The sequence below is a fragment of the Protobothrops mucrosquamatus genome, unplaced genomic scaffold (assembly GCF_001527695.2).
Source record: "Protobothrops mucrosquamatus isolate PMUCROS unplaced genomic scaffold, P.Mucros_1.0 scaffold56, whole genome shotgun sequence".
Taxonomy (NCBI): Eukaryota; Metazoa; Chordata; class Lepidosauria; order Squamata; family Viperidae; genus Protobothrops; species Protobothrops mucrosquamatus.
In genome coordinates this window covers 860362-929718 of record NW_015386436.1, presented here as the reverse complement: position 1 = coordinate 929718, position 69357 = coordinate 860362, and the positions used below count along the sequence as shown (strand labels likewise).

At 48.0% G+C, this 69357-nt stretch overlaps 4 protein-coding genes across 6 annotated transcripts in view; 3 read left to right on the top strand and 1 right to left on the bottom strand.

The window, feature by feature from the left end:
* Nucleotides 1-6299, top strand: part of WDR76 (WD repeat domain 76) — a 9874-nt gene extending 3575 nt beyond the window's left edge. Inside the window, exons 3-8 of the mRNA XM_029283321.1 lie at nt 766-768; nt 1378-1533; nt 1799-2013; nt 3728-3877; nt 5155-5208; nt 5712-6299. Of these exons, the coding sequence (XP_029139154.1) occupies nt 766-768; nt 1378-1533; nt 1799-2013; nt 3728-3877; nt 5155-5208; nt 5712-5967 (834 nt within the window). The 3' untranslated portion in view covers nt 5968-6299. The remainder of the gene's footprint in view (nt 1-765; nt 769-1377; nt 1534-1798; nt 2014-3727; nt 3878-5154; nt 5209-5711) is intronic.
* Nucleotides 6300-9093: 2794 nt separating this feature from the next.
* On the bottom strand, nt 9094-49578 carry FRMD5 (FERM domain containing 5). 3 transcript variants are annotated; one of them, XM_015811927.1, is made up of 14 exons: nt 49477-49578; nt 26950-27054; nt 25808-25850; nt 24995-25073; nt 23998-24095; nt 23433-23556; nt 21742-21829; nt 19838-19926; nt 16505-16568; nt 15099-15190; nt 13020-13094; nt 12501-12569; nt 12228-12334; nt 9094-9653 (listed from the first exon to the last, which is right to left on the bottom strand). In XM_015811927.1, exons 1-14 carry the CDS (start codon nt 49576-49578, stop codon nt 9094-9096), a joined length of 1695 nt encoding a protein of 564 aa, XP_015667413.1. The 3 variants fall into 3 exon arrangements, with proteins under 3 accessions (XP_015667413.1, XP_015667414.1, XP_029139169.1); XM_015811928.1 differs by having other exon boundaries at nt 24995-25068; nt 25824-25850; XM_029283336.1 differs by lacking the exon at nt 26950-27054.
* A 3123-nt stretch (nt 49579-52701) lies between these two features.
* CASC4 (cancer susceptibility 4) lies at nt 52702-61401 on the top strand. Its single transcript, XM_015811901.1, has 10 exons — nt 52702-53028; nt 53736-53790; nt 55086-55188; nt 56175-56265; nt 56578-56716; nt 57000-57080; nt 57882-57977; nt 58089-58250; nt 59659-59826; nt 61014-61401. Exons 1-10 carry the CDS (start codon nt 52702-52704, stop codon nt 61082-61084), a joined length of 1293 nt encoding a protein of 430 aa, XP_015667387.1. The 3' UTR covers nt 61085-61401.
* Nucleotides 61402-67523: 6122 nt separating this feature from the next.
* The window catches only part of CTDSPL2 (CTD small phosphatase like 2), a 12018-nt gene continuing 10184 nt past the window's right edge, over nt 67524-69357 (top strand). Inside the window, exons 1-2 of the mRNA XM_015811926.1 lie at nt 67524-67741; nt 68976-69114. Of these exons, the coding sequence (XP_015667412.1) occupies nt 67556-67741; nt 68976-69114 (325 nt within the window). The 5' untranslated portion in view covers nt 67524-67555. The remainder of the gene's footprint in view (nt 67742-68975; nt 69115-69357) is intronic.

The window sequence follows — 69357 nt, the reverse complement described above, 5'->3', positions numbered from 1 at the left end:
AGTAAGGCTTTGATGTTAGGTAGAAACAGTTGAATGTTTAGAGAAACAAGGTACATTTTGGCGGGGTAAGTGAATATTGTCAACCAGGAAATGAAACTCAGATGTGGCCCTCCTGCTATTCAAACTGCTCCATTTCCCTCTCACTTGGCAAGATTTTGATAGCCAAGCAAAGAGGTTTGAACTTTGTTCCAAGACAGTGTTTCTCAACCTTGGCAACTTTAAGAGGCTATAGCAGGGGTAGTCAACCTTGGCTCTTTTATGACTCGTGGACTTCAACTCCCAGAATTCCTGAGCCAGCTAAGCTGGCTCAGGAATTCTGGGAATTGAAGTCCACGAGTCATAAAAGAGCCAAGGTTGACTACCCCTGGGCTATAGGGTTAGGTTTACATCACCATGAACTCGGAGAGCAAAATGGACATTGCCAACAAATTCGGAGTGCTTGGGTATGGTTAGAAAGGCATTGCTTTTCTAGCCTGCCCCATCTATCATGGCTTTCTCTGGGGGGTAGAAGATTGCTCCTGCCATCTTGCTGGGGCTGTAGAATGGGGAGATATATGAGGGGGGTATAAATGGAAGATTAAGTGGGCAGGTGGCTGAGGGCAGGTTTTTGACTTGGATGCCAGCCCTCCATTTCCCATTTCCCACTGCCTGGCAGAAACTGCTGCAAGGCCTGTGATGACTTCCTCATGGAGTGATCTATGAAGATCTTCTTATGGTTGGAGTGTGTGGGGTCATGCGATCACCTTTTGCTTCTTACAAGCAAAGTCAGTGGGAAGCCAGAGTCACTTAACATGTTACTAACAATTGCAGTGATTCACTTAGCAACTATGGCAAGAAAGGTCATAAAATGGGGCAAAGCTCACTTAACAAACATCTTACTTAGCAACAGAAATTTTGGGCTCAAAATTTCAAAAACTACCAGTTACAAGTTGAAGATTATCTGTACTCCACAGGTAAGAGTCTGAAGGCATGACCTGGAACTGGCCCCAAAGAAAGGAGAACTGCTGTAACGTGGCACCCCAAATCTCCAGCCCCACAGAAGGTCCTAAAAATACCATGATAAACGTTTCTGAAAGCCCCTGGGAGATCAAGGAGCCCCAGGATGAATGCACTGCCCCCACAGACGATCTGAGCGAAAAATAGAAGCATGCTGCTCTCACAAGGCTTTTTTGTTTTGGCTCACCTGAAACAAAAAAAGTGAAACATTCCCACTTTTTGAAAGTACCTGCCTTGGGCCTGGATGGGGCTCTCTGGCTGGAGCAGAGCATTCATGTCCCTGTGTGAGGGCATGTTCCTCTTTTTCCTACTATGATTTCTGCTGCTCATTGTGAAAAGCAGGACAGTAACTGTGGTGCTGCTCTGGTTTGTGTTTTTCAGGACTACGGTTTAGAAAACGGAACGCACGTCTTCATACCCCATAGCCAGGCAGTCAGCTGTTTGCACTTTTCTCCCGTTAATCCTGCTCATCTTTTATCTCTCAGTCACGATGGCACGTTACGATCTGGAGATGTAACCCAAAGAATTTTTGAGGAGGTGAATATTTCAGCCATTAAATAATATTAGAAATCCTATCATGCCATGTTTAGAAAAGACCCCAACCCTTGTGGATAATCTATTCCCAGGCCCCTGTCTGCTGTTATAGTAACCGTATACAGTAAGTTTGATTGCTATAAGTGAGCCTTGAAAATAGATGGAAGTTTAATTTCAAGCTATTATGAAATGCAGGCATCAAGTCAGTTTCTCAGGCTGAATAATACCTCAAGCATAGTCTAAATGGAAGCCTCTTTTTCATTCACAGATATACCGAAACGAGAGCCACAGCCTTTCTTCATTTGACTTCTTGGCAAGCAATGCCTCTACTTTGGTTGTAGGAATGTGGGATGGAAGGGTAGCCATAGTGGATCGGAGAACGCCGGTACCATCCCCCGAGATCTCGGTAGATCTTCATTCAAAGACGAGGACAGTCCACGTTCACCCTATCAGTAGACAGTACTTTGTTGCTGCTGGGGAAAGGTAGGTTCCCACACAGACGCAAAAGCGCTAGGCTGGTAGCAACAGGGAAGGGCCCCCCGTTTGATTTAGAATAGAATCTAAAGAAAAATGTTTTGTGTAATGAATAAAGAATTACCGTGTGTGGCACAGTGGTTAGAATGCAGAACTGCAGGCTACTTCTGCTGCCTGCCGGCTGCCTGCAGTTCAGCAGTTTGATTCTCATCAGCTCAAGGTTGACTCGGCCTTTCATCCTTCTGAGCTCGGTAAAATGATTGTTGGGGGCAAGATGCTGACGTTGTAAACTGCTTAGAGAGGGCTGTAAAGCAGTGTATAAGTCCAAGTGCTATTGGAACTTGTTTCGTGTCTTACCTGGGGCGTGATTGTTGCACCAAGAAGTTTATCTGCTGATGGGATTAATAGTGCCGAGGCTCCAAAGCTAGGCCCTCATAAGATCCTTTCCTCCCTCCCAGCTCAAGGCCTGCTAGAAGAAAATATGCGGGGACAGAATTATTGCTCCTCTGCTCTGTTTCAAAATAAAAACTATCTGTAACAATCCAGCCCCATGTCCCAGAAAAACCCACTTTTTGCACAATGTGTGAAGGTTCCCACAGTGGGGGAGGGCGATGTGAACCTATTGCAAACAGAATCAGAAGTATAATTGAACAACTGACAGAATCATAGAATGGAAAAAAATCTTTGAGGTCTTCTAGTCCTGCCCCTGCCAGAGCAGGAATCTCCAAGGCATCTCATGCAAATGAATGGTGGCCCAACCTTTGCTTGAAAACAGTGATGGGCCTCCTTGACTCCAGGAAACGGACTGTTCCATTGTTTAATAGTTCTTGCTGTCATGAAATTGCTCTTTATTTTAAGTTTGGGTCTCCCTCTGTAAAGCTTACACCTGTCTTTGGAGCTGAAAAATAAATCCACACCCTTCTCCCTGTGGTAGACCTTCAAAAAGGAGGCACGGCTAACCTGTCTCCTCTTTCTCTTCTGTAGTCTAAATATAAGAGTTACTTAAACAGCAGTTGTTAAGCAAATGAATGGGCATCAAGCAAAGCTAGGAATTCTTGTGGGCGGTTTTTTATCAGGAACTTGCTAAAAAAGCTGGAAACCATAAAAAAACTTAAATTATGGTCAGGTGACCATGGAATGCTGCAATTGGTCATAAAACCGGTTGCCAACTGCCTGAAATGCAGTCATGACTGTAGGTGTGTGCACAGCATCAAAACTCTGGAACTGGGCCGTAAGAAGCTTTGGGGGGGGGCATTGTAAGTTGTAAGTCGCTAGGTGGCTGCTCGCCTAAGAAGAACTATCTGCACCTTTATAGATGCCATGGCCTAGGTCCCATCCAGACGTGGGTTGTACTCAGAAGAGTAGCAGTCACCCATGTAGCTGCTCCCAGTGGCAGTGTGTCGTGGTCATAACCAGCAAGCCTGTGGGCTGCTGCACTTGGCACCAACTGAAGTTTTTGAGTGGTCTTCAAAGGCAACTCCAAATTACAGTAATCCATAGCGAAGGTGACTGTCTCCAGCGTCACTTACTCTGGATGTAGTCCTTTGTTCCCAGGATACAGAACCCTTTCTGCACTCTTCCAGTTCTGAGTACCCAGCCCTGTGGCTTTATCCCAAAGCCCTCAGCCCAGGAGTGATGGGAGGTGATTCCCTATGCAGGGTCTTCTGATCTTTGAAGAAAATGTGCAATCCTGGTAAATACCCTGTTTCCACTGCTGTTACAGAAACGTCAGTATTTATGATGCTCGGCACCTGAAGAGCAGAGGTCAGCCGGTACTGGCTCTCAGTGGACACACCAAGAGTGTTGCTTCGGCTTATTTTTCACCTGTGACTGGAAACAGAGTAGTGACAACTTGTGCTGACGATACACTGAGGTATGTGTGAGTTGGCTTTGTATTAGAGTTTGCTTTTGGGAGTCTGCCTTCTAATTTTTTCCCCCTGCAACTCTCTGCAACCAAAATATTCTATTTAGCAGGACAAAAAGTCCAGGAAAATTGCTGGAGACAGATTTGCCCTCGCAGCAGTTTCTCTTTTTTCTTTGCAACGTGTGCAGAACAAAGGGAGCTTGTTGGGGGGATGAGACAGAAGAACACGGTTGAAAGATGGGGTGGCGAAATGCTAGAGGACTCAACAAACATACCTTTAGGCCCTTAACTGTAAATATTGTGAGGAATCGAGCAGTTCTGGTTCTGCCATTGACCATCAGATTCCACGAACAGGAAAGCCCAAGTAGGGGTTCACAGGGCAAGAGGTGCTCGAATTCACTTCCCCCATCTGGGACCAGGTGGCATCTGCCCCAAGGGAGCAGAGGAAAGAGAGACGGGCAGCGGCAGCCGCCTCCTTCCCAAACGTCTCTGGATGGGCTTGCATAGAATCTGCAGCTGAAGGAAAAGGGGAGAAGAACCGGTTGCCACGATGGGGGCCCACACGTGGGCACGTGCTACCACTCGGTGGTGGGGTTCCCTTTTTTTTACCAGGATTGCTCACTGTGTTGTTTTGCTCTCTTCAGCTGCTCCAAGAAACCTGGAGCCAGCAGGGATTGGCAGCTTAGAAAACTATTTTGACATCAAGCAGGATGGAGGCTGAACCATCAGGGGATTCCCAAATGCTCAGAAAACTCAGGCACTGGGATGAGCCATCTTAAGGGGATCCTCACCTACATAGAGATCAAGGTCTATGGAGGTTCTCAGTCATCCAGGTCATAGTTATCCCAAAGATGCTTTTTCACGAGGCAACTGGACTTTCTTGTTTTTCTTTGAAGACATTTTGCTTCTCGCCCAAGAAGCTTCGTCAGCTCTGACTGGATGGTGGGGAATGGAAAGATTTATACTCCTGCAGACAGCTGTTCACTTGCATTCTTTTAGCGAGTTGTTAAAGCTACCTGGAGGTTTACCTGTGTCTTCAGGATCACCTGAGTGGTGCAAGTGGGTGTGGTGCCTTCTTGGAACTGCTGAAAGGACTGTGTTGTAGACAGGAGATAGATGATGTCGGATTCCTCCTCCTCTTGAGAGAGGGATGTCCAATTTTGACCTAGATGGCCTCTTTGACCCCTCTTTCAAACCAGCGGTCCTCTAAATGTCTCAGTTCCCTTAAAACCTAGTCCAAGGGCTGGGATTTGTTCTTTGGCTAAACTCTGATTTTTGCCTTACAGGATCTTTGGAACTCAGTGTTTATCATCTTTAGCTCCGATTCTCACAACTATTCGGTAAGTTAAGACAAGGAGATTGACTTGGTGTAGGTAGTCCTTGACTTAGGACCACAGTTGAGCCCAAAATTTCCATTGCTAAGCAAGACAGTTAAATGAGTTTTACCCATTTTAGGACCTTCCTTCCCACAATTGTTAAGTGAATCACTGCAGTTGTTAAGTTATGATTATCAAATGAATCTGGCTTCCCCATTCACAGTTACAAAAGGGGATCACATGACCCCAGGATACGGCAACTGTCATAGATACACGCCAGTTGCCAAGCATCCAAATTTTTATCACGTGACTATAGGGATACCTCAGTGGTTCTAAATGTGAAAAATGGCCCTAGGTCACTTTTTTCAGTGCCATGGTAACTTTGAACGGTCACGAAATGAATGAAATTGCCTAAATGAACAAAATTTCCCACAGTGAACAGGTCATGGCATCCAAGTGCCATTCAGGAATTTGAAGGGCAAGTGAGCAAACCCTGCATTCATTTCTCTTTTCCCTTTTCTGAACAGGCATAACAACAACACCGGTCGATGGCTGACCAGGTTCCGGGCAGTTTGGGACCCCAAAAGGGACGACTGCTTCGTCGTGGGGAGCATGATCCGGCCGAGGCAGATCCAGGCCTTTCACGCCACCGGAGAGCTGCTGCATTCCTTTCTGAGTGAGGATTATCTTAACTCTGTTTGTTCCATCAATTCCTGGCACCCCACCAGGTACATTGTTGCGGGTGGGAATTCCAGTGGCCGCCTGCACGTCTTTAAAGAGTGATAAGCATGCTAGAAACAAATCAGGGTTTGGTGTTTAGTTACTCCTTATTTCGCTTCAGGGCACAGACAGCTACAGACTAATAAATATGTTGCATTACACATCTGAAGATGTCCTCTATTGCTACTAAGTTGGACATTAATAAGGCCCAGGTTTGTCATTTTGGGATTGTAACTTTTTGAACAGGTTGTGAGAAACTGTTTGTGTCAATCACAGAGGCTTATAAATCTGTGTCACAAACTGTGCAATAGATAATACCCCATTTAGAAGTTAAATGCTGATATTTTGTTATAAGAACTTTAAATGTGTGTTCAAGAATGAATAAAAAGCATATTTTGATATTTTTAATACAAGTGGCATATTTATATTGTCTATTCCTAGTGTTGATTGGAAATTATAAATGCTCTGATCAGAAAAATGGCTCTTACAAATCAGTGGGGGGGGATGGCCCATGTTCGTAAACATCTTTAAAAAGTATGTTGGTATAAACAATCGTATAACCCCCCCCATGTTAGTTATTCATGCTTCTTTTATAGTGCCCCTTAAACATACTTAAATGTTTTTAGTAATTATTGTACACAATAATTTCCCAATTAAATTGCTCAAAAGGCATTTTTTTCATCATAATTAAGTATTTATTTAAATTTGAAAATACTTCTATATGGAATCAATGGTTTTGCACTAACTACAGGCTGAATATGTAGAAAAATTTACATCTTTGACGGAAAAATGTGACATATAGTATTTGGCACATGAATTAACATCTATATTATGAAAATGAAAATTTCACATTTTCAGGTAAATGACCTTTTCCTGCTTCAGCGTGCAGCATGTTAGTCCTCATTCAGAGTCTGTTTTCTCTGATACAGCAACCTGTGGAAATCCCCCCCCCCCCAAGTCATACAATTGTGATTTGGAACGAATGAGCAGTGAAACATGAAACAGAAGGCCGAAGGGTTGGATAAAACCCTTGGCAGAAATAGAGCTTAGTCCCCCAGTGCATTCTGAAGTGCACAAGAAAAAGTATCCTTAATTGGGCCCAGGATTGTTTAGGGTCAACAGCTATCTAAGAATGACTTGTCCCCATCAAAGTTTGCATCTTGTCTATTAAAAAAAAGTATTGCATGAAATAGTTACAGGTAGAATTGGACAGGTTTGAGGCATGAGAAACACCACCAACAATTAACACGTGAACGTTTGTATCTTTCTCTGGAGTGCAGAATTACGACATGAAAACTTTCCCCCCACTGCATAGAAGCATCATTTACTACAGACTGAGGTAGGAACACCACACTAGAAGTTTTTGTTGCTTTGTTGCATAAAACATTATAAATCCTTGGATAGGTCCCTCCATCTTTTCATAGACAATACAAAGTGTAATGTTATCTGTTCCTCTTGCAAAAACCACAATTGCTTCTGGCTCCTGAGAGGCTGGCCGTGGTATTTAATGGTTGACCGGGATCTTCGCTAACCAAGGTGCAGGCACCCACCCCGTCTGAGTGCAGCAGCAGAGTCTTGCCCATTCCTGTGTATTGCTAATGCTGTTAATTGTGCTCTTTTTTTGAATGCGAATGACCGGCTGTGGAGGAAAAGTCAGTGCGCAAAGTCCCACCTCCGTAGCCTCCTTCCCATGGGTTCTGGCAGTGCTTCGGTTCTGCTGAATTCGGAGGGCCTGTGCGCATATATGTGGCTGCTCGGGCAGAGTCAAGATCATGAAACCAGCCTCTTGAAACATTTCTGACCTAGAATCTCTCCCTGAGATGAAATAGAACCCTTGCCAGTCAGATTCCGTGCTCTTGCTCTCTTCCCGTGTGTTATTGCTCCCTGTACAAATGAGCTGCTTTTGGAGAATACTCTCTGGATCACAAAACAAAATACAAAAAAGTCTGGATTTCCTTCGCTTTGGAGACAATGTTGCTTTGATTGTTTTCCTCTCAATGGTTACTTGCCATTTCTCCTAATTTTCATTTTAAATAGCACAAAACAGCCCACTTTTTAGAAACAATGGATGGTTTATGCAGTGTTAACACGTTGTTCTAAAACATTTGTAACCTTGTGAGTATCTCTGTCACTTGATATCCCAACACTACATTTATCCAATTTATAAAGTAAAAAAACGTTTGGTTCATTAACAAAATATATTTTTTCTTAAAATATAGGTTGAAATAAGTTCTTTCATAATACAAAAAATTTACAGTTTACTGTGGCAGAATCTCGTTCAAAGAATCCAGATCTGATGATTACTACTACAGCAAGACTTCAGAATCAACCATCAGGTCACAGATTGGCTCTTCCCATCTACACCAATGCCTGCTTCCTTTGGCAGCCAACTATTCTAAGAAAAGGTCTCTCTGGGATTGTAAAGGCCAGGGGTTGAAATTCACCAAAGACAGATTTAATGAAATTCACCAAAGACAGATTTAATGGCCATTGCACTCCATGCTAAGGGAAGAAATAAATTTATGCCTGCTGACTTCCTCTCATAACAATCTATTGCTTGAAAAGAATTAGTAATGCTAGATGATCTCACAATATTGGCATTGGTCCTATCATTCTCCCCTCCCCCCCCCGTCGCTCCCCCACATCAAGCCTGGTAATTGGTAAGAAAATAAAACTGCCCTATTTTCAGTGTCCATTTCCAAGATGGTGGTGCTGTGCACAATGGCAGTTTTAATAAAATAATACTATATTATTAAACTTACAACTCAGTAGCACCATTACAAAAGCTCCTGCATAAAGTAACAGCTGTCTTTGTGAACTGGCGTGCCAGCTGAAGGCTGGCGTTTAGTCCAATGATAGTAATAATAAAATAAGCTCTCTCTACTTGAAGTTTCTGTAATTAACACCTCTACGAAAGCAAAAGTAAATTTGAACAGTGCAGAGTAATTTGAATGTTGGAAAGCAGAACTTTGAAGGAGCTTCCCACCAGAGGACCTGCAAAGAAATCGGTTGCATGGTGAGTTTGATCCTTTTCTTCAGCTGGGAAGCTGCCCCCCTGGGCCGCTTTGAGTCATGAGAGGAGGACTTAATTTATGTGCTGATGGCGCCACGATGAGCCCCGTTTTCTGGGAATGGGCAGCAGGGTTCTTCCACAGTCCTCCTGGCTACTTACTAGGAGGACAACTGCCTTCAGGTATCATTGATCAGGCTGAGTACGGAGCGGATTTTGCAGGCAAACCATCGCCTGAGGGGACAAAAGTATTGATAATGGAATTGTTCAAACTCGGGGGTCTGGCGAATATCACGGAAAAAGGCAACGTCAAGGTCAGATTCCGTAAGGATGATCAGGAGAAGGAGCAAAACCAAGAGGAGTCCGACTGTCACAAGGAGCAGACGGAGGACACTTAAAACAAACTTATTCACCTGTTCTGATTGGGCTCCTCCACTGCTGCACAAGGCGCGGAGGTCCCTTCCCAGCTCCTCTGCCTCCCCCGCTGGAGCGCCGGCTTCCGACTCCTCTTCCTCTATGCTGCAGGGGGCGCCATTAACTGGCCGGGACAGGAGCATCAGTTCCAGGCTCTCTTCGGCCACTGGAGTGGGCAGCACGCTGTCCGAGGGACTGTAGACCTCGTCTGAGATGACGGTCACACGCTCGGTGCTCTCCCACTTGCGGTGGGGCAAGAAGGTGTCGCTGTGGGAGGTCGACCTGACCGGGGTGGAGTGAGCACTGTCCCGCAAAGACTCCAGCCCTGAAGGAAGAAGAAGAAGAAGGGTCTGATGGCAGAGCCACACACTTTTTTTTTAAAAAACATTGCAGCTTTCTGCTTGCAGGAGGTCCTATAGGAAAACATAAGTATTGCAAGTTTAATTAAGGATAGGCATTAATGAGTTGGTTTGATCAAAAGAAGCTGCTAGAGGAAGAATTTCTGTAGAGATGCAGTAATTTCTTATAATCCCAGTCATGAGTTTCACCCAACCAAGTTCCAATAATGGCAGCTATATCATACCTGTCCTCGTATACTAATACTTCAAGTTTACCCTGTTTGTTCCCCAAACATTGAGCATTACTGGGTTTGTTTCCTACATCTCCTGTTGTATATCTTGAGTTTTCCTTCCTTCCCATCATTCCCTATCTCCTTGTTTGATTGGTTGTCTTTTGGTTTATGCTTGGGATCAGGTCATTTTGTTGGATAGGGCCCATTGTTCAAGTCTGTCAAGATCTTTTTGGATCTTGAACTTGTCTTCTGGGGTGTTGGCTACTCCTGCCAGCTTAGTGTCATCTGCAGATTTGATGAGTTCCCCTTCAATTCACTCATCTAAGTCATTGATGAAGATATTGAAGAGTACTGGGCCTGAGACAGAACCTTGTGGTACCCCACTGCTTTCTTCCCTCCATGTGGATGTAGTACCATTAAGGACTATTCTTTGAGTACGGTTCGTCAGCCAGTTGCAAATCCATCTGGTATATCCCACATTTTTCTAGCTTACCAAGAAATAGGTTGAGGTCTACTTTGTCAAATGCCTTACTAAAATCTAAGTATGTCCACAGCATTTTGCTGGTCTGCTAATTTAGTCACTTTGTCAAAGAATGAACTAAGATTGCTTTGGCATGATCTATTTTTAACAAACCCGTGCTTCTAGTTATAACTATTTGTTTCTAGATGTTCACAGATGTTTTTTGATTATTTTTTTCCAGTATCTTCCCAGGTATTGATATTAGGTTGATTAGTCTATAGTTTCCTTGGTCTGTTTTTCCCCCTTTTTTGAAGATGTGAACCACATCAGCTCTTTTCCAATCCTCTGGTAGTTCACCGGTGCTCCAAGATTTTTGAAAGATATGATGCAATGATTCTGAGATAGCATCTGCCAGCTCCTTCAGAACTCTGGGATTTAATCCATCAGGTCCCGATGATTTCATCAAGGTCAGACAGGTGATCTCTTACCATTTTCTTGCTTATATTAATTTTTATTTCTAGTCTGTCTTTTACAGTCATGCTTTTGGTAGGTTGGGCTATAATTTCTTTTTGCATGAAGACTGGTGCAAGTTAAGCAGCTCTGCTATCTCTCTACTGTTTGTTACTTCCCTCTTACTTTTTTTAATTATCTTTGACTTTTGTTGCAAGTCTTTGTCTCTGGGCCTTTGCTTTCCTGATTTCATCTTTGCAGATTCAGGCTATCTGCTGATATTCTGCCTTAGTTATGTGTCCCTCTTTCCATTTTTTGTAGTTGTCCTCTTTGTCTTTCAGTTTATCAGAGAGATCTTTGTGCAACCATGCTGGTTTCTTCATAAGGACTGCCTTCATCCTTATGTGACCGGTTATCTAGTGGTTTTTGTTTGGAATTGGGTTCTATAAGTCGTGAAGATTGCCCCTCTCCCCCCTCAATTTTAGCTTAAAGCCCTTTTGATAGGATGAGCCAGTCGTTTTCCAAATATATTGTTTCCAGGATGAAGACGGATGAAGCTCGCCCAGAGCCTTTGGTTATTCCAATTTGGTATGTGAAACTGAAGCCTCAACTCCTGAGCGCTTTTTTCAATACCTAGTTCCAAAACTCATTCAAATCTATAACAAAGACATCTGAGCAATAGAACAAAATGAACTCCAGTGAACCAGAAGCAGGGTGTTGCTATGTTCTGCAGTTGTCAGCTGCCTGTCTTTGCTTTCTTTGAAGTTTGCTAGCAACTGCCATAACCAGGAGGGAAAGAGTGCTGGAGGTGTGAAAGAATCTTGTGGGAAATTGGGGAGCATGGACCCTGACGGGAAGCAGAGGTGCGAAATCGAGTCATCTTTCTGCCTTCCAGGACAAGGGCCCTGGGAAAGGAATTTGCTGTGGCACCGGAGGCGCCACGTTCCCAAAACGTTGGAATAAGACCTGATTGGACTGCTTCCCCCCCCCCCACAAGAGTTTTGGGCATTGGAAATGGCTTTCGATATATGATTTTCACACAGCTTTTCTTTAGAGCTCACGCTGCAACATCTATAGCAAAAGTGCCTTTTCCCTATCAACTGTAGAGTCAAGGGTTCTTCTTTCCTAGGGAGTAAGTTGGGGCCAGCCTGACAGTAGTCCTTGTTTCGCAACTGTCTTGTTTAGCAACCATATGCAAAACAAGTGATGAAAAAGTAACTTTATGGCCAATCCTCACATTTTCAACCTTTGCATGACTGCAAAGCCAAGGAAAGCTGAAGAAAGATTGTAAATACAATCCTGGTTTCACTTAGAAATTGTTTCAAGCGATTAGTGACCAAGTTGCTGGTCCTAAATGTGGTTGCTAAATGAGGACTACATATATCAACCGTGATCACCCACCTGGGCAGCCAACTCACCTTCCATGATGGAGATGTGGACAGCTCTCCTCCTGGTCCTGGGAACGCTGCTGAGCCTGGGTCCGTGGGGGATGGAGGGGCAGCTCCGGCTGGCAACCAGTCCAGCCCTGTGAAAGAAAGGAAGGGCGCAGGGCAGAGGCAGCCTTCCCTTCCCATCCCAAGGGTGGGGTCTGGCGGAAGGTCCAGCACGGGTCCTACTCCCACCACCGCTGTCTTCATCCTTCCTGCTCATGGTGGCCCTTTGACCCTTTCACTCCTCCGCAGCTGCCTTACCTGTGTATTTCCGGAGGCTCCCTCTTAATTTTGGCACTAGACTCCATCACTTCTTTGGCAACTCGGCCGCTGAAAGAAATTGGAGAGCTGAACAGGTGACAAGCGTGGCAAACGCCCAGCCCGAGATTCTGCTGGCAAACTCTACCCGTCCTGAAGGTCAGGAGCACGGCAGTGCTTCTCCATCCTGTGCAGAGTAGATCTGCAGCATCGCTCAAGGCTATCGCTTGATCCCTGGTAATAACCGGACCGTCTACAATACCTGGAAAGGTTTTGACTGGGTGCCCAGCTTGGCAAGAGTGCCTGGGCAGCCTTGCCGGTTCTGGAAGAGCCAAACGGTGGTGGCTCTGTGTGGTGTTGGGAAGGGGGACCCTGGAAATGCCAGGACTGAATGGGTCCAGCTCAACTCAGAGGAGACTTTGCTTTTGTACTGTCACCTCCCTTAATCAGTTCTCAGGCTTCACACAACCAGGCGTGCGTCAAAACAGATCCAGCAACAGCCACTTAAGAGTCCTCACTTACCTGTATCGGAACCGGCTCCCTTTGAAAAATAAGTTGCTGCTGGAGACGGTGCGAACTTGACTGGACTTCTCCAACCTGAAGCAAGAAGCACAGGTGGGAAAAGGGGTCGATCAGCAGTTGCCTGGCTTTTGAAAGGGCTGCGATGGGAGGGGGCTGTTTCCCTGTGCTGAGCATGAAGCAAAGGCTCGGAGAACTGGCATAAAGGAATGGGCCCTGGGGGAGCCACTGGCTTGTGTGCTGCTAATGGCCACGAAGCAGAGGGGATGGTTTCTCCCGTTCTATGGGAGCTGCACCTGTAAATCGGCGCAGCTCAGAAGCGCACGTGTGGCCCGCTTTGAGGCTTTCACAATGCCCATTATGGACACGCAGGTGCCTTCTCAGACTTGCCTAGGGGGCCTCGGGGGGGGGGGCTTTTCCCAGTCACCGCCAGTGTCATCTGACCTGGCCAGGATTCATGGCGCTTCTCCATCTCCATTGCTGATCCAAATTGCTTTATGCAGAGCAACAACCCAGCCAGAAGTTGTGGTTAAAGTGCAGCCAGCCTGACTCCTGTAAGGCTCCCTGTTTAAAGTGGGGGGGGGTCTCCACCTGCGAAGCCCACCCACTTTTCACCCTGCTCTGCAGGGCACCTGCCTGGCAGGAAGAGCCGCAAAACACAGACTCCACAAGGATGCTCCGCTATTGAGACAGACTCTCTAAAGCCCAGCTGTGTTTCTCTTCCCACGCTGGGCTCCTATGAGACTCGGTGCCATCGCATTCCTTCTCTGGCCTTCTCTATCCCACTTGGCTGAGTCATCACTGCCCGCTGTCCAATGCCATCCTGAGCTTCAGCCTTGCTTTGCTAGATGCCAGCCTGGGGGGGGGGGAGCTGCAGCGAAGGGGGCAACTGAAGCTACTCATCCTGCCTTCCAGAGACCTGGCAGGGGAATGCAACCACTCGCCATCTAGCCCACAGATGCAGGGAGCGCTTCCAAAACAATTCCTTTGAATGTGACTGGACAATAAGGAGATAAGGGACAGGAATGGGAACGGGAAAGTTAATTGGGGAAACTTCATCTGCAACCTTTAGCTCTGGGTTGATTTACTGCAATTCACTTCTAATAAAATTATTCTTTTTGCAACAAAAAGAGCCAAGGATCATTTCTACTTGGGGGTCCACCTCCTCACCAGACAGAGCACGGAGAATGCCAAGGGTCGTCTCCTTGGTTGGTGGAGCCAGTCACAAGTTCCAAGACCTTCTGAGCTACTTTGAGGGGAATCCATTTCATAGCTGAATTTAGGTAGCACTGATCCAGTTGAGATTTATTTGACTTAACAGAATTGGTGATTATCCAACCTGGGAATCTATAGCAATATGTGGAAAAGCTGCACATTAAATTGCAATGTTAATGTGTTATTTTGGCAAGCCTGCAAGACTAATCAGGATTTGGTTGGTGCACATGTGCAATATTTGGTGTGGATCTGTACAAATTGATTTAGAATAATTAAAAGCTGTACTTTGGTATGTGGCATTAGCTCTTAAAACTAAAGCAGAAATATCTCGCCTCTTCCAGGACATGCATCAACCTCAAAGCAATTATTGTGGCCGCTTTTCAGCCCCTCCCTAAACAACCCAGAGCATCGGTCAGATAATGCAGCCCAGGGCTTTCGCCTTAGTCCAAGGGGAAAGGAGGCTGCCTGAACACAAGATTTCCAAGCAGGTCCAGGCACCACGCAGAGCCACAGGAAATTCATGTGATGCAAAAGACAAGGTGACTTGGGACAGGGACACGAGACACTTGTGGACAGCAGATGCTCTTCATAAGAAATTCTTTCTCACAGAGGCTTTAGTTTCTTAGGCTTCTTTGCTTTGGGAGATGGGAAGACTTCCCAGGCAGAAGCCAGAGGGATCACCCACCAGATTAGGTGCCCGTTTACAGAGCAAGGTGTGGCTGCAGCAGAGAAGCCAATCCTGGACCAGGTTTCTGCAAGAAACGTCACTGCCACCTTGGGCTGAGTGGCTGGGCTCTGCAATTGGCAACGGCTGCTACAATTCCTTCCTAAGGATATAAAGAAATCCTGGAAAATACATCTACTCACTTATAAAAGGCTTGATTTTCAATCCCACACTTCCAGAGATGCTTGCAGGCTTCAGGAGTTGGAGCAAAATAGGTCAGAACAATTTTCTTTTCCTGCCAAAATCCCAGAAAAATCCTTACGGTTAATTTATACTAGGTGTTCTTAATACTGTTTGAAAGAAAGCATGCAAAATATAATTGCTAACAGAAACATGGTTTAAATCCAGCTCTGTTGCAAGGATGCCTGGGGGGAGGAGGAGGAGGAGATTGTTCACGGTTGAGATAGTGGGTCACATCCAGTAGTAGGTCAGAACAGGAAACCAAGTCCACACTCACAGTGTGGCTAAAACTGCTTTTATTTGAGGTGGGCTCTAAGAACAGAACTTTGCCCCTCTGATTTTAGGGCTCCTGCTCCTCGATGTTATGGTCCAGTGAATTAGGGAGGAGCCTGATGCATTTCCAAATGTTATCCAGGCATTCTAGATTTAACCATTATTTTAGTCCCTTTCGCCTAGACGGTTAGGGATGGGGGATCCTGCATAGCTCCCTTCATCTTCGCCTTCCCTATTCTCTACATCATGCCATCAAGGTTCTACCCTGTTTTTTAAACAGGGCAGGTGGCCACCATCTTGACTTTTTGACAAAGCAGACCCCCTTGCTCTACTGGACAGCAAGAGCCTGGAAAAACAGGCATCACTTGAGTAACTGAACTGGGCAGTCTTTCCTGGACCCCAATATTTATTTATCTCCCCACCCAGCACTGCCCTGAACTCATTCCTCTGCCTCCCCCCCCCATCTTTGGGGAAGTGAAGTGGGAGGTGCAGAGTGTCTGTGTGTGGGGGGGTAAGGATTGATCTTGAAATGTGGTGGAGAAGAAGAAAAGTTATAGTATTCCCTCTGCCTGGCAGTAATTGCAGCCCTTCAACTCCCAAAGGTCTTCCAGTCCGGATTCCAGCCTCGGCCCCCTCGTGGAGTTGGGGTGGCAGAACCCTCTCCACGTACTTCAAGTCCCACGGACTCTGTGCCTGGGCTGTGATGCTCCTCCCAAGGATGAGACGGCTGCTCTAAGGGGCCAGCAACTGGGGTGGCCCTGGAGGTGGCCTGGAGAGCTTTTTCTCCATCCATCCAGAGGGAATGCTCAGCCTTCCACAAAGCCAAGTGGGTGGATCGATCCACACTGTGGCTCCATCCCTTTTGGGCAGCAGACCATTGACCAAGCCGGCTCTGGGCTGGACTTCTCTGGGTTCAACTGGAGCCTAGAACCAAGGAAGCATTCCAGATTCTCGGCCTGATGACTGCTTTCGTAAGGTAATACAGAGTTTAACCTGGATCCACACAACTTGCTGAGATATCTTGGGTGATCTGCAGACAGAGACACCGTTGGATTTGTTTGGTCTCATTAAGCAGATCACGTTGGAAGGCACTCACCTCTTTCTGACTTACGTATAAATAGAACGTCTTGCCTTCAAATTTCATTTTGGCCACTTCGTTCCTGCAAGCAGAAGAAAAGCACTTCCGTGAAAGAGGAAACCGCCTCAAAGTCTGGGGCATCGCATGACAAGGACAGGCCCACACACAGCGTGGAACAGGTTCTGGCAAAAGGCAGATTTTAAATCAAGCTGCACAAAACACAAAGTTAAATGAAACTTCTTTTGGAAAAGGAGAGCAGTTGCAGATCTAAGCTGAACGTGTATGGCTCAGGGCAGGGGTCCCCGGCTGAAAACGGCAGTGGGGGTGAAAGGCATCTCGGCCTCAAGAGGGGCAGCAGCCCCTGGTAGCCTGGCAGATTTGGAGGAGGAGGCTGAACGGAGAGAGCCACGCGTGGCTGATGTGGGCAGAGGATGAATTAATAGGGCAACCGGGTCCAGAGCAGGCTGAGGGGATCTTTAGGCGGCTGTGCCAAGAACATGGACAATGCAGACGAACGGACAAAAGGGTATATTTGGGGGCACAAACTGAATATTGCGGGCACAAATTACATGGAACAGTCATGCAGTGTACTGACCAGGAAAGGGGTTTAGGGGATATTGTAGAAAAATCCGTGAAGCTCAGGATGGAGCTGCAGTAAAAAGGGCAAACAGGATACTAGGGCATATCAACAACGGGCTACAAGACAAAGCAAGAGAAGTGATACCAACTACACATCACGTGGACCAGTTCAGGGCCAGACTGTTCCCAGGGGAAGAGGTGGCCCTTGGCTGGGTCTTGCCAAAAGAAGGGCCTATGAGAGCAGCGCAAGCCCCCCCCCCAAGGACCCCCGTCTGTTCTCAGCAGCACAGGCCCAGGGCAGCCCCTTCCCCAGTGGCTCAGGTCCCTTTCCCTCCCTCTAATGGAGGAAGCCTAGTTCAGATTTCAGTTTCACACCTTTGAAGGTCCCTTCTTTCAAGGTCTGCGGCCTACCATGGATCTGTCTTGGATGCCCAGCGGTTGCAGCAACGGGCAGACGGCTCCTGTGCTGTTCCCCAGGAGCAAAAAGCCCCCTCCAGCCGCCCCCTCCTTAGCCTGCCAGCCGTTTCAGGTCTTGCCAGCCTCTCCTGATCAAACGCAGGAAGGCTGGCTTTTCCCCAGAACAGACTTTTCACACCCTGAAGAGGGCGGCTTTTCCTGTCTACTCATCCTGCACCTGGGAAAATTAGGCCTCCCTTTTTGTGGCCGTGGGAACTTTTCTCCGGCTAAAAAGACACGGAAGCCTGACTGTCGCGTGAGGCCAGAGGTTTAGAACTCCCCACTGCCTGCTAGGCTCCCAGTCCGGGGCTGACTCTTGTCTACACACACAGGGAGTGACTTGTTGGGCTTCACAGTCTCTCAGTCTGGGTCTGCACCTGCACAAAGAATTCTCCAGAATGTCTCACTTTCCAGGACCGACCCTGGGTTTCACAGCCTGCCAGCCTTCTTTGTTGACCCAGAGCAAGGCAGAGACTTGAAGCATCCCATCAGGAGGGAAGACCCCAAATCCCTTTGGTATCACAAGGCACTTTTTTTTCCTCCTAAAATTGGGAGGACAGATAGAAATCACATACTGAAGGATTCCAGGTTGACTAGGAGACCGAAACGTTCCACATCTCCACATCCAAGGGAGATTAGCTTTCTGCCCCTTCGGTCCATTTAAGGGCCAGCTTTTGATCCCAGAAGCAGAGGCTGCCTTTGGAGTAAACTGGCAACGGCTGACACCAGTCTGCCATTTCTTTTTCCAGGAAAGTGTTCCACACTGTCTGAGGAGGAGATGAAGACCAATGGGGATGTATCTTAGTGTGCTCAGTTGCAAAGAACATCATAAAAGAAGCAAAGGTAGATTGCACATTGCTCTTATAGAATCAAAAGTAAAAATGCTAAAATGATTTGGTGTGCAACTGAGTTGATAGAATTCTGGAAGGAGTGTTTTAAGAGATTTGTATGGGGATGGTTAGTGATATAAAGAACATGTTGCTGTAATACCGTTTCCCTAAAAAAAAAAAGACCTATCCCGAAAATAAGCCCTAGCATGATTTTTACACATGTGGCTAATAGAAGCCCTACCCCCCCCCAAAATAAACCCCAGTTTTGGGGTGAGGCACACGCATAAAAATCAAGCTAGGGTGGGGGTGGGGGATGGAGCTGCCCCACATACCTGTATTTTTTGTATTTTATATATTAAATAAACATAAAAACTTAAAAAAAAGAATGCAGAAAGAATGGAGAGAGCATAGAAAAACACAGAAGAGTTAAAGGAATACAAAAGTGAGTAATCAAGGCCAAGAAAGTATAGAGAGATGGGGGAGTTGGTCGTGCCGAGATAATGGATGGTGGTTTTGCTGCCTTCTTAGGTTTTTTTATTGACTCTTTTCAATGGTGCATAAATATTGTTCACTTCTCTGTGCCTTTTGATAACGGATTTCTCTGAATGGTTCCAGGACCTCCGTAGCAGTTTTGGATTTAACTTGGATTTAGTTGTGAGCTAGGATGACTACAGTTTACCAATTGGTTTTATATACGATAACTGCAGTAAGGCTATTATGCGCACAAAGATGGGGGAAAGACAGAAATACGCATAATGGAAGAAGAGATTGTAAAGATGGAGAAATGCAGAAATGGCTAAATTTATTTGTTTGATTAGGGGAGGGGTAACACCTACTTTTACCAAAGGCTGGAAACCCTTTATGGACTTTTTGCTGAAAATGTATGGAAATGAACTGAGCTTGATTAAGACAGGCTTTATATGGGAGGAAGGGAACTGGGTCATATAATTTGGGAGGGCATCCCGACAAGACCATCTGTCTCTGTAACTACTGCAAAGACAATCAGAAGTCAATTCTTTAAATGTTTCTTTTCTTTCTTTCTTTCTTTCTTTCTTTCTTTCTTTCTTTCTTTCTTTCTTTCTTTCTTTCTTTCTTTTTGAATCTATAATGTTCACTTTTGCCTGTGTTTTTTTCTTTCCTATCTTTCTTTTTATTCCTTTTCCACTTTTCTATATCCTTTTTTACTTTTCTGTACCATTTAATCTTGTAAACTACTTCTTCAAAAAAAAAAAAGACAAGGAAATAATGAAGTCTGCCCTGGAGGGCGAGGGCGAGGGGAGCGGGGGGGGGGAAGTCTGGCAAGAGCAAGCACCAAAGATCCTGGCTTTGCAGATGGGGTCTTGGGGGAGAGGCTGCCACTGTGGGGGAGAGGCCACAGACAGACACGGGGAGGGGCTGAAGAGGGGGCTGATGATGTCACTATATTTGGGAAAGCCTCCCTTCCTCCTATGTAACTGTAGGAACAGGTTTTTGGCGCAGAACTCACCATTTAATGAAGTGGACTCGCTTGTTTCCTTGCAGGACCACAAATCCGAAAGGAGTGAAGGCCAGAAAAGCAGCATTTCCGGACACATCCTGCAACACACCAGCAGCTGCTCACCCAGCGGTGCCACGGTTGAAGACAAACTCCGCGCTCGGTGGAGCTATCCAGCCTCTTCGGCCACCGGGACTCCGAGCTGGATGAACACCGAGGCTCTGCAGCTCTTGAGCCCTGGACATCGCTTCCCTCCCCCTTGGGGGGGCAGTGTCCCCAAGCTTCTGGGAGCCCCTCCAGCGTTTGGGGGTCTCCGGGCCTCTGACCCGAAGGGGCCTCTTGCATGCCCTGCCTGGAGGCCTCACAGCCCTCTTCTTCCAGTCACTTGGGCTGGTTTATTTATGGGTAGGACCAAGATGGTGGCTGCACATATGCAGGCACACATGGTCCCCGAAAAGAGGGACTGACTGTCAACCTTTCAAGGAAGAGCAGACAGGGAGGCCAAAGTCACACATGCAAATGTTACTTTTCTGTAGGTTTACAGTGACAGAATGCTGAAAGCCTGCCTAGGTTCCCCTCCCCACTTTTGAGATCCTTTCTCAAATGACCTTTCTGCCCTGGACCCCAATTTCTTTTCTCTGAGCATTGCCTTGGCTGCTGCCTCTCCTTCCATTTCTCAAGGTTGTTCCTACTGCCCAGCACTGGGCCCCTCTTGTGCCCCACCGGGACCTTAAAAACCTTTGCATCTTAAAAGTAAGTTTCCACTTGAACTGGGAACCATTCTTAGACTGGAATCACTGCTCAGATCTCTGCCATAATTGGGTTGAGTGGTTAGTTTCCTGCCAGCTGCTGGATGGAAGGCAAAGTATGGAAGAAAGAGGGAGAAAGAGAAAGAGAGAGAAACAGCTGCCCACCACTTTCACAGCTGGATCCTGCCCAAGTCTGAGTCTCAAGTAATCAGTGCTCACCAGCCTTAAATTATGGTTGTTTCTGTTGCATAAATTATATGTTTAAGTAAATGGTTTAAAAATTGGAGCAAATGAAGACAATGCCAAAGACAACAACAATTAAGGCCCAGAATGAGGTCTCACTGTAACAGGAGGTCTGCCCCTCATCCCTGCCCTCCATTATGGGAAGGAAGGATTTTGCTAATTGCTCAGGCTTTTTTCTCATCCCAGAGTTCTTAAACTCTTATTTTGTTTCTAAGTGTGGCCTGGCTTATTTCATGGCAAGGAAATGGTCACTTGTGGTGCAAAGCCATGGTCCAGCAGGCAGGAATCCCACTGGGAAAGCTGGGCTGTTCGTGGGCCATGCTCTAGGCGTGCAAAACAGACAGCTCTCTGAGCTGGGAGATGCCGTGTGGCACTCAAGGAAGCCTCACACACCAATGTGCAGGTTGTCCTTCTAGACACTGGCTTAAATATTAAAGACACCACAAGAGTCAATCCGGCTGATCTGACAAATATCTTTCTGCTGCAGATCCTTCTTAAACTGCTTTTGCTGCAGAATTTCCTTTCAAATGTTTTGATTCGCTATTAGCATTTAAATGCAGCGGTGTCCATTTCGCTCTATTCGTTTCTGGCAAAGGGGGAGGTGGCAGTATGGCTTCCAGAGCTGAGCAGATTGCTGTCAAGCAGCCATTTAAATCTGGCTCAACAGGGGAGCCCTACAAAACCAAGGGGGGCAGCAGGAAAGGACCAAGGTGTGCTGGGGGGGGAGTGGCGGTGTGGAGAGGAGGACTCAGCTGGCAGGTCAGGGACTGCCTGTCTTCCACGGGGGAATCCAGTCTCTCCCAGGAGGAGGATTTTGTGGCCAACGCCACAGCCGGCAAGGGCAGCCACTGAATGCCAAGGCCCTCCGTGCAGAAGAAGGAAGGCGGCTGCAGTCAGGCAGAGGACGGGGACCCCACCGTGTACCTTGCAGGGATGTGGGTCCACTCCGTACGTCTCCAAGGTCTGCGCTTTCCTGAGAAAGTTCAGCTCTGCCATTGCGGGGGTCTGCCCACTGGAAGAGAAGAAGGGGGGGGGAAGTGCAGCCGTCCCATGGCGTCAGGAGCTCCAAGCCCTGCCTGAAGCCCTAGAAAACCAGTGGGGCATCCTGGTTGCAGGCCCGAGCACAGCCACCGTGGCCTGGCTGCCTCTGAAAGCCACAGCTACACAAGGGTGTGCTCAGGCGAGGCGCCGGCAGACGGAGGCTCCGCCATCCGGGGCCCAGGGCAGCAGCCCAGCGTCAGAGGCAGGAGGACGCAGCTTATTGTTTTATGCTGATGTCAACTTTGCGTGCCTAATTTGGTATTATTGATGGGTTTCATTTTGCATTATTAATGGGTCCTGCTTTCCTAGCCCAGCCAGAGAACTGTCAGGGTGAAAGGCGACCTTAAATGTTCTGACAAAATGCTAATACAGTAAGTAGCTAGAAGTGCTTAGACAGGTTTTAGTATGTGATTTCTTAGATGCCCCTTGAATCATGTGAGATGCAATCTTCTTGCTCAGTAACATAAGGCTATAGATAACAACGCAGCAGAGAGAAGGAAGACGGAGGAGGAGGAGGAGGAGGAGAAAGAGAAGAGAGAGGTCCCAATCCTCTCGCATCTGCTTGAACTGTGAGCAAACTGGGAGAGCAATTTTCCCCAGCAGGGAGGGGCCTGGGAGCCAGAAGGCCACCTGCCAAACGGGGTAAAACTTAAGAGGTCTTCAGGCTCAGCTCGGCTGGATTCTCGCAAACTAAGGCCTAGAGATTTTCAGTCCCAACTGCAATATAATGTTGGAATTGTATGGGATTAAATTGCCATCTGGCTGAATTTGCATCTGCTGGACCGGGCCATCTGTATTTCAAAGGGACCATTTCGTCTGCACACAAGCCAGGTGTTCTCCTTTGCCACCTTCTCCCCACTCCAGAGACACCTCCACCCGTTCGCGGATCTTGCCCTGTTCCGTGTTCTCCTTCCCTGGATCAAGCAATGCCCTGAGGTGATTCATGGCGGCCCTGCCTTTTATTAGTTGGGCCATCTTCTGGCCTGACCCCAGAAGTCTTACAGAGCTAGAGAAAGCCTTGGTTCTTAACTCCTCCTCCTCCTTCTAGGGATGCCCTGGAGCCGGGAAAAATAGTTGGGGCTACTAAACCATGTTTTGTTTTGGAAGGCTGCCAAACCAAGAAACTGTCCTCTGAGGAGCTGGAAGAAAACAGGGCGACCACGTCTTTTGGGTGCAGCTTTAAAACCAACCATCCCGGTTGCTGGGAAGGCCGGTCCCATTAGCTGACCACAAAGCAGGGTTGATCCATTTGCAGGGTAGTTTAACCCTGGTGATCAAGTACCGGGCAATCTCCTCTGCTCTAGCAAATGGCCAAGGCCATCAGGAAAAGGGCAAAAGCCAGGATCAAAAAAAAATTCTCTCCCTGAGCAGCTCCAGGCACACATTTCCCCTGCCTTGAATCTCGGTTATCGTTCTCAGGTCCTTCAATTCCCCCCTAGCAGTGCTGAGCTGGAGAGCTGAATCAGAGATCGGAACTCCCGACTCAGCGCAAGACTCGCTACGGGAGACGTCAGGAGGCAGCTTTGCCCAGTGTGGGAGACAAACGAACAAGCAGAGCAGCTACTCAGAGTCACCTGAGCTCAATTTTATGGATCTCAGCAATTTTCCTCTCCAATTTCTCAGAGTGTTTGGGGAAAAACTGGAACTTGGAACTGTATCCCTCTGGGTGTTTTCCAGGATCATAGTCACCGATTTCAGCTGTAAGCAAGAACAGAAATTACCAATAATTATTGACTTTGGCAAATGTAAGCAAAGGGGATCTGGGACTGTTGTTTTAGAAATATCCCCTTAACCAAATACATTCTCCAGGAGGCTGATTGGCTGCAATGCCTGATGTTTATTTGCAGGACCCCTTTCCGCCCCAGGAGGATTGCCAGAAAAAGGCAGAGATGCTCTCTTCTCTTCCTTAAACTATTTTCCCTGGGAAGAAAATGGGTCGGGGTGCAAGTGGGCCCCCCAAGACTACGTCTCATTTGCCAGTCCTTTGTAAAAGCCCACTGAAGAGCTCCCGTCTGGGGGCAAAAGGGCTTAAAGGCAGCCCAGCTTAATTGTGTTGCAGGGGGCAGCTTGCAAGAAGGCCTTGGTGGGGCCCCCGACTTCCTCCCCCCCCCAAAGGTCTCCATCTGAACTCCTCCCTACCTTGGAGGATGTAGGCGGCCAGCAGAGCAGCGTCGGAGGTCTTGCACAGGAGGCGCCCATGATACAGATCTCGTTTGATCTGCAAGAAGACGAGATACCTGTCAGGGGAACCAGAGCGAGAGCGATGAGTGCCTTCCTTCCTGCACCGTCCAGAGAAGCCACGCGGGGCCTTCCCAAATCCCTTCCGGGCCTCTTCCGGTGGCCGGGCCTCGCCAAGCTTCCCTCTCCCAGATGGGTCCGAAAAGGGCTCTGTCCAAAAATGCCCAGGCAAGGCCATTTCTGACCCCCGCCCAACCCCTGCCAGGGAGGCAGCCTGGAGGAGAGCCTTCCCACGCCTCTGTTCCTTTTCTGAGCTCGATGCCTCAGCCAGCCCTTTCAGATGTACAGCTAGACTCTGCTCCTCTTAACAATACTGTAACCCCTGGGGTGGGATAGTTGGGCTGAAGACAGCAGGAGAAGGCTGCCCAAGTTGTGATCCAAGGGGGAGGTGAGCAGCAAGGAAAAACCTGTAATGGGCATATCATACAGGGATGCCACCAAGGGATGGACCAAGTGCAGCTAGATGGAAACGGAAGATCCACTGCTCCTGGCTTTGAAGGCATCTCGGCAGCCCTTGAGAAGACAGCCCAACCTGAAACCACCACAATACCTAGTGGAAAGGGGGAGATTGGCAACCTAATCTGACCCAAAGTTCTAACGGATCTCATCCTCCAATTGTTTCCAGCGGGAGGCTCAGAAGCGGAACGTAGTGACCCTCCCTGGAAGGTGTGGCTGGCAAAGCAGGTCCCTAAAGAGACCCTGCTGGACAGTAACCTCCGGTTTCTTTTTCCTTCAGGTTTCCTTGCCGTCATCGCTGCCTCCTTTCTCCCCTTCCGCACTGAGGCGTCAGAGCAACAAGCAAAGCCAAGAGCCTCTGATACTCTCAGCCTCCCCCCCCCCCGCCAGCAGCTTTTCCTGTGGCCAGCCGGAAGTGGGGCAAGACCCCTCCCCCTCTTACCGGGTGATCTCCTCTTTTAGAGCAGCTGGGTCGGTGGGGTAGAACTTCACCCGGAAGCACATAGTGAAAGGGGGCTGAGCTGCAGAAGAGAAAAAGGTCTCAGATGGGCTGGGGGTCTACAGGAGCCCATCGGCCCCCCAGGGGAGCCTTCACCCTCCTGCTGCGTCTCCAGTCTGGCTTAGCAAAAGAAGGGCAAAAAGAGGATTTGTGTCTTGAAAAGGAAAATTTGACAACTGCTCATCAGAAATTGGAGAATGTCACGTGACGAGAGGAAGGGAGCCACATCTAGGAACAGACATTATTTGTAGCTCAGCTACTAATCCAGCTAGGATCCATTTGGAAAAGTCAGCACTTCTCTCAACTCAGTGGATCCCATCAAGTCAGGAAGAACGAGTGGAACCAGATTCCACTTAACACATCACATTCACAGAGGTTCAGATGGCAGCACAGACCACCCCACCAACATGCAGAACACAACACAGCGTTGTGTGATGCACTATAGTGAAGTTTCCAAACCTTGCCACTGGCTGTGATCCTCTGAATGGGATCACCGAAATGGCCTCTAAAACTCCTGAGGAGGTTCTGATACTTGCTAGTATAAGAATGGATAAGGATTAGGGATGGGATGGGATGGGGTAGGGCTGCCCCTTGTCGACCCCCACCCCAGCATGTACTTCTTCCTCCTCCTTTGGAAACTGCTGCTTCACTGCAGTGCACCCACCCCCTCCCCCTTCAGAGATCCAGTCCCTCACACATTGCCAAGTTACAGACGTGCCAGCTCACTGAATAGCGATCATGAAGATAAATACTTACATCGCATTTGCTTCACAACAGACTTTGTGAATTCCAGCCAGTGCTGAAGCAAGAGAGAGAGGGAGAGATTCAAAAGCTGGCAAACAGAGGGTGGCTGCACTGTCTTTCTGCTCACCCCCCCCAAAAAAAACCTGGCTTCAGTTATAAAACTGCACTAGCTGCAAAGCGGTTGGGGCTGAGCAGAAGCCGTGTAGAGCTCTTGTAGAGATATTTGGGGTAGCTTGCTTTCAAAAGCCTGGAACCCTGATCTTCTTCACAAGGTGAGCGAGATTTGTGCCTGTAAATCACTGGGCACCAATCAAGCAGATGACGGGCTTTCAATATTTAGGACGTTTTTTCCACCCCTGCCTATTTTGCCCCAGAAGCTCAGCATAGGACAGTCCCTTTCTTACGTTCTTGTGATCCTAAGGGGGTGGCTTTTTTCTAGCCGGCCTCAAATGATCTTACACCCAGACATTGCCCCAAGGCTGGGCTCTTTTGCTGAGAATGCCGCTCCGGCCAGGACAGGGCAAGGTCAAGCTCTGCCTGGCTCCCCTCTTTGACTCCCAGCACTCTAGCAGAGAAAAAAATAGCAGAGAAAAAAAATCTATTGCTCTGGTTCCCAGAAGAATGGGGATGGGAGATTCAATTTTTCCAGCCTGAACTGTGCTCCAAAAAGCACTGAGGAGGGGTAGAATTTCATTTAATTTGCAATTAAATCAGATTAATTTCAAAGATACTCTATTCACACATAACCATATAATATCTACTAATGTGGAGTCTCTGGGTGTCTCATCCAAGGCTCACAGGGCCACATGGGGCCCGGGGCCTTTACTGAATATCTCTGACCTCAAAGTGTGGTCAGGTATAAACCCAAGCTGGGAGCTAACAAGCAAGCAAAGATGCTGCACACACGTTTGCTGTGTAGTGAAATCCTCGGGAGGCTTTTTGACAATTGGGGCAAAGCAATGCCAGTCTTTTAAGCGGAGGAGGGCAGCTCTTCTCTGGTCTTCTCCCGCTCCAGAATAATGCAGGAACAGCTGCTGGAGTGGAGCTCAAGGCCCACCAAGCAAGAGTCCCTCCACCTGCAGCTGCTTTGCTGGCCTGGAGACCGGGTACGAGGAAGGGGCTCAGCTGACCGAAAACACCAAGCTGGGACTTACCCTCTGCTTGTCGGGGTCAACGAAGCGGATCCCAAAGTAGTCCTTCTCCAGGAGGTTTAAGTGATGGCACAGAAGGTCAAAGAGGGACTGGCCTTTGGCATCTCTCTGCAAAAGAAGGGCTGGAATCAGTCAGGACAGCGGACAGAGGCGGGCAGGCAGGGAGCCTGGAGCAGGAGGGAGGTCTGAAGACTCCTCCTCCCAGGGATGGACCCAGACCGGGCAGCAACCGCAGCAGCAGACGCAACTTTCCCAGAAGTAACACGCCACTGTGTGGCCTCGAGCATCAAGAGATGGGACAGGTAGTCCGAGGCAGATGCGGCCCCCCTCTCCTCCCATGCTGGATGGTGGTGCGGAAGTCTTCTTCTGCGTGAAGTATTTTTTCCACCAATGATGACAGAAGAAACGCTGGCCAGAAGCACCTCTTGAGTCATGAGAACCTCTGCAGAATTCGTCCATCAAAGGACAAGAAAGACAACAGCTGGATGGGACCTAAGGGGGAGGGGATGTGGCCTCCCCCATTCCTCCCCCCTCTTGAATCCCTCAAGCAAACATGCCAGTCACTCAGGGGGGCTATGGCAGAGCCCCTTAAACTCTCCCTGTAGAAGTCTACGATCTGCCGCATGGGGAGGCTCCATGCCCGTCTCTCTCTGGGCGTCTGAAGGGAGCGTTTCTGAACCAGCCTGGTAGATCCTTGCCCACCCATTCTCTTTGGGGAGAATCTGGGCCCTCCAGAGAGAAGGGATGAGGCTCAAAGCTGCCCCTGCTTTGTTCCCAGGACAGAGACCTCCCAAGGCAGCCGCCCTCTGCCCTTCTGCTTCCCCTCCTGGCAAGCAGGCTGCTCGCCCAGCCTGGCCCGGCCCCAGAACCTCCCTCCTCCGCAGTCCTTGCCTCCCCAGCAGCAACTCTAAGATGGAGGGGGCATCTGGGGGCCACTCCCAGGGGCCCTTTTGCCATTTGTCATCCAAAACTGCTGCGAGGAGCAACTGAATCCTGCAGACAGCCTCTCCCTGCCTAACCCTCGCTTAACGACTGCTGTAAAAACAGTCAAACAATCAGATCTGATCACATGGGTGCCTCAACTTGTGACTGTCCTGACCTATGACTGAAATTCCAGTGCCAAGTGCGGTCATATGTCAAGGACTACCTGTAGAGGTTTGCAGCATTCCCTGAAAGTCCCTGCCAGGCTCCAAAAGCCAAAGATACACTGAGTTATTTCAAGGCAATTTCCTTTCTTGTTCTTCACCTACAGTCAGAAATTTTGCCAAACTGAAGCAGACTCCTTGCCCCACTAAACATAGTCTCTGGGAACTATTAGGGAGGAGCTGTCTTCATCCTTTTTCTCCCACACAAACTATCTAGGCTGCTCTGCCTCTTGCTCCTCTGGAAGGTGGCCCCTCCCTCCCAGCTGGGAATCCAGACTACTTTCCACCACAGTCTCTCTTCCAGCCTTGGGACTGAAAGCTCTAAACCTCCTCCCTAAAACCGAGCCGACCACCTCTGAGCAAGTGAAGCCCAGGGAAGTAGGACTGGTACCAGCAGGCAGCACGGGATCTCTTAATAACAAGCAAGAGATGGAAGAATGCAATCCAAAAAGATTAGAAGGAGGGGAGGGGAGGGGAGGGAAGGAAAATTTCCAGTCAGCTGAAACAACTGGAGATGATCTGTCTTCTATGCTTCCACCCAATCCACCCAGGCCTCTGCAAGGGGAACCATCTGTTTTCTCCTCTTCACATCAACACATTCTTCACATCAAACATGCCTTAATGAGCCACAATTAAGAACAAGTATGAGACATGCTTGTGTCAGAACAAACCACTTAACACTATTCAAATATTCATAATAAACTGAACACAGAGGAATTCTCCATGATGCATTTTTGAAAGAAAAGAGCCCTCACACTCACAACTGCAGCCTCCAGATGGCCTGTGCTGAGGGGCTTCTGGGGACACATCAGCACCCATCGAGCTCAGCTCTGTGGAAAGTGGGACCAGGAAGCATCTGCTCTGGTAACCGGAGTTACCTGAAGCTGTGGACACTTTGCAAGGACAGAGAGGAAGCTGGGAACAATAAAAAAAACAGTCTTGTGGCATTCACTATACTGCAGCCTCCCTGCCAGTCTGAATGCCAGGCAGGGTCCAAATCTCTTCAGCCCCTAAATGTAAGATGGGCAAGGTAAGGAGAGGCCGGCCCCTCTCCTGTACTTGGAATGTGGTGCTGACTGCTCCCTGTCCTCCTTTCTCCAAGCCAGACAGAACCTGCAGCCTGTTTGAGATCAAGCAGTGCCTCTTCTACTCCACCATGACCCTTCCTGGAGGCTGCCCACTTCAGAGTCAAGGAAATCCCTGTTGGGGTGACTGGGATGAATCCCCAACTGCAAGGGGAGCCCAATGCCAGCCCCTCCTTTCCCAGGACCCATCGCCCAGTGGAACAGGGGGTCAAAGAGCATCAGCGCCTGGCAGCATCTTCTTCCCAATCCTCTTCATTCGCTTCTCCTTGCCAGGCCTTGCAGCAAACTCTAGACAATTTCTTCAACATTACAAGACACCGAGTACTTAAGAGCAACCTGGCTGGCAGACCTGCAATCTCTACCTACACAGAACCAACTCTTCCGCTCCTCTCTCAGCTTTGGTTCTCCCATCAGGAAAAGAGAACAGAATAGCACCAAAGATAAAGTCCCAAGAAAATAAAATGTCTGGCAATAAAGGGAAGACTTTCCTGCAACATCTCTTTGCGCAGAGATGGATTCCCAGCTGATATCAGGATACTTGCAATCCCCCACCTGCCTCTCTGAAAGCCAGATCCTCCCAGCCAAAGGAGGGTCTGTGAGAAACTTCCTCAAGGCTCTCACTTTGTTTCTTTTCCCTTCGGTTCCTCTCTACAAGCTGTTTCAGCTGCATTTCTATGCTCCAGTTCCTGTATTTCTATTTATGTAAACTGCAGTGCTCCCTCCCTGTCTGTTGCTCCGTTCCTTTTAAATAAAGTGTACCTTCTGGGCTATGTGTCCATCACGGGTGTCTTTCCTCCAAATTTTAGTGATGTCTTTGGCATCATACTTGTCTTCCTGAGTTAGGATCTCCAGTTTTCCTGTTTATTTCACTTGGTCCTGAAATAGCTAAAATTTGGAGGGCTCCATTTACTGGCTGGACGCTACAGTTGGAGCTTCCTGAGAAATGTCCCACTTTGACCTTCTTCTTTTGCCTTTGAATCTTGCATTTGTGGCCCCTGCACGTTTGGTTCTGGGCTTCTGCTACCCTCCTGCTTATTCTAGTTTTAAATTTTCCTGATGAGACTGGTGAAGTGCCTACAACATATTTCCTTCACGTTTTTGCACCATGTAGCTCATCTCTCTAGAGGTACCACGGGCTTTTGTTGCAGAATTCAAACATTTCTTGACAATACTATCTATGTGGCCAAGAACCCAGTTGTGTTTAGTTTTGATGCCCCCTCAAGTGGAAAGATGGATGAAAAGAAATACTTCTATCCAGGGCTTTTTTTCTCATAGAACGCCCAGAACGGAGTTCCGGCACCTTTTTTTGGATGGAACCTTATAGGGTAGGCAAGGCGGGTTGTATGACATGTATGAGTTCCGGCACCTTTTTTTTTTTTTTTAGAAAAAAAGCACTGCTTCTATCTTTACTTGGGAATATTCCCAAATATTCCTTTGGGAAAGGCTAGTTAACAGTGAATCTGAATAGTCTGGGTAACTCTCTGTCATGTCCTGGATACGGCCACCGAGAAAATAACACATCTCCTGCACTGGCACGTTAGGTTTGCATGGGGTAAGACTAGAAGATCTCCAAGGTCCCTTTCAACTCTGTTATTCTGTTCTGTTTGCACACCAAATCCAGGGCAGGGGTAGTCAATCTTGGCTCTTTTATGACTCGTGGACTTCAACTCCCAGAGCTCCTGAGCCAGCATGGCTATTTTTTTCAGGCATGACGAAGTGAGCGGGACTTACTGCTTTTTAACATGTTGCCCCCAATTCCCATAGGTGCTGCCCATAGGTGCTGCCATTGCCTTTCTCTGCAATGTTCCCACGCCTCCTTTCCAAGGTCTCCATGGCACACAGGTGTACTAGCCACAAAGCCACCAGGCCAGAAAATTTCTTCTGGAAGGTCAGAAATGGTCAAGAGCTCCAGACCACACCTGCCCCAATGATGAAACCTCAAATGAGCTAACGTAAAAGGAATAGTTTGATTAACTATGGTTTGTTGAACAACTCTCAATTGTAGCTATGGCATAAACCACAGCTTACCAATCAATTGTGTTCACACAACACACAAAGCTAAACCACATAAAACTATACGACCTTCAAGTGTGAAGGTTAAGGCACTTGCCCATCATCTGGAGAGGCTGAAGCCCAAATCTGACCTCGATTAAGCCACACACCACTGATCACACAGCACCTTAACGGCAAAGCCAGAGCCAAAACTTGTTTGGGTGATTAAGTGGATGACTGCCTACAAAAGAACACCGACCCCATTTCTACCAGCTGCCTCGGAGCAGCATCCTGGCTGTCCTTCACAAGGCTGAGCTGTCACGGGATGACTGTCCGTGGGTCCCTTCTGCTGACTCGCACGGATGCCCAGGCAGCCTCTGGGAGAGGGAGGAAGGGTTCTCGCTAACACTTCCTGACAGGGTGGAAATTCAGTGCCATCAGGGGGAGCCACAGGCCACGCCAGGAGGCTCTTTGGCAGCGGCTGTGGCACAATGTTCAAACATGTCACTTTGGATCATATCGCTAAGTCCATAAATAAACTCTGGTCTCCACTCAAGGGTATGGAGCCTTCAACAAACGCTAATCTGAAGATGTTTTCCCCTAAAACCAGACTCCAATCCCCTCTTGGATGTTATCAGAAAACATCAGACATCTAAAGGGTAACTGCCAAGACCAGATCTCCAAAATCCAAAACGGGAAAGAGGCATCCTGTCTACTTCCTGGTTTAATTCAGCCAGTGAGACATTGATTTTAATTACAGCAAAGAAGTTAGAGGGGTTTTGCCTTGCTTTCTCCCAGCTTTATGTAACTGAAAAAAGTTCACTAAAAATGAAATCAATGAAGAGAAGAGCAACTATTAAAAGTTAATAAGGACACAGTTTCTCCAAAAGAAGTGGGAGGAGGCAACTCGCACCATCCGGTCCCTTGGGGAGGCCACCGGAGTGCTGCAGCTGAGACCTTTATATTTCAGACTTTCTTATCTTCTCAAGGGTGAGCTGAACGGCCATTCTGTTTTTCTGTCTAGGTAAGGAAATACCTCTGAAACAATGACCCAGTGGGACACAGATTGTCTAGTAGATAGATAAAAGTATTTATGAAAAAAATCTTGGAATAGCAGTTGCGTGCAAACTGAAAAAGAACTAGAAGAGTGATCTGACTACAAAACATGCAGTTTTAGGCTGCATCTATAGAAATGCAATAACAAAATAGTGGAAGTAAGTATTCTATTATATTAGGTTCAGATCCATAAGCCACACTGTCAAGGAGGATTCAGAGAAATTGGCACAGGTTGAAACAAAGGCAATGAGGAACATCTGAGGATTGATATATTAAGTACTACGGAGAAAGATTGCTTGTTCGGGTCAGAAACTTCATAATTAAAATAAGGCATACTATATGACATAAGATTCAAAATATAAAATACAAGATTAAGCTATGTACAAATTAAACAGATCTTGCCCAGAAACTAGCCATGTTAATTGCGTTCTGTCGCGCTGCCATAAGGGATAGAAGACAAGCCAGGCAGAGGACCCAGGTTGGGAGATGCCTGGGCCTTGCTGCTTCTGCTCTACCGTGAGCGATCACCTTGGCAAGACAGAGGCTTCTCTGCAGAAATCAAATATGGCCACAGGGAAACAGTCCCATCTGCTGTTGCTAGTCGGCAGCTGGAGTTTACATAGCCGAAGCATTCAATAAAGACGACAGCAGCAGCCATTTCTAAGCCGTAGCCTGAAAACGGAGCTTGTTTGGAGAAGGAAGGAGAAGCGGAAGGTAACCAGGACCAGGGCTTCTCTCCTTGGGGGTCTCCTCTCCCTGGAAGAGCCCTCTCCCCCATGCAATTCAGCAAAGGCGCCAGGCGGGTGGGTAGCCAACTAAACAAGCACAAGAAATCTCTCTCGTTCAGTTATGAAGAATACATTCCCATCTTAGTATTGAAACGCACACTCAGGAAATCGGGACTTGCTTGGGATCAGCTCAGCACATCTCTGGAGCTTTTGCAACAAAGAAGAAAATGGGGGGTGGGTGGGCAGAGGTTTAGAAAGGAGTAGACTTCCATCCCAATTGGGTCAGAGTTAACGCTCTGGCAGTGTCAGAAGAAGGCCTCTTGCGGCCATTCAGAAGGGATTACCTGAGGGAGATCTCTTTGACCACCTGGCCAGGGAAGATTGAGCAGCACTCCCAAAGTGTTGCAAGGATGGAAGGGCTCAAAGGGGCAAAAGTCCCTCCAGCCACTCTGAGGGAGCAGTCCGGGCCCGTCATCCTCCGAAGGCCTCCCGCGTAGCCATGGAAACAGACACGAAAAGAAGTTCAGCTGCAAAGTGGAAGGAGACAGTTCTTCTGGCTTCTATGCATGAACTCTCCGGGTCGGCTGTTAATAGCGGAGGCCTTCTATTTATCCAGAGTCCTTATTGTCTCTTTAATGAGTTCTCTCTAAGTAACCCTAAAGGAGACTCCCGCCGGTTTGCCAGCAATTGATTCCTTCCCAGCCACACAAACTCTTGCAGAAATACATTGGCTTGATTAACTATTGATAACCCTGGCTTGTTCAAGCACTCATTTGCGGTCTATTTTTGTGCTGTTTCCTTTTGTTGCAAATGTCCAAGGCTTGTGTCGATACAAGATCCCTGCTGGGGCCGGGGGACTAATGCTGCATTTTAAGATGAGCAAAGCAAATCCTACGGGCCAGGGTGCCTTTCAGGGCTCCTCTCTTTCCCTGGCCTTGTGCTGCACTAACTTTGAGGGGGGGGTCATCTTCCTTTGCACCCCAGGAGCTTTGGCAGCTGTTCTGCCATTTCCATGGCCCAGTTGCAAACAGCCCACCTCCCAGTACTGGGCCACCCCAGTTCTATATTACTCTGGCTCTCTAAATGGAAAAACAAATCTTTGTCTTACATACCTTTAGGAACATATAATGAACTCTTCCCATATATCTGTAGGCTCCATATATATGGTGCCATCAGGTCAAGCGCCCTCAGCTGCCCCTCTTTGCTTGTCGCCCCTCCTTCACCTGAGCACCATTTCCAGGAAGCAAAGTCTGCTACCTCCGCTCAGTCCCAGACGGGCTCTGGAGCCCATTTGCTGCGGCCTCTTTCATGCAAACCAACAGACACTGAGCAGTTGCACATTGTTGGAAAAAGGCAGGCTATGCAGGCTGGTTCAGCAGAGAAGCAGCAGTGAAAAAGATAAGGTTGCCATTTACCACTTGGAGCTTCGTCAAATGGGCAGAGAAATCCTGGCGCCCAGGGCGGCACAGAGGCTTCCTCAGCAGAGCCCCGTCCCTTCAGGATCCCACCCAGAGCCACGGAAGAAAAGTCCTTTGCTTTTACCATGGCAACAAATGGATTTTCCAAAAGAGGCTGTCAGAAATGCTTGACATTTTGAACAGAAATAATCACCGGGTCTTACAGGTGCTTAGCAAACCAACCAGCCAGCCAAGCCAGCGGGGTTTGCAAGGATGTGCTGGGAAGGGGTGGGGAGATTGCTATCCCCACCCCGCAGGGATTATCCAAGCCTCTGTTTAAAAAAAGTTCAATCTGGCTCCGCCTCCCAATGGGCAGGGCTAAGCTGCACCTCGTCTCCCACCCGCTCACCGAGGTGCTGAACCTGAGCAGCCCTTGGCTCGGCCAGCAGCTTCAGCCGTCACACTAACTTGCAGAGAGCCAGAATCACTTGGCCCACAAGTTGAAATCTGCTTCCACGCAACAGAGGCAAGAATGGACCGAATAATGCTTGGGTTTTATGCTGTTAGAGCTGTATTTTAATGGAGAGTAAGTCATTTGGCAGGCTGTCCTTCCTCATGTGCCTTCTGGCATGTTGGAGAAGAGCCTCTGCTGCAGAAGCCGACCTTCCAGGAGTTCTCCCACTCCAGCCAATGTCCAGTCCCCGAAGCCAAGAGAGACCGGGAGGGCAGGACCCACTGCTTTATGGCCACTGCTGGCCTGTTGCCAACAATCAGAGCAGGCCAAGCAAGCTCGTCTTGGAGCCTTAAGAGTGGAGTAAATGGTCCACGCTCTTCTATCCTTGGCAGTGAAGAAGTGAGGAGCTCTGTGCTAGGAAATGGATCTTGAGAGAAAAGAGCAAATGAGATGCTCCTGGGAGTCTGTTTAATGTGCTTGTTTAAGTGTTTAAAACAGAAGTGTGTGAATAGATATCAAGAGAGAGAGTAAAAACGATCAAACGTAAGTGCCCCTGGTGTATTTTCCTCACAAATCTCTGACTTGAGCTCCTCAGAGGCCCAACGGGCTGCTCCCTCCGCCGACACTCCTGCTGTCTCTCTGCATTGCAGCAGGAAGACAAACTGACCTACTGGAATCTGAGGGAAGAAAGTGAGACTCTGCAGGATCCTTCTTCACTGGCAAACATCTCCTGCAGATTTCTGGCACAGCCCATCCAGAAGACCAATTTTGCACAATAGGAAGAAACCCTCTTCTTCAAGACCCAAGAATCCAACAGAGCCTTCTAAGACCTCACCCAGCACGGCTCCTTGCCAAGTTCTTTCAACAGACAGACTCCTAGGGACCCTTTCTGTGTCCCTCAAGAAAGAAGAAATGCTCCTTCAGCCTATCAGAAGAGGGCAGTGCAACCAGTAACTCTACACAATATAGAAGAGGCTTCTAAGTATACGGAAGAGGTGGACCAAGCAGCTCTCCCACTCTGAACACACCTGAACGTTGTCTTGTTTCACTGGCACTGACATGCAGATGGGGCGGCAAGGGCTGAGGAAACAGGCCTAAGTCAAGCCAAGGAACAGCTAAGCTGCAGGTCCACCAAAAGCCCTACACTCACCTGCAGCTTTACATTTAGAAGGCAGAGGCATTTGGCCCTGCTGCCTGCATATGTCTGCCCTTCTTTGCACAGTGTGTGATTACCCTGTGGAGTTCATTTCTACGAGATGTGGTGGTGGCCACTAAATTGGATAACTTTAAAAGAGGCTTGCATAAATTCAGGGATTCAACTATAAGCCTGAAGACTCCTAACTGAAGGGAGGAGAGGGGCCAGCCTTCGTTTCCTGCTTGAGAGCAAACAGGGGCATGGGGGGGGGGCCCTCTGTGAGTATTACAGAGTCACAGAATCACAGAGAGGCTGGACGGATGCCGTGGGGCTGTCATGCACATTTTCTAATCTTCTTGTCCTTGTGCGAAGATGGACACACTGATTTCTCTTCATGGGGAGGCAGAAACAGCACATAGGAAGGCTGCACTAAAATGGCTGTTTGGTCGAAGGAAGCCGAGCTGAGGTCTTCTTTTGCTGCTTCTACTGATGGATTCTGAAACCAGGCCAGATGGCCAGGGGAACCAGGAGACGAAGGAGGCCGTCTCAGAAACACAAGTGGAGTCCTCAGTCCTCTGCCCAGTCTCCACCAAACATGTACCTTTCAAAACTGAGAATGTTAATGAAAATATGTTAGGATGACAAATTTAGCACTTTGTTGAAAAGGAAAGCAATCTATCTCTAAGTCTGTAGAAGGAAGGAACATCCATCTTGAGTTTATGATGTCCCATCAATAAAAAGAACAGGCTGACTTGACAGGATACAATGGAGAGGCTTTCAGCGGCTGGAAGGACTCAGAGCTATAATGGTAGGAACAGACCATTTTATCTTCTGTTAATTAAATGAATCCAAAAATGACCGTTCTTCTTCCTGTCTTGATTTTTAATTTCCTTCAGCCCTTATTGACACGTCTGCACCTCGAGGAGACGGGAGCTCCACTCCTCCGGCTTCAGCACCGTCAGGCGATAAATCATCCTCTAGAAACGCTGCAGCAGCACAAGCCCAGCCATGATCTGAGCCGCACCCCCCCCAATCCACCTCCCATCCTCAGGCCCTGCCCCCACCCCAAAAGGAGGTTTCCCTGCAGTGCCTTTTTGGTGGGAACATGTGGAATAAGGGGACCCCTGGATTAGACATTCCCAATTCCTGCAACTATTCTTCATAGGTTTTGGCCTCCAGTACTCTAATCACCTTCGTTGCTCTTCACTGCAGTCTTTCCACAGTCTCAACATCCTTTTTATAACATGGTGACCAAAACTGGATGCAGTATTCAGAGTATAGTCCTACTAAGGCTTTATAAAGCTTTTATTTGCTCTGCTCCCGTCTTTTGGGACCACACCAGTTCTCCAAGGAACGTTCAAAGATTAAAGAAAGAGGCCACCTCCGCTAGTTCCTTCAGTATCCTAGGAGGGGATTCATCTGTCCCTGGAGACTTGGGTTTCTTTACATTAATTCATTTCTCTCTTACCTTCTCCTTGTCTATCCTAAGCAACAGTCCCCCTACTCACCCACACAATGGCAAAGCTACAGTCATGGGGGGCTCCATTTCCATTTGAAACAAAATTCAAACAATCGTTAAGTGGCTAATCTGCAGTTTCCTTTAATTTCCATTTAGCAGAAAATTCACATGGTGAAGATATCCCTGCCTCTTGTTTCAATGTGAATCAAAAATCCTTTTTTACCACACAGTACAAACTTTTGCAGAGGAAACATCTAAGCCTCTTTCTAAAACCTTTTTCCAGCCGGGCCTTTTGCAAAAATGTAAAAGAGCCCCCGATAAACACTAAATGTTCTAAGTGTATAAAAAGCTAGGAAGCCACTTTCAGATTAGGTGATGAACAATGTACTGATTAGACACCCTCCATTCCTGACCTTTGTAAAAACCTCAAGGATTTTTTTTCTCAGCTGTGTCAAATTCATTTGCCTGATTAGATTATTCATTTTTTGCTGCATGATTTTCTCGTGATTTTCAAATGTCTCTATTTTGCTAAAAAAGGACAACAGATACTGCATTCTGGGAAACGCATTATATCAATGTTAAAGATCATGGTGACAAGCAACAAGCAGATAGAGGGATGTCATAGAAACACCTGAAAGAGCAAAACAAAATATGGGATGAGATGGGCCAGACTGGGCAGCAGTAGATGCAAAAAAAACCCCCCAAAACTGGATAGTTTGATGGCTCACAATCTGAGCCAAAAGGGTGATTCAAGGGAATTTAAGATGCAATCAAGAGAGGGACTAACAATAGATGGACAGAGCTGTCATGGTTTTCTCATTTACAGTTATCAGAAAGATTCAAAATGGCTAAAAAGACTTATGAGGATGGGGCAAAGCAAGATAAAATGTGATGTACAATTGTGCACCAGTTATAACATGTAATTGCTAAAATGTACATAGAGTTTTGATGATTAGATCAGCTAGATTATAGAAAGTATTATGATGTACCTTTAGAGAGAGGGGTTGAATATGTATATTGTCCTTTACTGCTGTAAAGAATATCAGAAGCTTCTGGTTTGTATCTTTTTTCTTCTTTTTCTAGTTTTAACTTTTTTTTGTTTTGCGTCGCTTTCTTTCCTTTTCTCCCTTACCTAATGTTAGTTTGCATTACTTTTTATCTTCTTAAAAATCAATTAAAATTATATATATATATATTTGTGTGTGTATAAGATTCTCCTCAGAGTGGACAAGCAGAGACACAGTCCAAGCAAACACAGATCCAAATATTGAATCTGCAGGCATTTGACAGAATTCCAGTAGGTCGGCACCAAAATTCCTTGATTAAATATCAGCATGGAAATGGCAGAGCTTGAGATGCAAATCCTCTCGGGAGAAAGGTGTAAACAGAGGTGTCCCCATCAGAGGCCTTCAGAGCTCCTTCCCTCCACAGCCCCCTCCGTACGGCCGTCTTCCGTTCCTTGCCAGGGGGGCATCCCCACTGCTAACCGAGCCAAAATATCCCATTTTCCAATGGCCAGCAATGCTGGCAGTTTCAGTAGCTAGGAGGTGATGGGCCCAACTGCTGCCAGTGTTCCTGCCCCTTTCCGGCAGGCGCTCAGCTCCTCAGGGCCCGTTTGGGAAGGGTCTCCTGAAGGCAGCTCCTCCTGAGAGCAGCCCGGAAGGGCCCCGCATTCAGGGCAAGGCTGGCACCTGGAGGGGCTTCTGCACTGCCTCCTCCCAGGAGTGTCCTTGCCGTGCCCAGAGACGTCTCCAGGCTGGGGGGAGGGACCCAAGGCTCAGGACAGAGCCCCCTGCACAAAAGAGGCTCAGTGCTGCCCCACAATAGCCCCTTGTTCTAGGCAAGCCGCCGGACCCGGCCAAGGGGCAGCCTCAACACCACACAGCTCCCGCAGCCTAGGCCACAAAGGAAGTCGCCCTCTCAACACCTGCCCGGCTTCAGCCTCAGGCCGTCCTCTCCGGCTCTGCCAGTTCTGATCTTTTTCCAGGCTCAGATTGGTCCGTAAGCCTTCCTCCTCCTCCTCCTCCTCCTCCTCCTCCGCTTTCCTCCTCCTCCGCTTTCCTCCTTTGGGGCCTTCTGGGGTGTACTCTCATCGACTTGAATGCAGGGCATCCACACTCCCCCAGGCTCCAACTGCCCTCCCCACACACACACCTGGAAGCCCCTCCAGACACCCAACTGCTCAGTTTGAGCATTTTGCCAGAATCTGCATTTCCAGCCTCCTCTTTCCAGAAATGGGGGCCCTCTGAAGACCTTGGCCCCACAAACCGAAGGAGGCAGGGGAGGCGAGGGATGGCCTCTTGCTTGGGCTGAAAATGGCCCCATGCTTCAGCTCACCCCCTCCTCCAGAGAGCAGTGCCTTCGGCGTTTGTGGAGTAAATGCAGCGGCCACTTATCCCACGTTGTTCCCATAGTAATGCTCAGCCCTCTGAGCCACACAAAAGGCCCCCGAATCAAGACAAAGGAGCTGCCATTTCAGACGGCACGCTGAGGGAAGCCGAGGCACCGACAGGCCTCCCAGAGAAGCAGACGCTCCTGTGACTTTTTCGTCTTTGCCCAAGGAGTCAGCAGGGCTCTGTGCCTTTTTCCTCGCAATGGCATCCGAGGGCTGCCCTCTCCCTTCGACTGGTGCCCCCTCAACCCTTTCTGGTTCCCAAGAGCGCTGCTGGATCGGCTCCAATCCAGCTGGAAAGAATGCAGAGATCTGGAATACTGCGGCCAAAATATAAGGGTGCTGAGGAAGCGAAAAGAATGCAGAGAAGAGCCGCAGAGCTGGTGAGGAAGTTGGAGGCTGCACCCTATGAAGAGCAGCTAAAGGGGAGGGGAGGGGAGGGGAGGGGAGGAGGCAAAGGGTGTCCAGTAGAACCATCAGTCTCGGATGGTCCGAGGATTCCTGCCCCGGCGGCGATTTGTGCTAAGACCCCCCCCCAAGTCCCACCCATCCCTATCATTTGCTGTTCTCCATGCTCGGAACTCCAACTGGTATTACTGGACATGGGTTACAATCCAGTCACGAAGGGGACCTGGTGTCCCTGGGATCAGCCATCACTGTGACTGGATCCTTAACATCTATAAACTACTTTAAGATAATTTTCTATAATTTGGGTAGAGGATAAAAATATCTTTGGAAGATCAAATTCCATTCCAATCCCCTTCTCTCTCGAGTGTGAGGATGTGATTCGGATGCTGGCCTCGAAATCAAGCGATTGTGAGTTCTAGTCCTGCCATAGGCATGAAAAACCATGGCTAGGTGGCTTTGGGCCAGTCCTTCTCTCCCTCAGCCCAATCATGGGAAAAATAAGAGGAGGAGGAGGAAGGAGTATTAGCTACGTTTGCCACCTTATTTACAAAAAATAAGAAAGTGGGACAAAACAAAATCTAAAATAAAAACTAATAGTAATAAATAAAATTTCTCCCCTCACCCCGGTAACCAGACAAGCGCTGTGCTCTTACAGTTTTATTGTAGGACAATTTAAGGGCAATGACTGATGAATTCCTCTGGCATCATTTTCATTCTCAGCCAGCCTCACCAGGTGAAGGGAAAAAAAACAGCTGTACCAGTTGCTGTCTCGGTTAAGGTGGAAAAGGGCTGGTGCCTGTGGCACAAAGGCTTAGCCTCTTTTCGACTGGCTCTCACTGCTAGACGGGTCATCTCTGACCCAAGTTCCTCTGAAAGACCAGCCAATCTCCATCCAAATACAATCAGGTTCACTGGTTAGAGGGGGGCAGGAGGGGGAGGAGCAGGTTCACAAGGCACATTGGGAGAATTTCCTTAACAAGCCCTGCAAAGTTAGAAAACTTAAACCTCAGTTTGTGGAAAGCTCTATGCTACTGGTAAAACAATGAAACAGAAACTTGAAGGTTTCTCAAAGAAAGTCTTCACATCGGTGTTTCTCAACCGTGGCCACTTTAAGATGGGTGGACTTCAACTCCCGAATCCCCCAGCTAGCCATCTCTGGGAGTTGAAGTCCAGCCATCTTAAAGTGGCCAGGGTGGTTGAGAATCACCACTCCAGATAATTCATACTTTGTGTAATCAAAGGTTACTCTGAGCCTCTGTTCCACATTTGCCCCCTTTCCTGACCTTTTGGTGATGGTTTGTCTAGCAATGGTTTTGCTCTCTCCTCCTTCAGGGCCTGTTAGCCATCTATCACAGCTCACCAGCCTCCTCCCAGGCCCATCCCCCACGCCACCAACTTCTTTACCGGTCTATTTTGGGACATAGATTTACTGGTCTTTCCATCACTTGGACAGATGCTAACCCAGAGTCCGGAGACTATAAGGAATTAGATGACAGCAATCAGATTTGTATTAAATCCCTGCCAGATAGAGAAGCTGCTCTCCTGGATCCAGTCCAATTCCAAGTCTTAGTGATCCACAGGGCCGCTTTCCTCTAACAGCATCTACCTGGCCAGCTCTTCCCTAGGGATGGAGCAGGAAACAGGCTTTTCCACAAGCGACTCCAATCTCTTGGAATACTCTTCTGTCTGGTGGCAGGAGGCCCCTCCCTGCCCTCTGCCTGGGAAAATGAGGATGCTGCCTCTTCTGCGGGGTCTGGGGGTACGTCCATGCAGAGGCTGCTGCTGTTTTAGGTCTACATAGTTATATTGATGTTATGCTTTTTGTCTTCTAAGGCATGTTTTATATTGATTATCACGATAAGCTCAATTTCTTTGACAGGGCTAGTATACAAATCACTACATAACGAAATAACAGAGTTGGAGGTCTTCTAGACCAACCCCCTGCTCAGCAGGAAACCCTAAACCATTCAGACAAATACTTGCCAAATCTCTTCTTAAAAACATCCAGTGTTGGACCACCCATAACCTCTGGAAGCCAGATTAACTGTTCTGACTGTCAGGAAATTTCTCCTTAGTTCTAGACTGGTTCCCTCCTTGATTAGTTTCCATCTGTTGTTTCTGGTCCTGCCTTCAGGTGCTTTGGAGAATAGATTGACACCCCCCCGCCCCATCTGTGGCAGCCCCTTAGATATTGGAAGACTGCTATTGTGTCACCCCTAATCCTTCTTTTCATTAAACCAGACATGCCCAATTCCTGCAACCGTCCTTTATGTGTTTTATCCATACAACGGCTGTCAGGGCAGGATGGATGAAGTAGCCTGGCAAACACCCCCCACCCACCTGGCTTCCTCCTCTGACATTGTGCAAGGCAGATAGGAGCTGCAGGCTGGGATGCCTTTATTCCTGAAGGCAATTTTTCATTCCGCGCCCAACTCTGGATGGCCACCTTGCTTCAAGGCGGCCCTTCTCCTCATTTGAACAACCGTCAGGAGGTGAAACGGAGTCCGGCAGGCCTGAGCGGATGAGCAGGATGGACATCCCAGTGGCGGCAGAGGAAGCAGCCACAGGCGGCTCCCAACTCATCTCCTTCAGCTTGTAAAGGTTCCTCTCAGGACAGAAAAGTGGGCTTGCAAACTGCCTCTCAGTTGGGGACAACAGGCAAGCTCTTCAAGCACAGTCCAGGAAAATGCAAGTGCACAAATTTGTCTACTCAGCTCAGCAGTTCACCTGCTGGCCCCAGCCCTTCCTTTGTAAGGATTTTGTCCCGGAGCGGAGGCAGCCATTTCAAACCCTCCCTGCAATTTTTCAGCTTTTCAAAAATGGACGCTCCTTGCCTTCCTGTTATCATTTCATTTATTCCAAGCAGAATTGCTTGTGATGGAAGCAGATGGGACACAGCTGTCTCTTAATTAGGCCAGTTCATGCTGCAACGTGGCTCCAGATTTCCTTGGGGACAGGCCTATATTCGGCCAAAACAGAAGCATGGGTAGTGATGCACTGAATGGCCTCCAGCAGAAATCCCTGGGATTCAAGACAATCAAAATACTACGACAGATATGGACCCCCCTCCGCCCCCCCTCTCTCCTGAGGGCTTCTACACAACCCTTCCACTTTGCGTGTTGACACACCCAGAGAGAGTCTACAAGAGATTTTGGGTACATCTATGACCTGGTGGGCCATGACCTAGTTTGAGGAGAACCCTGGAGATCTGTCTTGGGAGAACTGACCAAAGAGATCACTGCCAGCTCTGCTTCCCTTCCATAAGCTTTGGCTTGGCGTGCAACGGGAGGAAGAAAGGGCACCTCAATGCCTAGGCAAGGAGTGGCTCAGAAGGTCTCCCGTGTCTCCTTCTGGGAAAGGGGCACAATCTACAGGGGCAAAGCAGCGAATCTTCTCACGGGAATGCCAGACTGAAAAGTGAAAGGCAGGTCAGGAAATGATTAACTCCTAAGGATCTCCAGCCAAGCGGCTTCTCCTCACCTCTCCTCCCCTTCCTTTGGGGAAGATATAACTGACCTTCATTCACTTCAAAGTAGCCCAGGTCATCCAGTGGCAAAAACAGCTTTGCGTGCTTCCTTTTTAATGTTTCTGTGCTGCCTTTGTGAAAAAAGCACAGAGCCAAAGGAGCACAGATAGCATCCTAATACGGAGCCCTGACTGTAATAAAAAGCAACACGTAAACAGATTTTAATTTTGAAGTGACTGCAGAAAAAACCGGCTGCCTTGTCCTTCAAGGGAGAGAACGGCTCCTCAAAATAAATCCTCTGCAGGTACAGGCACACGCTGGCATCACCTGTTCCTAAGCAGTGTTGCGCTTCTAAAGGGACAGCTGGCAATCGGGGCGGGTCTTTTGGTGTGGATAAATGCCCAGCACAGCTTCCAGAAGCTCTCCAACCATAGTCCTACTCAGAGCAGACCAAGCCCGACGCAATCAGAGCACGGGTAACAGGAGCCACCTCTGAGGACGGTAGCAGCTGGTGCACCAGTTGTAATTCTGCCTGTGCCCACCTTGCTTCCCAGCGCCCCTCCCACGGAGCCCTGAGGCAGCAAAAGACCCAGAGAGGTTCCAAGTGCAGAAGCCCTTCTGGAACAGATTTGGTCCCAGCCCTTGGACCAGCCTTGCTGCTGGTGAAGAAGGCCTCCTTCTCCAGGTTGAGCCAGAGGCCCAAAGGTGGAGAGGTCACGAACACACAGCGCAAAGCCAGGGTCCTGGGAGGGGGACAACCTAGTAAAGGAAAGGCAACCGGCCTGGCCAGTAAAAAGACCCTCCCTTACCAGAAGAAGCAAGGCTGCTCCCAACATCCTCTGACCTGCGCACTCGCCCCCAGCTTAGACCCCTGTTTTTGGCTGGACGGGGGCGCCCACCCCATGAACGGCCTGGACTCTCGCTGCCCCCATTTTCATAGCATGCCCAGGAGGGCAATGGGGCCCAGGGGGTTTTCCTAGAAAAGTGGATCACGGAAGCAGCAATTTTTGCACTACATTCCAGTTTCAAATTTGAGATTTAAAACCTATTAAATGTAACGGGCGAGGGGTCAGGGAGCCAGGACAGCCTTCCTGCCTGTGTCAGTAGGCGCAGGGCTTCTCCTGCTGACAAACATTTCGCTGTTCCTTGGAGGCCGAGCAGCAGGAGCGAGAGGATCACCAGCAGCATAATAATGGCTGCTCCCTTCAAAGCAGAGACGAAGCAGGCAGGCAGGCGACTCGCCTCACCCGCCCCGGCTCAGCCCAGACAAAAGCCCTGGGGGTGAGGGACGGAGGGAGCTGCCCTGTCTGGAGGCCCCTCATGCAGCTGGCTGGGATTCAGTCTCATTGCTAGGACGCCTAGACCTAAAGACCTGGTATTTCGTCTGCAAATAAATTACGGTATGCATGAGTTGAATGGGGCCATTTAGATCACAAAGCCTTCTCCTCTTGTGTCAGAATCCAAAGAGCAGCATCAACTTAACCAATGGCTGCCGGTCCTCCACTTAGACATGTCCACTCGCTGGAGGACTGCGGAAGCTTTGCAAGAAAAGACTGGACAACCATTTGACTGAGATGGAATAAGGTCTCCTATCTTGGGCCCCTGAGGGTTGGACTAGAAGACCTCCAAGGTCCCTTCCAGCTGTTTCTTCTCTTCTCTTCTCTTTAATGGGGCAGGACTTCAGCTGTGCCTGCCCCCCCCCCCCCACTGTTGCAGAGGTTCCTGGATGGCTCTTCTCTGAAGCTGTTTGCATTAAGTGACAAAAAGGAAGTTTCTGGATCCTCTCACCAAGACCAGCTCAAAGCAGCCTCTTCTTTGTGGCAGCCCCTCAAATACTGGAACGCTGCTATCATGTCACCCCTATTTCTTCTTTTCTTTAGACTAGCCAAACCCAAGTCCTGCAGCTGTTCTTCATATGTTTTAGTCTCCAGGCCTTTGATCATCTTAGTTGCTCTTCTCTGAACTTTTTCCAAGTCTCAACATCTTTTCTGAGGTATGGTGACCAAAATTGGTTGCATATTCCAGGTGTGGTCTTACTAGGGTTTTATAAAGCGGTACTAATACTTCATGTGATCTCTGTTTATAAAACCCAGGATTGTATTAGCTCCTTTGGCTGTGGCTGCACGTGGCTGGCTCATATTCAAGGACTCCAAGGTCTCTCTCACAGTTACTGTTTTTAAGCCAGGTCTCGCCTAATCTATACTTGTACCTTTGATTTTTTCCTGCCTAAATGTAAAACCTTGTTTTTCTCCCATTTAAAATTCATTTTGTTGGATAGGGCCCATTGTTCAAGTTTGCTGAGGTCTTTTTGGATCCTGAGCTTGTCTTATGGGGTGTGGGCTGTTCCTGCCAGTTTACTGTTATCTGCAAATTTGATGAGTTCCCCTTCTATTCCCTCATCTAAGTCATTGATGAAGATATTGAAGAGTACTGGGCCTAAGACGGAGCCTTGTGGCACCCCACTGCTTAATGTAATTTTGTCTGCTTGTTGATGGACATCCAGAACTATTTTATATAATATTTGTGGCCATATCTCTTAAATAAATAAATGAAATATACCGAGCACCAGACATAGCTGAATTTTAATCCCCTCCACCCCTCCCAGTTGTAGAATTGAGTCATGTTCAAAGTCTGAGGACCCCCTGCTCCCCCTGCAGAAAAAAAAACACTTTGTCTTTTTAACAGGACAGACCAAGGGGGCTGAAAAGAGAAAGGGGGGGGGCTTGCCCAGCATCCTCAGAGCTCTGAGAATGAACAGAGACCGTGGGAAATCAGAGAGGTTGCCACCTTTGAAAGGAAAAACACAGAACCTTTGGTGAGACTATTGCATACAACCACTTTTAATTTAATTGGTGGGAGGGGGAGTTAAGTTCACTTTATTGTCTGTAGTATTTTATGTTTTCTGAAACTGTCCAGTAAATTGGGTCCTTTTGTACAGAGTTGCATCAGAACCAGGATCTCAGCACCAGTCAGGGTCTGTTGGAGCTCTATGTTTTCCTGCATGCTTTTTCTACTGAAGGCTGCCTCTTGCTTTTTATATCCATAACTGAATTTATTTATTAAACTTATACGCCGCCCATCTCTCCAAAGGTGACTCTGACTGAATCCTTTGCAGGCCACTGTTTAAAGTTAAAATCCATATATGTGGATATCTTTTCCTTTTAAAATAAAGTATGTCAGTATTTATACTCTGTGCTTTTATTGTAATTGTCTACATGACTACGAGCTGTTTGGGAAGAGCGGTTAAAGTGGGCTCTAAATTACTGTAACAAATAAGTTGACCTTGAGTTGTGACATCTTGCTCAGTTCTCGGTGGCTGAAAAACTGCTCCACCTGCCAGCCTCAGGGAGGCAGAAGCAGCTCTCCGGCTTGCCTAACATTTTGGAATTCTGCTTTTCCAGTCCAATGTCAGGGGCCCAGGCTCTTTTTTGGGACTAGGCAGAGGTGAAGGAGGGCAGCAGCTGGAGAAGGACGCAGCAGGTTCGTGGGTATGTGGAAGCCGTGGCCTCCTGCCTCCTGCCGATCTCTGTGCGACCCCCCCTGCTCAAGAGACTCCCACTCGGTAACCGTGTCTGGTTCACTCATTCCTCCCGCTCAAGGCCCCAGCCTGGCTAGAGAAACGTGGCCTCCCGGGCAGAGCTGAAGGAAGGGAGGGTGCCGATGAAGTCGCATCCCTTTCCCCTCGGAGCAGGCTGGCTAAGTGGAGCCCTTCCCCACTCGGGACCTGCTCCAAGTGGGGGCTCTACCCACTACGAGGAATGGGGGCTGAACGGGGGAGGCAGCAGCATTGAATTGAAATGCCGCCTGGGTCATCAGAGCTGTCTCTGTTGGAGACCTACAGGAGAGCCAGTCTCTGGCAGCAGCAGAATCAGGAGGCAAGTGGGGTAAGATTTTTCCCAACTGCATTAAAAGGCATCGGTTGGAAAAGGGACTACTGGAGTCCTCCTGCTTCTTTGGGATCAGCAGTCTTTCCTTTAGTTATTTCAGAGTTATTTCAACGAAATGCCAAACAGCTGCAGGGATTTTATAGTCACGTGTTCTGATTAAAATCCAGTTCCTCACATAATCAAAATAATGAAAAATACATTCTAGGAAATGCATACAGGCACCTATTTGTTTTTAAGTGGCAACGTGCAGCCTACTTTAAAACCAGCACACCCAACAAAATCCCAGCCCCAAGTCAGGAAAAAAGTTGTGTGTTTCGTCTTTCCCCCCAGAATGACCTCCAGCACCCTCCCTCTTTCTCTCTCTCTGCAAGCAAGGTCTCTTAGGGGACATTCCCATTTTGCAGATGCGGTTTACTCCCAGGTCAGAAATGTTTGGAAAGGAAGCGTTTGGGAACCGCCCGCGCCCACTGAGGGTGGAAGCCCAGAACGGGCCAAAGCCTCTGCAGAGCCGGCTTCTCTTTGCCCTTAGAGTGACGATCAAAGCCATCCAGCGATGCCCGGGCGACCTTGCACTGCTGCCCTCCAGGGTTCTGCTTGCCGTTCCAGCCCCGAGAGCGCCTCCTCCGCCCTGCCAGCACAGATCCGGTGTCCCTGAGGCCAGCACAAGAGCAGGATGAGGAGCTGGAGTCGAATCTTGCGGCAGAGCCTCTGGGTGCAGCTCGCAACCGAACACCAACCCTGTCAAGGGCTCCGCTCTGCTGGGTCTGTGAGCATCTGGCTGAGGGGCCCAGGTCCCGAGGAAGGGGCAAGCCAACTGTGGGGCCTGACCCCGGCTCAAAAGGGGCCAGAGCCAGGCCCTTCTGCTAAACCCGAACAACTGTTTCCATACATCTCACTCAGCCCAGTTCCCCGACTGTCACAATGGCTGGGAGCATCCATCACGCTACCCAGTAAAGCAGCCTTCCTGATGGCCGGACCAGGGGGCTGAGAGCACAAAACCAGTTCAGTACTGGGAATATCCTCCACGGGCAAAGGGAAGGGGGGCCAGGGGCCCGGGGCTCTTCCAGCAGCACCTGCAGAGCCCAGAAGGGGGGAGGATTCCTAGGCCGAGCCTGGACTCGGCAGCCTCCCCCGGGGGCCTCGGCTGGGTCCCCAGACACTGACCGCCCCCAAGAAGAGCAGCCGCGGCGCAGCAACCGGCGGCCCTTCAACCGAGGGGCTTCCCTCAAGCAGCTCATCCCTCTCCGACCAAAAGGCCGCCGTTCTCTCCTACCGGCCGGGAAGGGGGGGGGCGGGCAGGGGAACAAGCCAAACGGCCGACCAGCTCAGGAGACGCCGCTTCTCTCGGGCTCCAGGCACAGCCAGCACTTGGGCTGCAGGACCAGCGGCGACCCAGGAGGCGCCCGGCCGGGGCCCCGCAGCCCGCCGGACCGCCCCGCTGCCCAACGCCGCTTCTGTCGCCGCCCCGGAACCGGCCCCGGCGGCGGAGCTTTCGCGCCCGAGTCCCGCGCCGTCCCAGGCCAGGCGCAGCAAAAGGCGCTTCCGGAGCCTCGCCGGGCAGCCCTGAAACCAGCCCGGCACCATCTCCGCCGGGCCGGTCCCGCCTGGCCACCACGGCGCCCTCCCCGGTCGCAGCCTCGCGGCCGTGCCGGCCTCGCTTCGTCCCGGGCGAGAGTCCCCGGGAGGGTCCGGTCGGCGGAGAGGCCCCGTCCCGCAGCGGCGCCCTCGCCCGGCCCGCCCCCCGCCGCGCCTCCCCGGACAGAAGTTTCTTCCCCGCTGCGCTTAGGCACGCATCGCCGCCGGGCACGGCCGGCCCCGCAGCCCCTCCTGGCNCCTGGCAGCGGCAGGCCCGGCGAGCCGCCCGCCCGCCCAGCTCACGACCCCGAGGACGGCCCGCCCGCCCGCCGGCCCGCGCGGCGCCCCCACCTGGATGGTGCAGGAGTACTCGTTGTCGTCGAGGAGGCGGACGGTGCAGGGGTAGTCGCGGTCCAGGCTCCTGCTGCTGCCGCTCATCAGCCGGCTCAGCATCTTGGCCGGCGCCGGGGCTGCGCGGCGCGCGCCTTCACATGGCCGGAGCAGGTGGCTGCCTGGCGGGCGAGGAGGGTCGGTGCCGCCGCCGCCGCCTGCCTCGGCTGGGCTCGCACAAAGCCCGGCTGGGCGAGAGGGGGGCACGCCGGCAGGCAGGCAGGCAGGCAGGCAGGCAGGCAGGCAGCGAGCGGCGCGGCTTTCGGCTGCGGGAGGGGGGGCGCGGGGGGGGCGGCGCCCAGCTAGGCCCGCCGGTTCGTGGCCGCCGAGGCCAATCCGGGCCCGGCGCCGCCTCTGACGATCTCGCGCGCAGACCAATGTGCCGCTCCGCTCGGGGGGCCGGGGGGGCGCTTGGCCTCTCCGGCGGGGCCCGGCAGCCGTAGCCGCGGTGGACGCCACCCGCAGGGCCAGAGCGCGGCGCCCCCGCGAGGAAGCGGCGGTCCCGGGTGCGGCTACCTCGCTCGGTCTCGGGCGGGCCGCCGCTTCGGGGGAAGCTCCTTGCCGTGGACGCCGGACAGAGCGGTCCCCGGGCGCCTCGAGGAGGATCGCGGCGGGACGCGGCGCTGGGGATGCGGAGCCGCTGCGGAGGGGCTCCCGGGGAGTCCAGCGCCTCCGGGGTCGGGGAGGCAGCGGGGGAAGCGAGTCGTGCCAGTCGCGAGTTCAATCATGTGAAGTGGGTTTGACTGGGAGAGAGCAAGTGGCCCAAGTTGCCTTTTATTAGCTAAGGCAGGACTTGAACTCATGGTCCCCCAAGTTTCCCAACCTGGTACCTTAACCACCAGACCAAACTCTCTCTCTCTTTATATTAATAATATATAATATAAAAATAAATTTTACATGGAGTTCCCTTATCTGGAAAGCATGTTAAAAGCTCAATATACTGTTCTTTAAATCCTTGCTTTAAATTCTGAAGGAATCATTGTAAAAGATGTAATTTTTAGTTAAAGGGTGGAGGTTTTAGTTTCCTGAATCTGGAATTATATTCTTATGTTATTGGTATTATGTTATTGTAAATAAAAGTAATACTACTCCTATCATTAAGTATGTCTTTTAACAAGTACTGTATTTTGGACAACATAATATGTAAGATACACTATCTTTCCTGGGATCTTTTGGAATATTCATACACAGCATCTCTTCTAATTAATATAATTCAAGATATATCTCTGCTGCTATGTCTCTATGAATTTGAGATGGTTGGTATGCCTGTTGTGTAAAATAGCATTTTGAAATTTTTTCTTACACAAAAATGACACTATGGGGGAATACATATCTTAAACATGTTTTTTTTTAAAACTGCTGTGGAAGATTTAAGTGTTGAGATTTTTTTCTTTATCAGTAACAGGAGAATAATTTCCTTGGTTAAGAGATAGAAAATGTTATTGATTTGTTGCCCCCCACTGGCTGCATTAAGAACTGCAGTCTCTACTGACATAAAGAACGGCTGCTGGAATTGGGTAGGTTTAGTCCAGGGGTAGGCAGCCTTGGCTCTTTTATGTCTCGTGGACGTCAACTCCCAAAATTCCTGAGCCAGCCAGGGAGGTTTCCATGCTGAGCTATGCTGGCTCAGGAATTCTGGGAGTTGAAGTCCACGAGTCATAAAAGAGCCAAGGATGCCTACCCCTGGTCTAGTACAGTGGCTCCCAAACTTTTCTATACCCCGCACCCCTAGAACGCTTCTGATATATTCTCGCACCCCTTACAAAAGTTTGAATAACAGCAACGAATTATGCATATATATTATAATTTTGAAAACCCAAGTTTTCACACACCCTGGAATATCATCTCACACCCCTCATTGGGAACCCTTGGTTTAGTATAATGAAGAGAAGGACGAGGGGTGACATGACAGCAGCTTTCCAATATCTCGGGCTGCCCCAAAGAAGAGGGAGTCAAGCTGTTCTCCAAAGCATCAGAAGGCAGAATAAGAAGCAACGGATGGAAACTAACCAAGGAGAGAAGCAACCTGGAACTAAGGAGGAATTTCCTGACAGTGAGAACAATTAACCAGTGGAACAACCTGCCTCCAGAAGCGGTGAATGCTCCAACACTGGAAGTTTTTAAGAAGAGACTGGACAGCCATTTGTCTGAAATGGTCTGGGGTCGCTGGAAAATTGCTCTCCTCTCACCTCTCACCTCTCTCAGTCCCCTATCAGCTCTCCAGGCATTTAACTAAGCCGTGTTTCTCAAGCTTAGCAACTTTAAGAGGTGGGGACTTCAGCTCCCAGAATTCTCCAGCCATCATGCAGGAATGCCGGGGTCAACCTCAACATGAATTCTGCAGCATGGCTGGCTGGAGAATTCTGCGAGTTGAAGGCACATCTTAAAGTTGCCAAGATCGAGGAGCACCAAGCTAAGCCGGGGTTTTCCAAACTCGGCGACTTTAAGCCGCGTGGACTTCAACTCCCAGAATGCCCCAGCCAGCACGCAGGGATGCCGGGGCTCAACGTCCATCCCGAGGCCGAAAGGCGTCCAGCCCAGCCTGGAGGGGGCAGCCAGGGAGCCAACCCGCAGCCGCGCCCCGCCCTCTGACGCAGCGGAGGGCGGGACTGCCCCGCCGCGTCCCTCGCAAACCTCGCGGCGAGGGCGCGCGGCCCCGCTCTTCTCGCGAGAGGCGCGGCTGCGGGACGGACGGTCGGGCGACGCGGAAGTGGCGGACCGCTGCGGAGGAGGAGGAGGCGGGCGGGCGCCGTTAGCCGCCTCGCGGGGCTTCCCGCTCCCTCCTTCCCCGTGGCCGCTCAGCCTCGGCCCCTCCGCGATCCGGACCGGCCCGGCCCTGGGAGGCGGCACCGGGCGGGGCGCCCCGGGAGGCAGGTGGCCCGAGCTGGGCTCGCGGGGCGCCGCGGTTTGCCCTTGAGAGGCTCCCTTCCGGCAGCGGCCCCGCGGGACCTTCAGGCCGCAGCGCGTCGGAGCCGGCTCGCCCCGCAGCCCCTCGGCGCAGGCCGCGAGGTTCCTACTCGGCGCGTCAGTGGCGGCGCCGGATCCGGGGCGCGGAGCCTCCGGCGCTCCGGCGAGGGGTCCCGGGCGGCCGCTCGGCGTGAGGCCGGGCCGAGGAGGGGGGCGCTGCCCATGATTCCCCCGCCCTTCCGTCCCGCCCGGCGCTGAAGGAGCCGCCCGGCCCGGCCCATGGCGGGGTTCGGCAGCAACCGGCGGGGCGGCCGCCTCCCCTCCTTCCTCTTCGCGGCGCTGCTGCTCGTCATCGCGGCGCTGGCCTTCAACGCCTGGAGCTCGTCGTCCCGCCAGAGGGCCCTGCGGGAGGAGGCGGCCGAGCTGCAGGGCCAGGCCAAGCGCGGCGATGTGGCCCGGGGCCGCCTGGAGAAGAGGAACTCGGAGCTGCTGCTGCAGGTGGAGGCGCACAAGAAGGCCCTGGAGCAGAAGGAGGCCGAGCGCAGCCGGCTGAGCAGCCAGCTCCAGGCCAGGGACGGCCAGGTCCGCAAGTGCGAGGAGGGCAAGGTGAGGAGGGTCGCTGGCGGGGCAGCTCCGGTTCAGAGCAGCTGTTCTGCCGGGCTTTGCAAGGGAGGCGGCTCTCATCAGCTGGTGGGAAGACGAGAGGAAAGGGACGGTGGGAGACGCCTCGGTGTCTTCTTGCCGGTTCCCGAAGGACAGGAGGGTCCCTTCTGTTTACCGAATTCAGGGGTAGGCAACCTTGGCTCTTTTATCACTCGTGGACTTCAACTCCCAGAATTCCTGAGCATAGCTCAGGAATTCTGGGAGTTGAAGTCCACGAGTGATAAAAGAGCCAAGGTTGCTTACCCCTGACCTAATTGATGGTGCCCCCATTTCAGAAGCAAGAGATTCTGAGTGCAGCACAAGACGAAAACTGTGTCTAAAATCATTACCAGCAATACACGTAGTCCTCGACTTACAACAGCTCATTTAGTGACCGTTCAAAGTTGCAATGGCACTGGATAAAGTGACTTATGACCATTTTTCCTAGTTACAACCTGTGCAGCATCGCCCTGGTCACACGACATATTACGATGTTTTTTACCTTTGCGGAGCCAGCGTGGGCGTGGCATGCGCGTGACGCATCCGGCCCATGGGCCACCAGTTTGACCCCCCTGCCCTAGTCAGAGCTGCTTTCACAATCATTCATTCTAGAAAATTTTATTATCAGAACAGGGATCTGTACTACTTCACTACTTACTTTTTGTTTTTAGGTCAAACTTCAGAGCAATATATCGTACCAGATGGCAGACATACGTCGCTTAAAGGGTAAATGTTCTTGGTGTAAACATGATTTTATAACTGAATAACATACAGCAGTAAAATATAATACCAAGTAGGCAATGTGCGCTCTTGATGTTTTGAAAGATAGCTACAGGTGTAATCTCCTACTTTTTGTGGACTATGGTAATTTCTCTTTAAAATATTTGGCTACATAACTATTATAAATTTACTAGAATATTAGATATAGATAGGCAGCATCTCTGAAAAAATCCATTATCTTCTGGACTTTTTTAAAAATAAATATTTCATTATTTTTTTATTTTTACGATCAAGTGCCTAATGACTGAGTCCATTAGTGATTCTGTGCTACATATAAGCTTCTTCAAACTAAATCCGATATTATACCCTCCAGTACATCGTCTCGTCTTCTGGTAATAGACATTTTTCCACACTAAGCAAATACAGTTCTTATTGTTGTGAGTAAATATACACTTGCCTATCAACATTTGTTACATTTTTCTAATAGTGTCAATAATATCAGCTTAGAATATCTTTTCTAACCAAAGCATATTTTAATTGCATTTGCACCCAATATCCATTTATTCAGTCTATATCCTATTTTTGCTTTTTTCAATTTTAATTCCCTATCCATGTTCAAAATATCCCAATCATTTATAATTTCTGAACAAGTTATTTTTGGGTAATTAAAAGCTTCCCTTATTCAAAGTTCTTAGCATATTCTTATTTCCCTTTTCTTACCAAGATATGATATTTGATTACAAATCCTATCTATCTAGTTATAATAATACTTCTATTTCTAGCGATCTATTCTTAACTATATTCAAACATCTAATTGGTAATATAACATCCCCTCTAATAAGTCAAAGCTTCTGTTTCCTTCAATCTTACTCTAGCTTTCTTCTTTTGTCAACTAACTTTCCAAGTCAGTGCATTTGGATCATCAAATAATTCTTCCTCTATTTTTGTGTATATTATTTGAAAAAAAAAGAAACAATTTAGTTAAAATATTTTTGGAAGATATTTATTAAACAGCCTCCCTCCTTCTCTGTCTTCCTGCGCCTGCATTGCCACGATGTCAAAACCGGAAGCCATCTTCTGGACTTTTTTAATGGGCCTCAAATATAAAAGTAACAGACTCTACTATTTTGTAATAAAGTAGCCATGGAATAAGAATTCAGAAATGTACATCATTTTCATTTTACTTCAGTAAACGTTTATATTTTTATTACTATTGTGGAAAATTACTCAGCAAAAAACAAGGCTAAGTTTAAAGTATGGAGCATTTTTAAAATTGTTCAAATGTTTATACTTTGGCTTAGAACAACTTGCAGAATTGCGTCAAGAATTCCTACAACAAGAGGACTATCTTCATGAATACAAGAAAAACAATACACAACTTCTTAAAAGATTGGAGTATGAAAGGTGAGGGATTAAATGTGAATAAAAGTAACCTAATTATAAGACATTGCTGCCAGGTCAGCTCATTTGTTTATGAGCTTTAGGATCAGTGTTGAGTATTATTTTAACATTAATGTTCTTTCGCAGTTGTTATATAAAATAGGTTAAGATGTTTGGCCTCAGCCGTATTGCTTGATGGATCAATGCAGCTTTATAATTATTAAGGAGAAGGAAAATGGAACAAGTTTTGCTTTGCTTTTTTGTAGAAATAAAATCTGCAAGTAGATTGCAGTTCTCCAAAGTCAATAGACAATGTAAAATGGTCAATTTACTAGTGTTGTAGTAGGATGGGAGTGAAAAATATATGCCACTCTGCTCGGGTTCGTGACTCATCAAGATTTTTGTGAAGGATTGCCTCAAAAAAGTTAAGAGACCCTGTCTGTCAGTCTCACAACTCTCCTATTTGTCTGTGACCTTTAATTGGGTGAAACTGTATCAAAGGGCAACAGTTTTTAAGCAAAGATACCTCAAGTTGGACTAAGTTACAGAATGAATCCAAAATCTTGGAACCTATGACTCCCATCAAATTGAAATTTGGCAAATTTTATAAAATATTTTATGATGTAACAATTATAAAATATTTTATGATGTAATGAAAAATGTAAAAACCTTTCCCTGTGGTCAAGGGTTGATCTTTGTACTATACAGTTCATCATAGCGTATTTTCAAGGCAGATACATGTCTCAATCTCCCTGAATTTTGAAAAGACCTTTTCAAGTACACTGGAAGCTCTGCCATTTTTGAAAGCAGTGAGGAAACTGGTAAGGAAGTATCTCTGAAACAATGACCCAGTAGATATCGGGTTGTCTACTTTCATATAAAGGCCTTTTAATATATTCAGTGTGTTATACAGAAAAGAACCTTACTAAGCAGATCATAAATAATATAGTGGGGAGCCTAGAAAATCTGTCAATCTCAGTTCTAAATTCTGCTCTCCATCTTGGTTCTAGTTTTCAATGCGGGCAACAAATCAAGGAACTAAGAATACAACATGAAGAAGATATGAAAAAATTGGAGGACCAGGTTTTGCAGGACCAGAAGGTAACATGGCTCTCTTTGTGATGGATGAACCCAGGAGTCTGCCACCTACCTGCTTTTGCTGCCTCCCAACATGGGTATAAGGTGGGACTAGCAAGGAGCAGACTTGGCGACACTAATTGCTGTATCCAGGCAGAGTTTTTATTTTTTTACACTTGGGGCTGTAGAAAGTGGTGAGGCAAAGGTGAAAAGAAAGCAGGATGATTTCTATATGTTGATCCCAAAAATGAAATATGAAGCATTGGATTAAATTAAAGATAAAGTAATATTTTCCTTGTAAGTTTAGCTTTTAATGCTTAAGGAACATTTTCACAGCAGGCCACACACAGGAGCCAATTCACCAAAGACATTGAGAGAGGATTGAGTGAGAGTCCAAAAACAGTGAAGGCAACTCAAAAACTGAACGAAGTTAAGAATGAAGCACCATCAACCAACAATATATCAGATGGCAAAGGTCTGTCTGGGACAGCTGTGGTAAGGCACCAGGGTCCCTCTGGCACTCATGGGAGGGTGGCAAATACCTGCCTGGCAAGTTACTTGGCCAGACTACAGACCTGGTGGCCCTGCACAGTTCCATCAGCTGGGGGTGGGGTTAACCTGACTGCAGCAGGACATGGGAGGTGAGGTAACTCTCCTCTGTTACCGTTCCAACTCCCTTCCATTGAACAGTCTGAAGGCACCAGTCGTAGAGCTTCAGTGGATGGTGCAGCAAAGGAAAAAATATCTTGTTTTCACAGAAAAGATTAAACCTGGAGATGACGCAGGCATGCCTGGAATAGAAGAGAATGACCCTGCCAAAGGTGAAGATACACTCACTGGTTAGTATCTCAAATCTAATGTTGGTTTTCTCTTGCATTTCTGCTCACTCCATAGACAGATATTTGAACTGATAAATGGGACCCAGGATACTTAAAAATGCCACTCTGACAAATAAGATTGGTGATGTTTTCCTTACACATGCAGTAAAACACATTTGCAGCCTTATTTCTGGGTTCTTAACTATGTTGTTTTTCAGTTGGCATTGACAGTTGGCACTAACCACTTAATGTCCCATTCTGATCCGAAATAGGAGAGAGAGGGGTTGTAAGGCAGGACTTCTTCATGGAAGTCCTGATCCTGGTTAGGAAATGTTTTTAAGATCTTCCTTTTTAAATGGGTTGTAATAAGAGGAGCCTTTTTAGATACTTTTTTGATTCTTAAAACTTTTGAGAGATTGCTATGTTGACGGAGGACTTCTGTGTACTGTCAAGTCCCAAGTTTGAGCTAATGTATATTTGTTAATAAATGCACTGTTTTTTCACCAAATCTGGACTTGCCCATTTTTATTCATTGGTTGTTAATGCTGGCGGATGCTATAATCCGCAAACCCTTCAGGGCTACTAGGATACAGAGGGGATTCTCTGATTCCTCCAGGAACCGGGATTATGACCATTATAACTAGGGAGATTTATGGTGAACATCTTCATTTGCTTAGAGCCATAGCTGGATCCTGTTGCAAACATTGGCCTTTAGCAGAATTATTTTTTGGGCCTCTTTGAACCAAGTACTAAATAATTGCTTTGTAATACATTTAATTAGTTTTTACACCTGTGAGTCATGGTATGAATTTATGTTTTTAGCTTTGAAGAAGCCACTTTTTTCAACTTCTCAAAATCAGCATCAGCCTGGTGGAAAAGTTTTCACAGAAAAAAACCGTACTCTAAATCTGGCTCCAGGTGAGATCATGTGTACTGGGTGAACATCTTGTTGATTTGCCCTTCATCATGCGCTTTATACACTTTTCTCTGTGTCCTTGAACTCTGACTGTGTATTTTTGTCTGCCCCAGCTGCAATACTGGAGGGTAATACTGACATGGTAAACCAGGTACCGGCAAACTATCTTCAGCGTGCAATTTCTGATCACACATTGGACATTCAAAGAACCAAAAAACAGCTTGCAAAACAGGCTTCCAAGGAGAGAGTCAACAACTTTCAGAGAATGAAGCAAAGTGAGTCAGACCATGATCATTGAGCATAATTGCATGTGTTATCTCAAGTTCATTAAAACACCTAATATCTACCAGCTGACTGTTTTAAGTATATTTGTATTCAGATGTCTTTGTTTTTAAAAATCTTAGCCATTAATTGCTGCACTATAAACTCATCTCAGAAGCTCTGAGCTCTACCTTCTAGACCTCCTACTCAACATGCTAGGGAAGCTCATGGTCCACCAGTGGTATGAGGTTTGTGACTCCATCATCCTGCAGTGCTGTGATCAGAGCTTTGTGTAAGTCCTATCCAGAAATGGCTTCTGATGAAACAAAGGAAGTGTACTCTGCAGTGTTTTATGTCTATATGGAATGCATGCAGCTAACATAAACTGTCTTTGCTGGAAAAAGTATACCAAGCTCTAGGATAATTAGCCTCTCTTAAGGGACTAATGAATCAGATGTTCAAATTTGAGATGGCCATCAGGGGTGAGTTGGAGGGTTCCTGCTCTTTAAACAAAACAAAATAACCTCCCATCTCACATATTGATTGCCTTCTTCAAACTCTTGGGTTCATGATGTAAACTTGTGGAAGTTGCAAATCTAAATCATGAACACAAAAAGGATCTAAAGACCATTTTTACGCTGCCTGATGTCAGTGTGCATGATACCATGTGCCATAAGAAAAACACTGCATGAGAGTGATGGGCATGGGAAGATGCCAGAAAGCACATTGCTACCCACCTCAGGTTTGCCAGAGAGCACCTAGGTGATCTAGTCAGCCACTGGAACAACATTTTGTCGGCAAATAAGAAAAGAACTTATTAAATGCGTTGGAATCAAGCAACGTAATGCTTGGAGAAAACAAAAACTTGTTTCACAATTTGTACTTTTCTAAAATATTGGGAATTTTCTATAGGCTGGAGTATGTTAATTATTGTAAATAATTGACCAGACGTTTTCATCAGCTCTGATAAATGGAGGTCAAGGTATGCTTAAAAAGTATCCAACCGGTATAAATTGCCTTCATTTAAAGCAAGCATTTAAAATCTCTGCATGAAAAACACAGCAAATTGAACCTTGAAAAGTAACCGTTCTGTGACAAAAACAGGATTTGTACAACACGTCAGATTTTGGACCCATCTTGCTAGTTATTTAGCCAAAGAAGGCGATATTGCTTTCCCTCACAACAGAAGTAAGGATCTTGGGACACGAAGCGAAATGTCTACTCTTGACTCATATTGTGATTTTTTTTCCCTATGAAGTTCTGTATAAAGAATACTCACCTTTCTGGGGTTTCTGGTGCTGGAGGAGCTGCAAGTTCCTTTTTACAGCTTCCCGAAGGGCTGACACTGAAGCCTCCCCTGTTCTCTCTGCCCTCCCTCCCCCCTTCTCCTGGCTTCTGACTGATCCTTTGCCTACTTCACAGGCCGGTTCTTTGATGAGAATGAGTCCCCCGTTGATCCTCAGCATGGATCTAAACTGGCGGATTATAATGGGGACGATGGGAACGTGGGTGAGTATGAGGCAGACAAGCAGGCTGAGCTGGCCTACAATGAGGAAGAGGATGGTGATGGTGGTGAAGAAGACGTCCAAGGTGAGCTTGGGCCTTATCTCCATCCCATTCACTTAACTTCATCATGTAAAAAAAAAACTCTTGGGATTTGTATAGAGTTCCATTATTTGGCTGGTGCCATGGAGAAAGGTTTTTCCGCGGACCAGAGGGGGTGTGGTTTTGAATACTGCCTACATCCCAAGGATGGAGCTTTGCTTGTTTGTGCGGCCTGTTTGCTGGCATGCTGCGGACCGGTGCTGGTCCATGGACCGGGGGTTGGGGACCCCTGCCTTATAGCATTGTAAGTGTTACTTAGTTGGGTAATAAAATCTCTGCAAGAAAACAAGTTCAGAGAGCACCAAGGACTTCACAGTTCAATCCTGAGCTTCAAATTTTGTCTTCTATTGGACTTGGAAAGGATTTAATAGGATGAGAGGGGCACATTAAACAATGAAGCGAAAGTGAGGTTATAAAATACAAGACTGCTGAAATTCAGTCCTCTGGAATGTCTGGCTAAATCGGGTGAGTAATCAGCAGATGGCACCAGCCTTACTGCAGCCAGAGCAGCTGGGCCTCAAAATTGGACCCACTTGGGAGGAAGCATGTAAGGCAAAGGCGGGGGGGGGGGGGCACTCAAGCTTTATAAAACATAAAGCAACCCTGGGCTTCATCCCCTTAAGGCCAGGCAAGGGACATCTCAAAATCCCATGCTCTGGTCGTGTGACTATGGGGCTTAGGATGGAGAAGCTGGCCACTTGTCAAATCCTGGCTTCTTCCATAAGGGTCATTGGGGAAACTTGGTCTCAGTCTTTCTGGTCCAATTTCAGACGGCATCTTTCTTTGACCAGCTTCTTCCTGCACACGACATTGCATCCTGTTCTGTTCAGTTTTGAGTCAGATAAACTGAGCAGTCCCAACATCCTTCACATAATTCATTTCTCTATGGTCGTTAGATTGGAAAGAAAAGAAAAAAACCATCTGGTCCAGTTTTCTGTTACAGACAGGTCTGATGGGCAAATGGGTGCATTGTTTAATTCCCAAACCAAGTTGAGGGGCTGAGAAATCTGGACTCATCAGTTGCGTTGATGTTGCAGTACTGCAGCACCCCAATCCCAGCCAGGTGTGAAAAGGAAAAGGCAGCCTTTGCAGCCAGGTGCTCCTCCTGCCTCCCCCCTTCTCGCCCATTTGTAGGAGAGAAGTGAAGGTTGGTTCTCCTCCTTGCCTTGCAGATGATGAGGAGCGGGACCTCCAAATGGATCTGGTGGACTATGGGAAACCACGCTTTAATGATGTCCTTTAAAGCCTCAATGACTTTCTTCTGAGAGATGATTCTGCAAGCCTTCAGTGTTTGGGGCAAAAGAACCAGGAGACCAGAGGCAGTGCGCTGTCCGACGTGAAACCTTGGAAGCAAAAGGTAAAATGCAGTCATGTGCGTCTAGTGGGTTCCAGCCCTTTGCAAATAAGAGAGATGCTTTGTCCTACAAGATGAGGAATGGGTTATTTACCGGACTGGGCTGTAAGACTGTTCTTTATCTGTAATCTTTGTGTTAAAAATTAACATTGCAAAATAATTTTACATGTTTCTGAAATAAAGTGAATGTGTACAGTTTGTATCTCATACATAGTCATGACTTCATTGCAGAAAAAAATATATAGATGGAACATTGAAACAGCAATGTATTTAATTCATGCAGGGAAATTGTTTTCTCTCGTCTTGTGACTTGTATTTTATGGTAACATTTCATTTTGAAAAAAATAAGACTGAAAATAGATTGTATGTGTGTATGAAAGAACTTTGTTTAACACAACTCTGCAAGGTCTATGTGGCAGTGAAATCATACAGGAAGTTAGCCCTAGGAGAATGACTTAACGTTACCCATAGCAAATGTTTTGCAAAAGTATTCTCATTTTATATATTTTTATTAGGCTCTGAATCGGCAAACAGTATTTTGAGCATTGAAAAGCTATATTCGTTAACCCGTGTTTTTCTTTACAGCAGTGGCCTTTGATTGTATGCAGTGATAGATTAATTTATTTAAACTTGCTTAAAACTGAAATCTTGGATTTTTTAAATTCATTCCTCCCTAAACCCGTTGTGTCCAGCTCCTGAGTGATGCTGTTCTCTTTTTAACGAAAGTACGACTGGAGGGGTCCTGCAAGAAAATGGAAAAGGGGTCCCCAGTCACACATGTTCAGCGAAGGGCATCGTCTGTTCCCCGGGGGGAGGGGGGCAGATGGAGCAAGTACTTTGGGATGTTCACAGCAACTGTTATGTCCTGACAGTGACAGGCTGTTAACCCTGATGATTTTATCAACAAGGGCTACTGTGAATAAAATGTTCAAGTCCTATATGTCAGGGTTGATGGTCTCTCACTACAGATCGTTCTTGCTGAAGGACAGCGATTGGGAGTGGAAATTCCCAATGCCATCACTAAGTGATATAGTCATAAAGCGCAATGTCACATGAATGTGCTACTTAGTATGGCAGTTTCAATATTTTTGGTTGCCATTGTTAAATAAATTCTGTGGTGTTGCTAATTGCAATTCCCATGGCTGCCATTTGTAACTGCCTTGACTTTGATTGCCGGAAGCCAGCAGTGAAGCTCACAGATAGCGACTGTGGCACCGTGGGATGTTGCAACATTATAGTTGAGTCGATTGCTGAGCACCCAGATGGAGATCCCATAACTGCAGGTATGCTTTGACCATTGTAAGTAAAAGGACCAATTAGAAGCACCACTTGGTTCAGTGCTGTTGTAAGTCGACTTATTGAATGAGTGGTCATTAAGCGAGAGCCACCTGTATTTCTGGGCTCAGGTTAAAGTTCATTTTTGATGAATAAAATCCATTTGTGATCACTGCATTACACTGAATTGCATTAGAAAAGTATTCATTTCTGACAATTAAAATAGAAGTCTCTGCCTGGGATTCTTTTGAGCCATGAGACAAAAGCAGGGTCCCTCAAGGGGAATTGTTCTGCCTGCAACTTTTCCCCCCTATGCTATAAAAAACTGCTGGGTTTGCACACAAATATAAGGCTGAATCTGTAGCCCTGTCCTGTTCTTCACCCCCCACCCACCCCCAGTCTGTCTTTATGTTGCAACTGATGAAATGACAGAACTATTTCCAAAGCTAGGTGTAATTTTGTTAAGAATCTGCTGTTGAAGTTGAACATTTAATAGGGTTTAATAAAAGCTTAATGTAGTTTGTGTCTGCCTTTATGTGTTCCTCTCTCCTCTTGGCAACACAGTGAAAGGAAATGAAGATTTCCCACATCTTTGACACAACTTTGTTTCTAACAGAGTTGTGTATGTGTACATGTTTTCTCTTTAAATATAATCCCTTACATTTCTCTGTGAAATATTGTTTTGGTCCTCTCTGCCCAGTTTTCCACCCTCTCCAGATTAATTACAATCTCCATTTTCCAATTTTGATAAGCAATCCATCAATCTCATTGTCCTTATTGAAAGTATTGAACGCTGGCCCCAAGATTGAGCCCCACTGGTCACTCCTCCGTCTCCATCTGCAGCCGTCCATGCTGGCCAGAGAGGCCTCTGGTGCACGTCCTGCCATTGTGCCGGTCTGCGGGCACTCTGCTACTCCGGGGGGGGGGCTGCCTGGCTACACTTCATGCATGTGGAGCCGAAGCCGGTGCGGGACCCCTGGGCATCTAGCCGTGCCGTGCCCCGGGGCTCCTGCTTCTGTCCAGGAAAAAGGCGCCGGATCCAGGGTCAGCCCGAGTGGCTCACCGACGGGGAGTCTCGGCCGCCCCTTAACAGGGAAACCCTCGGGAAGCTTTGCGGAGGGCAGGCGACGCCTACAGCTGGAGCAGCGCCCGGCCAAGACGCGACGCGCCTCGGCTCGGCCCCGCTTTCCTGGGGAAACCTCGCCGGGGGGCTCCGGCTTTCTCCAGCCCTGCGGCCCCGGCCGCCCGCCCTCCAACCCGGGCAGCGGAGGGCAGAAGCCCCCTCGCGCAGAGAAGCCGCTTTCTCGCGGGCCTCGCCCCGCTTGCCGCCGCCGCCGCCGCCGCGCTTTGTTGTCCGCGCCGGCCGGCAGGCGCTCCCCGCGGCCTGGGCCCTGCTGCTCTCCGAAGGCGACCCCGGCGGCCCTGCGCGGAGCCCCGCACGGAAAGACCGCCCGCCTCGGCCGCCCCGCCCCGCCCCGCCCGCACGCCTGCGCAGTGGCGGCATCAGGCAGGCCGCTGGGCTCGCGCCTTCCCTCCCCCGCCAGCATCCGGGTCCTTCCGCGCGGTGCAGCAGGTCGGTAGGCGGGAAATGGCGACCGGCCGCTGCTGTGGCTGCTGAGCGCGACCGAGCCCCGGCGGCGGCAGCGGCGGCGGCGGCGGCGCTTGGTGCGACCCGCGCGGCGGGGGAGGCCTGCCGAGCCTGGGCTGCCCTGCCGCCGCGGTGCCGGGCTCCGGCGGCGGGGAGGCGCCGGCCTGCCGCACCTTCCTCTCAGCGCTTCGCAGGTAACCGCCGCGAGCGGCGCGGGAGGCGGCGGCGGCGGCGGCAACGGCGGGCTCGGGCAGCGCGCCCGTGGCCCGGGGCTCCCGCGCAGGCCTTCCGCCCGCCCCCGCCGGCCTAGGCCGAGCTGGGCGCCACGGGCGCCCCTGTTGCTCTTGCGGCGCGGGCGCCTCCGGGCCGGGCCGGCGAGTGCCGCCTCCGCCGCGCCTGGTGGGCTCCGTCGGGCCCTTAGCAACCGGGCCCGCGAGGCGGGCGGAAGCGGCGGCCCAAGGTCATCCGCGCGCGGGGAGTCTCCGCCGGACGATCCCGCCAGGAGCCGCCGAAGCGCCCGGAGCGTTTGCCCTGGCCGAGCCCCGGAGGCGCGCTCTTCCCCCCCGGGCGGCGGGAGGAGCCCTTGGGGCCGGGGAGCCGCCTTTGTTCCCCGCGGCCAGCGCCGGGGAGGCGGCGGGCCCCGTGAAGCCGGGGCGCCGGGGCTTCGTCTCGGCGGGCGGGGAGTCCGAGACCCCCGGAGCGGAAGCCGGGCCAGAGTTTGCCTGTCTTGGGCCGCTTCACCCGCTCGCGGCCGGGTGGGGAAACGGCGGCCAAGTCCGTAGTTTTTAAGCGCTTTCCCTGTGGTCGAATTCGGTTCTATCATGACTTGATTAAATACACAAGTACATTCTGGAAAACTGACTGTTTAAAATGTGGCACAATAGAAATAATGGGCAAGGAGACGGTAGCGGTAAACAGGGAAGAGAAGTAGCGGTGCTGCAACGACTGGGGCTTTGAGAAGACTCCGGCAGGAGAGGGATGGGGAGACTAGAGAGTAAATGGGGTGGGAGGATTTACCTTTTGAGATTTCTAGGGCTTCTCCTGGTACATAAGTACAGGACAGTTCTAAGGTGGCTTCAAATCTATTTGCTCATTGATTACTGCTTGCTTTTACTGGACAAATAATTTAATCTCTGTTTTCCATTTTTTTCCATTAGTAAAATGGGAATAATACATCACAAACTGCTGGTGCTGCAAGGGTTAATTACTTAATGTTAATAAAAGGATTTGAAGATTAAAAAGTCCCTACAAGTAAGTTACTAAAGTTCATATTAGTTGTTGAAGTTTAATAGTGGTTTTTATTTATTCTGCTATTGAAGAAATGGAGACACCACTCACTACGATGAATGTTGTTTTTGGGTGGGAGAGAAGGAATAACCACTGTGTGTTTTGCCTTTCCTGTTCATCGTAAGCATAATTTAAATGTTGCTTTAGTGACATGCATGCATTACACCTTCTCCTGAGCTATTACTTAACGCTTCAAGGAATGGTTTTTATAAATGTAGTCATCAGGGGTTTATGAATTTTCACTTGGCAAGGTAGCTGGCCATAATTTGTGGCCATGAGTAATCCTTCTCACCACCATATCCTCTGTGTATGCCAGATAACTGGGAGCCTCTCAGTGTGCTCTGGGCATTGGAAGAGGCAGAGGCCTAGGGATATTTTATTATTGGATTTTTAATCAACTTTTAAAAATAAGAAAGGCCTATTTAAATATATTTTTNTTTTTAATTTGTTTTAATTTTGTATATTGTATCAATTGTTCTGTTTTTAATTGGCTGTAAGCCGCCCTGAGTCCACCAGGAGAAGGGCGGGATATAAATGCAATAAACTTAAACTTAAACTTAAACTTAAATCTGTTGTACTTTCTGCCTGCTGTCAAACTGAATAGAAAAAAGCGTAAGCTGCTGCTTTCTCTTCTAAACTTACTTGAGTTTTATTTGTGCTCCCTTGGGTCTAGACCAGGTTAGCCGTGCCCCAGTATCCCAGTGGATGGCTCAGAAGGAAGATTGTCCCCTCTGAAAGGGAAGTGAGGGAGGTTTATAATGAAGGAAGGCAACCCACCAAAAAGGAGTGACGGAGTCTGCAGATTGCAGTACAGAAATGCTGGCTGTCATAGCTGGCCCAGGTATCTGCAGACTGTAGGACATATAGTGCCACACCTTTTGAGGCCCCCAGATGGGGGAAAGCTCCAGTGAACAAGAAAAAACTAGGTTTTTCTCCCCAAGGAAGAAATTAGACCCAGAAAAAAATAAACTTAGAAAGCTGTGTTATACTAGATCATTTACCTCAGCTTTATTGCTCTGACTGGCAGTGGCTCTGCAAAATCAAAATGACAACTCTTTCCCATTAGCTGCCATGCAATTGTTTTACTCCTAGACCTTTTGCATGTGCATCTGCCATAGTTTGGGTAGAAGAGGTGAGCAAGTCCTTGAGGAGGTCGGTTGGTGATGTGGATTTATTCTTTGAGAGTATTGTGTGTAAAAAGACAAGGGCACGCTTTATTTGCTTTCTTACAAACATTTGTAGCCTAGCTTTCTGTACCCTGAGGTACCCTGTACTCCTAGAGGCTTGGCTGCTGGACTGCATACCAATTAGTTCAATTAATCAGGGTAATTGCTTTGATTCCTTAGATGTTTTGTTCTTTGCTAAAAATTCTTAACTTTTCTGAAAAACTCTGTGGGACACTTTATTTTAATTTGTAGATGGTTTTATTATTTAGAAGTGACTGGTACTGGTTTCTGGAATCTTATTCTAGTTCAGTCTTTTTAGTAATGTTGCACTCCATTAATTAGTTTCAGTCATGTCAAAAAGTAAATATACTCCGTGTACGCTTGCTTTCTCTTTTTTAAGAGAAATATTTTCAAAAATATCAATATTTTATCTTCAGAGTATATAAAAGGCAAAGATAATATACAGGTAGTCCTCCACTTACAACCATTTATTTAGTGACCCAACAAAGTTACAACAGCTCTGAAAAAAGTGACTTACGGCCACTTTTCCACGCTTGCGACTATTGCAGCATCCCCATGGTCATGTGATCAAAATTTGGATGCTTGGCACCTGGGCTGCGTTTATGATGGCTGGAGTGTTCCAGGGTTCCCTTTTGCGACCTTTTGCAAACTCAGCGGGGAAGCCAGATTCACTTAACAATCGTGTTACTTAACGGCAGTGATTCACTTAACAACTGTAGCAAGAAAGGTCATAAAACGGGACACAATTCATTTAACAACTGCTTTGCTTAGCAACAGAAATATTGGGAATTATCGTAAGTTGAGGGCTACTTGTAATTGAAGAAAAATGAAACAGTGACTTTGCAATCATTTATTCAACAAAAAATTAAGAAATATGCCATTTTCTTCTGTAGAAAAGTAAGCAGACAAATCTTGACTTTAATATCTGATTGCCCCCTTTGGCAGAAAGAGCCTTAAGTAGGAGACCTGTTGCTGTATTTTCTGTTCTTGTCTTACATAGCTTTACATGTGACACCATCAAAAATGAGGCTGAGAACACGGAAAGCTTCTCAGCAGTCAAATCAAAATCACACACAGCGTGCATTGAGAGTAAAGAGGAAATACTCAGAGGTGGAAGAGAACATATCTGTTGGTGGAGGAAAACTTCAGAAAAATGAAACTGGCTTACTATCGTCAATTAAAAAGTTCATTAAAGGAAGTACCCCAAAGGTAAATAAATATTCAGGAATTACTATTATGTTTTGACATGATTGTGTTAATCTGCATAATATATCTTCCAAGACAAAAGCAAACATTTAAAAAGCAAACAAGACAAAAGCAAACATTTAAATAGCAATCATTAAAACATTTGGAATAAAATCAGTTGTAAATCTATTCAGGAAACACGTGAAAGAGCTGTCTGAAGACAGCAAGCATTTTCCAGAGAATTTCTAGTATGGTTAAAAATGTTCTAACTCTAGTTCTTGCCAGGCTGATGATGCCTCCTAGTAGGTCAGCTTTGAAGAGATACTGGTTTCTTAAGTTCCTCTGCAGGCAGCCCTGCTGATAGTTTAGTTTACTGGCTGTTGTGTCAGCATCGTCATTTTGTCCAGAAATAGGTTGGTAGCCCTTGTGGGATCAGTATAATGTTTAGCCCCTACAGGATGCTCCGGTCGTTTTCTGAGCCCTCAAGCCTGCCTGGCTCAGCCAGTTCAATTGAATTGAATTGTATAAATTCTAAATTTTCCCTTTTAAGAGAGCAGTAAATACTTGGCTAGTCTAAAAGCCAGCTGAGGGAACAAAAAGAAATAAAAGAAACCCACTGGTGAAACTGAAGTCAAATGTGGGGAATTCCCAGTCGTGACTACGTGCCTGCAGTGCATAAGCATTGCAATTCTATCGGGAGCAAACGCTTTATCCTGATTTTTGAAGAAAAGTTCATTGGAACAGTGGGGAGGTTCATTTCAGTTGAGAGAAAATAGATTTATAAAATGCTTTATAAAAAAGCAATGAAGAATCCAGAATAAAATTAAGGATCAACAATATATATTCACTTTCCATCTATGAACTATCTCTATGGGTGGAACAGAAAAGGTGATCAATGTAGCTGACATTTAAAAATTGGACAGAGTGATTTTTCTATATAGAACATATGTTTCTTTGTTATGTTTGTTTTTTATGGGCTTGGGAGTTTATTTTTCTCTTTCTGGCATGTTAAAGCAGTGAAAAAAATTAAAACAAATAGTATGATCTAAATATTTAAGAATTCAAATTTGAATTAAGTTTGGTGGGTTATTTTTTACTTTTATGACATATTTTCTGCCAAAAGCCTATGAAATAAAAAGGATGGAAAAAAAATAGATGTTGGAAATTTAACTTCCATGAAAGCAGTACAAATGGACAGTGAGAGTTTGCTAGTAAAGGGAAAGGTATAATTTTGTGGGGTTTTTTTATTATTATTAAGGACGAACGAGAACACCCTGCAAAGAGAAGTAGAATTGAACGTGACATAGATGACAACTTAATTACATCCACTCCACGAACAGGAGAAAAGCCTCACAAACAGCTTTCTCGAGTGAAGCGGAAAAGTCCCGCGAATGGAGGTTTGTAAATATTCCAGTCATTAGTTCAGAGGAGGGCTTTGGTTCTTCTGCCATTGAAATTTTTGACCCTGGTTTCAAAAAAGAAGAGAACGACTGCAGGACTGCTGATAGTATGAGAAGCATTTGTGTTTTACTTCAAACATTTTCTTCTTTATTGTGCAAAGTAATTTTCTTAAAAATCTAAACTAAACCATGTTGCCAGATTTGCAGATTGGAAAGCAGTGCTAAGAAAGCACAGAGCAC

What these genes read in the sequence shown, in the direction of transcription:
- FRMD5 (XM_015811927.1), bottom strand. Translation starts at nt 49,578, where the DNA reads ATGCTGAGCCGGCTGATGAGCGGCAGCAGCAGGAGCCTGGACCGCGAC. An exon ending in TGGACCCACATCCCTGCAAG is followed by an intron (nt 19,927 to 21,741) that starts GTACACGGTGGG and finishes GGTGTGTTGCAG; the next exon opens with GATGTGTCCGGAAATGCTGC. An exon ending in GAAAATCAAGCCTTTTATAA is followed by an intron (nt 13,095 to 15,098) that starts GTGAGTAGATGT and finishes TTCTTGCTTCAG; the next exon opens with GTTGGAGAAGTCCAGTCAAG.
- CASC4 (XM_015811901.1), top strand. Translation starts at nt 52,702, where the DNA reads ATGGCGGGGTTCGGCAGCAACCGGCGGGGCGGCCGCCTCCCCTCCTTC. An exon ending in AGGTTTTGCAGGACCAGAAG is followed by an intron (nt 56,266 to 56,577) that starts GTAACATGGCTC and finishes ACATTTTCACAG; the next exon opens with CAGGCCACACACAGGAGCCA. An exon ending in AGGTGAAGATACACTCACTG is followed by an intron (nt 57,081 to 57,881) that starts GTTAGTATCTCA and finishes TTATGTTTTTAG; the next exon opens with CTTTGAAGAAGCCACTTTTT.